At 48.6% G+C, this 72,089-nt stretch overlaps 2 protein-coding genes and 2 pseudogenes across 2 annotated transcripts; 1 reads left to right on the top strand and 3 right to left on the bottom strand.

Annotated features, from left to right (window-relative positions):
• The first annotated feature begins 8,282 nt into the window (after positions 1 to 8,282).
• Positions 8,283 to 10,032, top strand: LOC125524474 (annotated as a pseudogene).
• Positions 10,033 to 38,698: 28,666 nt separating this feature from the next.
• Positions 38,699 to 40,981, bottom strand: LOC125519308 (protein FAR1-RELATED SEQUENCE 5-like). The gene is made up of 3 exons (XM_048684158.1): positions 40,430 to 40,981; positions 40,113 to 40,336; positions 38,699 to 39,425 (listed from the first exon to the last, which is right to left on the bottom strand). Exons 1-3 carry the CDS (start codon positions 40,979 to 40,981, stop codon positions 38,699 to 38,701), a joined length of 1,503 nt encoding a protein of 500 aa, XP_048540115.1.
• A 3,131-nt stretch (positions 40,982 to 44,112) lies between these two features.
• Positions 44,113 to 45,955, bottom strand: LOC125519307 (annotated as a pseudogene).
• A 1,620-nt stretch (positions 45,956 to 47,575) lies between these two features.
• Positions 47,576 to 48,357, bottom strand: LOC125524589 (BTB/POZ and MATH domain-containing protein 1-like). Its single transcript, XM_048689625.1, has one exon. The coding sequence runs from the start codon at positions 48,124 to 48,126 to the stop codon at positions 47,746 to 47,748; it is 381 nt and encodes a 126-aa protein (XP_048545582.1). The 5' UTR covers positions 48,127 to 48,357; the 3' UTR covers positions 47,576 to 47,745.
• Between the last annotated feature and the right edge of the window lie 23,732 nt (positions 48,358 to 72,089).

Below are 72,089 nucleotides of genomic sequence, written 5' to 3'. Positions count from 1 at the left end.
CACGTGAAGGGTCGAGCCTTTCAAGAGGGAGACTTGGTTCTTCAAGTGGATCAACAGAAACCACACAAGCTCGCCCTAGCTTGGGAAGGTCCCTTCATTGTCACCAGAGTGCTCCACAATGGAGCATACCACCTTTACAATGTCGAGCATAAGAAGGACGAGCCACGGGCTTGGAATGCGGAACTGCTCTGCCCCTTTTATACTTAAGTACTCGTTTGAATAAAATGTAATAAGAAATACCTTTGTAATTTGTTTATCAAAGACAAGAGCTTTACAGTCCTCTAGAATGATTGTTGTTGCTTTTATTTGCGTCTGAAATCCCCCAGTGGGTGACTTAGCTGCGAATTCGTTTCGCCTAAGTTCAAGAGAAAATCCTACCAAGTGGTGAGCAAGCCTCTCACTCGGGGGCTTAGCTGCGAATCCGTTTCGCCTAAGTTCAAAAAAATCCTACCGAGTGGTGAGCAAGCCTCTCACTCGGGGGCTTAGCTGCAGTCCAGTACTCGCCTAAGTTTGTAAAATCCTACGGAGTGGGGAGCAAGCCTCTCACTCGGGGGCTTAGCTGCAGTCCAGTACTCGCCTAAGTTTGTAAAATCCTACCGAGTGGTGAGCAAGCCTCTCACTCAGAGGCTTAGCTGCAGTCCAGTACTCGCCTAAGTTTGTAAAATCCTACCGAGTGGTGAGCAAGCCTCTCACTCTGGGGCTTAGCTGCAGTCCAGTACTCGCCTAAGTTTGTAAAATCCTACCGAGTGGCGAGCAAGCCTCTCACTCGGAGGCTTAGCTGCAGTCCAGTACTCGCCTAAGTTTGTAAAATCCTACCGAGTGGTGAGCAAGCCTCTCACTCGGGGGCTTAGCTGTAGTCCAGTACTCGCCTAAGTTTGTAAAATCCTACCGAGTGGTGAGAAAGCCTCTCACTCGGGGGCTTAGCTACGAATCTGTTTCGCCTAAGGTTAAAAAATCCTACCGAGTGGTGAGCAACCCTCCCACTCGGGGGCTTAGCTGCAGTCAAGTACTCGCCTAAGTTTAAAAAATCCTACCGAGTGGTGAGCAACCCTCCCACTCGGGGGCTTAGCTATAGTCCAGTACTCGCCTAAGGTTAAAAAGTCCTACCGAGTGGTGAGCAACCCTCCCACTCGGGGGCTTAGCTGCAGTCTAGTACTCGCCTAAGTTTAAAAAATCCTACCGAGTGGTGAGCAACCCTCCCACTCGGGGGCTTGCTTAACTGCGAATCCTTTTCGTCTAAGGTTAAAAATCCTACCGAGTGGTGAGCAACCCTCCCACTCGGGGGCTTAGCTACAGTCCAGTACTCGCCTAAGTTTAAAAAATCCTACCGAGTGGTGAGCAACCCTCCCACTCGGGGGCTTAGCTGCAGTCCAGTACTCGATCGCCTAAGGTTAAAAAATCCTATCGAGTGGTGAGCAACCCTCCCACTTGGGGGCTTAGCTGCAGTCTAGTACTCGCCTAAGTTTAAAAAATCCTACCGAGTGGTGAGCAACCCTCCCACTCGGGGCTTAGCTACAGTCCAGTACTTGCCTAAGTTTAAAAAATCCTACCGAGTGGTGAGCAACCCTCCCACTCGGGGGCGTAGCTGCAATCCAGTACTCGCCTAAGTTTAAAAAATCCTACCGAGTGGTGAGCAACCCTCCCACTCGGAGGCTTAGGTGCAGTCTAGTACTCGCCTAAGTTTAAAAAATCCTACCGAGTGGTGATCAACCCTCCCACTCGGAGGCTTAGACGCAGTCCAGTATTCGCCTAAGGTTTAAAATTTGTCCCTATCTGCAAGGACGACGAGGTACAGGTCGACTGCGGCATTCTACTCCGAGCTACGCCAGAAGTACAACATACGCTCCATCCCCATCCGCAAGGACGACGAGGTGCAGGTCGACCGTGGCCTTCTACTCCGAGCTACGCCACAAGTACAACGTACGCTCCATCCCCATCCGCAAGGACGACGAGGTGCAGGTTGACCGCGGCCTTCTTCTCCGAGCTACGCTACAAATACAACGTGCGCCCCATCCCTACCCGCAGGGACGACAAGGCACAGGTCGACTGAACTCTCCACTTCAGGGCTACATCCCAAAGAGCAAATTCCATGCGAAGGCAAATACAAACATATTCAAAAATAAACCAAGTTCAGATAGATCCTAAAAATTCCAGGCGACAAGTATTCGAGCATCAAGCCCGAAGGAGTTTAATGGTTACAGCAACCACTCGGCATCCCGAGGCAAATTTAAGGCAAGTTTAAATCTCAAAGTTTGTTCATTCGGCAGGAGGAGGTCTGGCAGGTTCAACGAATTCGTCCAAGTTGATTCCATCTGCAATCCGAGTGGCGGCAGCTATGAAAGTCTCCATAAAGGACTGGAAATCGTGCCTTTTGGTGTTGGCGACCTTGATCGCCGCCAGCTTGTCTTCGCGAGCTTCCTTGCAGTGGACTCTTACCTAGGACAACGCCACGTCAGCACCACACTGGGCAGAGGACTTCTTCCACTCTTGCACTCGACCAGGAACCTCGTTGAGCCGAGTCATCAGAGATTCGAGGTCATTTTGAAGCGTCGCCCTTGGCCAGAGTGATGAGTCGATCCGTGAAACTGCCACCTTCAGACGAGCGAGGTAACTTGTGACACTGGCGACACGGGATTCCAGTCGAAGCACATTCATGGCAGCCTTGTCGCCGACTGGAGAAACGATAGGGTCTAAACCCGTCTCGATCCGTCCAGTTTCCTCGTCAAAGTTTTGGCAGAATTCTGCAGTCAAAGAGTTAGTGAGTCGACTGGACAGGATTAACTCGCAAGCAGTAAAGCAGTTGGATTAAAAGGAGTAGCTTCCAGCATAAGATAGAGCTTCTTGGCAAGAGTTCTCAGATAGGCTTCCACGTCATTTCTCTTACGAGCCGCAGACTCCAGCTTCTCATTCAGAGCCATCTTATCCTTCTTCAGACGAGTTACCTCTCGGTTGGATTCAGTGAGAGAGGACTTCAGCTTGCTTACTTCTCCTTCCAGCGCTCCGACCGAAGCCAGCTTCTGGTCTGCAAGGACAGTCTTATCTTGAGCTTCCTTCTGCGCAGCTACAAGGTCCAAGTCCTTCTTTTCCAGATCCAACCTCATTTTCTCTGCAAAATAAGCAATCGGATCAAACAAGAGATCGATGAAATATTTTAAAGGACAATCGACGTGAACAGTCGACACGCAGTTACCTTCCATACCAGCAGCTTCATCTTGATCTTTCTTCAACTTTTGTTGGGCCAGCTCCAAGTCGAGGTTGAGTTGCCTCTGCTTCTCCTCAAATTCGGCGAACTTAGAAATGAGAGTACAAGATTTCTGCAGAAGGTAAAAGACATGTCAATCGACAAGATCAAAGATTATTTACTTCCGAGTGAATAAAACTTAAAAGCTTACTCAGACCCCAGTCGACTGCCCGCAGTCGACCGCGGTCTCGGGGACTACACCCAGCGGGTGCACTTGGCGTGCCCCCACTGATCCAGACCCCACTCGACCGGTCCGCCCGGGTCAAGTAAAAAAAAGAGAAGAAAGAGAGAAGAACTATTCAGACCCCGACCGACTACCAGCAGTCGACCGCGGTCTCGGGGACTACACCCAGCGGGTGCACTTGGCGTGCCCCCACTGATTCAGACCCCACTCGACTACCAGCAGTCGATCGTGGTCTCGGGGACTACACCCAGCGGGTACTCAGACCCCAGTCGACTGCCCGCAGTCGACTGCGGTCTCGGGGACTACACCCAGTGGGTGCACTTAGCGTGCCCCCGTCGGTTCAGATCCCACTCGCCCAGGCCGAGTGGAAGAGCGCAAATACTAAAGACAACAAAACACCCAGTGGGTGTACAAATTCGACGCAAACAATACGAGATTGTATGAAAGAAAATATTTCAGGTAGCATATCCTAATAGAACAAGGTCAGTCGAAAGCCAACTTACCTGGACATTGGCCCGAAGAGCCGTGCTGGCATCGTAAGCAGCCTGGCTGTTCTCATGCACCGTCTTCATCCTCTCCATCATCACGTTAGCCTGAGGGATAGCCTCCGTAGCGGCGTCTGACTGGATTTCTGGAACATGATAGTTGGTGAAGAAGGGGGCAGACGGCCCAGATGCGGCGGCTTGGAGCTCCGAGGCATGGGGTTGGGCGGCTGAAGGAAACACTGGTACAATCGACAGTGTAGGGCGCTGACTCGACAATGGGACAACAAAAGTTACAGAGGCCCCACATGCATCTTCTGGTTGTTGGACAGTTGGTTCCGTCGTCAGTCCCAGCTGAGATGTCTTGCCAGCGCTACTTTTTTGTTCTTTCTGGGCCTCGGAGCCACATCTTCATCATCATCTGGAAGCTCGATAACGTTGGGTGGGGCTGCAAATAAATCAGTCGACCCCAAGTGAATCACCAGAATTTGGTCGACCAAATAATCAAGAACAAGATCACGAGAATTTTACCTGGGTTGGAGGTAACCGCGTCTTCCATTTCCTCGTCTTGGTATTGGCGGGAAGAAGTTCCAGAGGTAGCAGCATTGCAAATGTCAACTTTCAGTCGGTTATGTTCTGTTGCTCAAGTCGACCAAAAGATCGGGTCATATGATTACCCGGAGATGGTGGGAATGGTCACTTTGATTCTGGGCAAAGCCTTCGGCGGGTTGGAGGGTGTGGCCTTCAATGGTTTCGACGCAGGAGGCGGTGCAGTCTTGAGCTGTTTCAGTCCCTTCTCAGTCGGCACCGGAGAAGACGTCCGAGGGCGCTTTGAAGACTGCCCAGTCGGTGCGGCCACCAGGTCAGGGGTGTTTTCCGGGCCGTGAGCGTGCTTGGACCTCCTTTCTCTGCGAGGAGGCGAGTCGACCTCTTCTTCGTCACTCGGGTCGTCGCTCTCCTCGTCCTCCTCTGCATCCGAGTGCCACTCGCCACTCTCGCCCCAGCTCGCGTCTTCCTCGACATTTTGCTCCTGCACTCCATTGGGCATCGAGTACATATCAATAAGAGCCTGAAAAGACAATGAACAAAAGAAAGACAGTCGACCGTCAACAAGATGTGACATAGTAAATCAAGAAGACACTCGACAATGTAGAATCGTACCTGTTCCGGCTGGCGCAAATGGTCGAATGGAACCACCCTCCTGGACCCCCGGGGATTATCCTTGTTGCCGGTAATACCTCTCAGCCACTTCTCCACTGTGTCCTCACTAACATCCTCTGGGTGGATCCGAGTGGAATCCTCGAGTCCCGAGTACATCCACATCGGATGGTCACAAGCTTGAAGTGGTTGGATGCGTCGACTGAGGAAGACCTCCAGCAGGTCCATACCAGTCACTCCGTCGCGGACAAGTTGGATGACCCGCTCGACCAGCACCTTCACCTGCGCCTTCTCTTTCGGGATCACTCTCAAGGAGGAGGGCTTGTCCACTCGAACCATGGAAAAGGGGGGAAGTCCAGTCGGCTGACCCGAGGTCGGCTGGTCCTTGCAGTAAAACCAGGTCGACTGCCAGCCCCGGACCGAGTCGAGAAGGATCATAGCTGGGAAGGTGCTCTTGTTCCTCATTTGGATTCCAAAGACCCCCACACATCTGTATCACGTGCGTCCTCTCATCACTCGGGTTGGCCTTCTTGACCGTCTGGGAGCGACATGTGAATATGTGCTTGAAGAGACCCTAGTGTGGTCGGCAACCCAAGAAATTCTTGCACATAGACATGAAAGCAGCGAGGTACACGATGGTGTTTGGAGAAAAGTGGTGGAGTTGAGCCCCGAAGAAGTTCAAGAAACCGCGAAAGAAAGGGTGGGGAGGTAAAGAAAACCCGCGGTCGACATGAGTGGCGAGGAGGACGCACTCACCCTCCTGCGGCTGCGGCTCGGTCTCGTTCCCCGGGAGCCGCGCCGATTGGTGAGGGATCAGTCCCCCCTCAACCAGGTCGTCGATGTCATCTTAACTGATTGTCGAGCGGATCCAGTCGCCCTGGATCCAGCCAGGCGGCAGGCCGGACCTCAACGAAGATCCGCCCCGGCTGGTCTTCTTCCCTTTCGCCTTCGCCGTTGCCTTCTTCGCACGCTCCAACGCCATCGTCTTCTCCTTCCCCATGGCAGCGAATCGAGTTCGAGCGGAGCGACGACGCCAAGAGCAGAAGCAGGCGCAGCAGAGGAATCTGGGGAGGAGGAAGAAGAATGGGGGCGCACTGTTCAAAGGCCCCGGTCCGGCGCCTTATATAAGGTCGCTTCCGAGTGACTGACTTGTAGGCCCAGATGATCTTATCAAATCCCGCAACAGTCGCGCGCGCGATACGTGGCTAAAAAGGTGGCGCAAAGATCGAGGCGGCCTGCCTAATCCGTCCCGATTACTGCGGCCTCCCCCGCCCGGTGCGCTTCCCAAAATTTGAATCCCGCGAAATCTGCAAGCGGCAGAACAACCCTTTAGACGGAAGATTTTTTCCATATCAACACTCGAAACTTAACAACGAAAGTTCACTCGACAAAACCAAGAATGGATCAAGGCGACTGAACAAGCAGTTGAAGCCATCATGAAGGTCCATTCGACCTCTAGGCGAGACACTCTCAAAGCACAAAAGCTGAATCGGAAGGATCATCAACTCCTTCTCTACTCGAACCCTGAACCATTCGGGGGCTAATGATGAATCTACGTACCTAGGGTAGGGTCATAGACCTGACCTAGACATCCTCCCCTAGGACAGCACCCTAAAGCCAGGATCATCCAAAGGGTACCATCATCCACTCGACCAGAGACATTCCACTCGGAAGAATCAATGTCAATGGACCGTCACAGAAGTCACTCGACGGACAGAAGAGCCAAAGCCACTCCGCATGAGCAATGGTCGAGCATTTACTTATAGGCTTAATTATCATTTATAGCACTTTAGTGCGGGCGTTACCAGTAATGTTCTCTCTTCAATGTACCTTAAACCCTCTGTGACGTGGGCTGGCTGGGGTCCTGGCGCACTCTATATAAGCCACCCCCTCCACAGGCACAAGGGTTCGCACCCCCTGTAACTCACACGCATATAATCCAGTCGACCGCCTTCGGGCTCCAAGACGTAGGGTTGTTACTTCCTCCGAGAAGGGTCTGAACTCGTAAAACTCGCATGTGCAACTCCTCCATAGCTAGGATCTTGCCTCTACATTCTACCCCCCTATTCTACTGTCAGACTTAGAACCATGACCCCCCCCCTATTACTGTCACTTCACCCGTAAACATGGGCGTTATCTGTCTCTGTGAGGCCCAATCATCATCTACCATCTGTGAAGCCAACTTTGAGGGCACATATCCAACCTTAGAATTTGATTTCAGATCAACGAGCTCTGCATGAAAGGTAGTCTGTTTGCTTGCCCAGCCGTCTTGCCGATCGATTTCATCAACCATCTCTTCACTATTCTCAATTCTCACATACTCACCCTTCCAATTATCAAACCGTAGCAATGCTACCTCCTGCTTTGGACCCCAAAAATGCTCTCCCCAATTTTCTCCACGACATTTCTCACGGCCCTCTCTTCCATGCTCTGTATTTCCTGAGGATCAATCTCCGCACATTCAACCTCCCATTTCACAATTGTATCTCTCTCTATGCCTCGCACACTACCATCACCTAGCTTCGCCTTAGAAGGAAAGAAATCGACAGTGAATTCGAATGTCCTACCCCTGTTGGTCAATAGCGGGCAGTGTGAGCTAGCGGAAGCAGACGACACACAAAGGGCTCCATCGCATAGGTTGGAAAGGATGCACATACCTAGTCGACGTTGTTGTCTCTGGCGGCTCCATCGCAGTCAGCCCCCCTCCCCCGCATCCAAATCTGGATCAAATCGACCAAAAACAAAGGAAACAGAGGCGATGCGGTGAGATCTAACTCGACAAGGAGGGGAACAGGACAAGGGTTCAGGATTTACTCACCACAGCCGCCGCCGTCGCCGAGAACAACAGCTCGCCGCTGCTGTCACCAAGAAAAAAAGCTCCGGCGCCGTCGCCGGCTCACCGTCGAGAACGAAGAGGAGGGAGCAACGGGTCACTGCTCAACTGATTCAGATAGGCACGGAGCCACATCTCACCTGATGCACTGCCAAGTGGGGCCGTAACTAGATGCTCTGTCAAGTGGGTCCCACATGTCTTAAACATAATCTCACTCCCGTTGACGGCCATTTTAATCGCCCGAATGGGCCTTGGCTATTTGGGCTTCTGAAGCGTTGCACTACAGCTATTTTCATCAACCACGTCGCACTCCTTCCAATTCACGTGAAATGTGTTGCACAGGATCTATTGGCCCATTTTCTTTGTTGTTGATGAACTTCTCTTTCCAACGGGGCCCACTACCTAAGTCATTCTTCCACTCGAGTCACCCGCGTCAACGCCAGTCGCCGCCGCAGCCAAGTGTTCATCTTGCCGGACGGCGGGTGAGCACGCTTCTCCCTCCCCTCACTCGTACCTCCCTCGCCACCACCACCTTTCCCTCTCCTACGGCGCCGGCCTCGACCTCCGCCTCCGTACGCCCCCCACCGGAACCACCCCGCGGCCGCACTCCTTGCGGCGGCGTCGTCATCCCCGGACCCCCACCACCGTCGCCGCTCTCCGCTAGACACGGCGGGCTCGGCTCGTTGGGACCCAAATCCTGCCGCCGCAGCACCGATCTGCCTGGATCCGCTTGCCGGACGCTGCCTCCTCCGCCGGCGGTAGGTACTCGCAAGACAGGCCGCGCCCAGAAAGCAGGGCCTTTCTTCTCCGGTAGCACGGTGAGCCCCGCTTTGCATCCTTGCTCGCTCTCAGCCGCGCTCTGAATCTTCTAACCCTGCCTGTCTCACCTGCACTAATCTGTAACCGTTCCCACGCAGAAACGTTAGATCCCAAGCAAAGCAAAGAGGAAACATTCCCCTGTGTTCCCCATCCAATCTTTACCATGGAAACCGCCAGCAAAAACGTCACCAATGTGGTGCGCTCCATGAAGCTGCTCAAGGTGGACGGCTACTGTGCCACCAAGACCATGGGCAACGACGACTGCATCAAATCCACTCACAACATTGGCGGGTATGAGTGGGAGATCTGCATCTACCCCGCCATGATGCCGCGCGCACGCGACGGCACCCCGTGGGTGGCGGTGAAGCTCGTGTTCCTCAGCGAGACCTGCCCGTCCATCGTGAGGGCGAACCTGAGCTGTCGTCTGGTTGATCCGAGAAGCGTGCTTCGACCGTCTGAAGAAATGAAGAAAAGAGTGTGTCATGTATATTCAACCGTTCATGGGTATCACGTTGTCTGCAGATGTGCTTGCCTTTCGTCGGTGAAGATTGTTCGCTTCCAGTTCGTCTCATGTCGACGGGCACCCTGGCATCATCCGGTTATCTCAGGAATGATTCTTTTACCGTGCTATGCGTCGTCACCGTGCTGAAGGAGGATTTGCCAGCACGAGCAGCAACAGTGCCAGGTAAAGAAGTGCCTGGATCATCACCTAGTCTGCAGAAGCACCTTGCTGAGCTCCTGCACAGTGGGTTGGAAGCAGATGTCACATTTCTCGTGTCCGGCAAGTCCTTCGCTGCACACAAGGTCATCCTGGCTGCAAGGTCCCCTGTACTGATGGCCGAGTTCTTTGGCCACATGAAGGAGACGAGCTCTCAGTGCATCGAGATCAAGGACATTGATGCGGTGGTATTCAAGCCGTTACTTTACTTCATCTACACCGACTCTGTACTGGAATTCGATGTTCAGCATGAGGCGGTCACGATGTTGGCTCAGCATTTACTTGCAGCTGCTGACAAGTATGGACTGGACAGGCTCAAGGAGATCTGTGAAGGTAAGCTCTCTGATGGCATCAGTATCGACACGGCAGCGACAACTCTGGCTTTAGCTGAGCAGCATAACTGCCCCAAACTCAAGGTGAAGTGCGTTGAATTCATAGTTAGTACTCCTGAGATTCTTGATGCTGTGTTGGCGAGGGATGGATATAAGCATCTGGAGGCAAGCTGTCCTATGGTGTTGCCTGAGCTTCTTAAGTCTGCGCGGGGCAGAAAGAGTTGAAGGGTAACCATAATACTGCTAATGATGCAAGATTTTATCATGCCTGTAGTCTCTGTTTATGGTTGCCATGCATGTGTGGTCTAGTAAGAACCCTGTGTCTGTATCTATGTTTTTAAAGCGTCCCTAAGGCGACGCCTAGGCGTCGAAGCGCTCCCCCTCCGCTTTGGAAAATCGACGGCTTTGGGCGCCTAGGCGTCCAAAGCGCCCGCCTAGGCGCCAAAGCGCCCCCCCTCCCTAAGGCGGTAAGGCGTCGCCTTAAAAACATAGGTCTGTATTCACCTCAAATTGAAAAACTTATGCTCATCTACTTATGTTATGACCAACTTATTGCTTGCATTTCCTCTCCAATTCGATCTAATTTAATGCTAAATGGTCCAGAATTTAGTATCTCTCTTCTTCTGTGCTTGTCAATATTTGCACAAGCTGATACATATGTGTGCCCAGCTTGGTAAAAATATGCTATTTCAGTGTTGTTAAGGGTAGGATGATTCAGACTTTCAGAGTGTGTAGACATGATTTGCTCAGTTGCAGCCTGCAGCCAAACAATCATTGTGTTTGTTTTACCATGTAGTATCTTTTGAACACATTGTCACATCAACTTTCGGAACAGCTTCAGGAAACTAGGTACCATCTCATTGTCGTAGTTACAACGTGAGGGGCTTTCTGTGTTGGAGGCGAAGAGCCAACACCTTCCTGTTGCTGTCTTGGCGACAAGCTGTCCTTCAATGCTGGGTGACCTTCTCAAGTCTGTGTGTGGGAGAAAGAATTGATGCATCTCTAGGTGCTACCCAGGGTCCAAAATATGATCTTGCATAGTCTCTGTTTATGTTTGTCATGTTTGCATGTCTAGTTAACTTGCGTTTTTGTATCCTGTCTTTCCAATCAACTAAAGCTCAGCTAGGTTCCTCTCTGTTTCTGCTTACTATGCATCCATCTACAGTAATAACGTGTGTTTACTTCACCTATGTTATGTGCAATTTTACTGCCCTTGGTGCCCAAACAGTGTGATGTGGTTTAGTGCTAAATGGTTCAAGATTTTGTCTATTCATGTATGCTTGTCAGTGCCACAAGGTGATACATGACCAGGGGGTGCAGGGCAGGGCTTGGCAAGAACTAACACCTGAACGGTACTGGGGTCTGCATATCTTGCATTGTATGTTTTGTGCAGCATCCTGATTCATGGACTGGATATAGAAATTTGTAACAGAGTTAAATATTGCTTCATGTGGAGATTGAAGGGACCTAGCAATAATTGATGGTGTTCTCTTCTACTTCTGAGCATGCAAGCTTGGTGTGTTGTTTCGATGCTTTCTGCGGGTTTGATCTCTTTGTGATCAGATGCAGGGTTGGTCTCTTCGTGATCAGATGCAGGGTTGATCTCTTCGTGATCAGTAGCAACGAGATGCTACAACTACTCGCAAATGCTACATTCGATGGCGGGGGATGCTATAACCGGCAAATGTTTTTGCTGGAACCAACCATCGGAGTTTTTACTGATTTTTTTATTTGCTGGAAGCGACATTTTTATTTGTTGGAACCGGCTAATTGTTTTGTTCAATAGACAATTGAGCTTTCGTTTGCTGAGATTTTTCGCTGCAACCGGCATTAATTTTTGCTATTACCGGTGAGGGATTTTGATACATCCAGTATGGCGGGGCTACGACCCCGACGGCGGCGACTCTTTTTTTTTTTGCTGCAACTGTCATTGTTTTTAGCTACTATGGGCGATGTTTTTATTGCCACATTCATTCAATGTCGTTTACTGGTGGCTGTCGTACACGCAATCCTGTGCAACGAGTGTCCATGGCTAGTGGAGATGGCGCATCGGGGTGCTGCAACCATGGAGCGTCGACGGCGAGAGTTGCAACCGGCCCAGGTGGAGCTGCAACTGAAATGGACTAGCGGGGAAGGTTTCTCCGGCGAGCAGCGGACGGGCTGCGAGGTGCTGGGGTGCGAGCGCCCGGCGGCCGACGGTCGTTGCCCTCGCGGAGCTGCACACGGTGGCGGAGTTGGGTGGGGCAGCAGAGGGGGGATTTCTTTTTTGAGATGTGCTAGGAGGAAGAAGACGAGTCAAGGTGGAGGCCAGATCGGGATGACTGATTTTGAATGGTTGTGGTGTGCCAGATAGAACGGCTGCGCGTTGACCGACCCAAATTGGGCTGGTCGACCAGCGCCCAGTACTGGCCAATCAAAAACGGAAATGTTAACGCCCACACGTGTGGGCGTTCATCATTCCGACCACACGCAAGCATCTCCGTTGGCAATTGTTTGCACGAATCTTGAAACAAACCGGCCGGTTTTCTGCGCCACGTAGGACGAGGCGCGTGTGCGGTGTGCGAGACAGTTCGCCCGCACGTTGGTTGCCATCCTGCGGTCAGCGGTTGCCACTCGGAGGCGTGCGGTGGAACTGCAATGCGCCCGCACGCCACACTCCGATCGCGGTTGACGTCAAACACGTCACACACCTCTGCCCCCTCTCCGTCATGGTTCCATTTACTCACCCACACCGCAGTTACTGGCACAACCCACTCGCATTTCAAACCATTGGAGGAGAAGGCGACGGCGGAGGCGGAAGAATCGACGGTGTTCGCGGCCGTCGGTGGGGCTCGCCGGAACGGAGCGGCTTCGCCGGAGCGCCTGCGGGTTGAAGGTAATGCTCGATACAACTCTCGCAATCCCTTCCTGCATTTTCCCCCTTCCCTCCCTGTTCGATTCCTCGATCGAGATTCGTAGAGATTCAGGCGATTCGGCGATGCGTCGACGTTCCCGCCGGCGCCGAAGTCGTCTGCTAGCCGTTTTTGGTGGCACTGGGCAGTTTCGTCGCGGCGGCGGCCGCGGCATCGTCGGTGTGGTTATGCTTGTTCGGAGGCACGCAATAGTATTGCCTATGGATTGGGCAGGTGTCTCCTAGTTTGTTTGATGCGCATTTGGTCCAAATTTATGTTTGCAGTCAGTTCATGGGAGAATTTTGAGGGTGAATTTGAAGTCGCGGTAGTTGCCATTGAACCTTAGATTTAGTTAGTTGGGTTTTGAAACTGTAGTATGAGGCGAACTTGATAGTTTCATTAACTATCATGATTGTGTGGCAACTAACTCCCTGAACAAATGTTATAGTTCCCACAAATGTTATAGTTGCCACAAATGTGTTTCCCCTTTGTGGCAACAAATTACTGAAATGATTGTGCTAGTTGCCACATATAAGCTTTCGCATGGGGCAACTATTTTTATTGAATGGCTGGGATAGTTGCCACACACACGCTCTTCCATGTGGCAACTAAAATTTGCTGAATTACTGTGATAGTAGCCACAAACATGCTTTTTATTTGTGGCATCTAATTTTTCTGAATGATTTGTGATAGTTATCACACTGTGATAGTTGCCAAAATCGGTAGTCAATGTAGTTTCAGGAGCCAACTGCACTGGACGGCAACTAATGTGCACATCAAGTGTGCCTGTTGCCACTTGGATAGTATATTCATGTGGCGAATAGAATGTGAACACACTGTCTATTGCCATTCTGCAGATAAGACAGTGTGGCAGATTGGCTGCATAATGTGGCAACCAAATTTGCATATCAATTCTGCAAGATGCTATACATATGCTTTGCATGTGGCAAGTTTTTCGCTGACCACCATGACAATTTGGTCTGTTCCTATCTCAGCAGAATGGCTCGTGGCGATCATCAAAACGATGATGATGCTTTCATGGATCCACCACAGCGTAATCGGGCAGCTGGACGGAGAAAAGAGGGTGATGAGGTAAATGTTCGCACATCCCCCCTTCCTCCTGATTTGTGTTACTGGTTGACACCTCGAGCTTGCAGTCGTCTCATATGAACTAAAATTTCATGACATTGCAAAACATGGCAACAACTGATCACTGTTTGCAAAAACATGGCAACAACTGATCATTTTTTGTCTGTTTTTTGCAGAAGAAGAAACATATTCGCAACAGAGCCTCCCAAGAACGACTGACTGCGTTGACTGACAAATTCACCGACGATCAGAAGGGGGCTGCTGCTGAGATGGGTATGCAGTCTATGATGGATGTCCGGTGCACGAACTTTGCCAACCCTGTATGCGACTGGCTTGGTGAGATCTACGACCCTGCCTCCAGGGAATTCGTGATTCCGGGATGCGGAAGACTACCGTTGAACGAGGAATCCGTGTTCTGCACTTTGGGTGTGCCTCGTGGACATATGAAAGTCCCTTACGAGGTCAACAATGAGATCGAGGAAGCGCTGTTCCCCCGTTTGTTTCCTGGGTCTGAATCCATGCCGAACACGTCCGCAATGGCAGATTCGCTGCAGGCCATGACGACGCACGAAGATGTTTTCAAGATGAAGCTACTCATGTACCTCATCTCAGTTGTTTTTGCGTCGACCACCTCTCTTCGCCCAAGCAACAAATGCTTCCCCATCCTGGTGAATGATCCATCTTTACTACTTTATTTTCCGTTGATCTTTTTGGCTCCGATGTCATGTGTAAAGCTAGTGACTGCCAGCGTTTTCCGATGTTTTTTTCCATTTGATTTCTGATGCGGCAACCCTTTTTTGTCCTGAAATTTTGTGTGGTGCAGGCGGATCTGGGAAATGTGAAGAACATGAATTGGTGTAAGTTTATTGCCGACTTCCTGCACGATGCATTCTCAAGCAAGATGTACCAAAAGGGTTGTCGACTGCATTTAATGGTATTTTTTTACCAGTTCTTTCTGTGAACATGTTTTTAACACACTTTTATTCATGCATGGCAACCTGATCATAACAAGATGGCAACCTGATCATATCAAGATGATAGCTGCCATAATGACAATATGGCAACTGGCATAATGACAATATGGCAACTCCCATCATATTAGTATGGCAACTGTCATCATACTATGATGTCAACTGCCATCATAACAACATGGCAACTGCTATCACACTATGATGGCAATTAGCACATGGAGATGGCATCTTCTTCTTTTTCTTCTTTTTTCATGAACCTCAACTTGATTATCATCGGAACATATTTTATCCTGTTTTCCTCCACACAGTACCCATGATGGCAACTGATATTTATTTCTTTTTAAAATTGTTTTGCATCAGCTCATGTACGTCGACTGTCTTGACCTGTCCACCGTGGACTTCACTGGGACAGGAGGCCCGCCGCCTGCGCACAAGTTTGATGTTTCTGCATGGACTATCAACGCTGTCAAGGCTGTGCTTGCCGCAGACAAGGCTACTGACACCACATATGGAAAACTGCAGGTTAGTTCTGGTTTCTTTGCCCACACGACATGCCTACAAATTGGCATGAGGCAACTGTCTGTGGGTCATAAGAGATGACTACCTTTGTTATCCATGGCTGTCTGAGTACTGTATCCATGTCTCATTCCACATGGCAACCCTTTTCATTCGTGCTTAAACTTACATTCTCTCTCTTATGTCCTAGTTTTTTTCTTTCTTTGTTCTTTCCAGCTGATGGCCAAGCATGCTATAGACTACAGCGTGTTTGGGGGGCCTCAAAACTTTGGAAAGTGGATGGACGTGTACTCAGCTCCGTCTTGCCCTGCCGAGGTAATCAAAAGATCTACATCTATGGTTTGCCGTGGAGTATTTTTTGATGTCGTGCAAGTGATTGCAATACGGTGGTCATTGATGCTTCTTTGTTTTGTGCACAGGCGAGGGCACCTGTTGAGCATCTAATAGGTCAGTTTGCATCTGGAATGACCGGCTTGCTCGGGAAGTTGGTTGAGGGGTGGACGTCCCTCAGTGGCTCTGACAGCGACGCGGTTGCGAGGCAGTTCACTTCGTTTGTCCCAGAACGTACACACCGGCCAACCGGTTGCCGTGGCCGGTATGACTACAACAGTTCCCAAGAGCCTGCTGACACACAAGATGAACTAGGTGGAGATGCTGGTCTTAGCAAGGATGACGACGATGTCATGGAGAATGTGCAAGAGGACACCGATGATGATGACCATGCTGAAGTTTACGCAGGTGGTAACAAGGGTAAGGATGCAACAGATGTCCCCCAACCGGAGAAAGTGAAACAACACACGGCTGCGAGAGGCGAGGGGGTTTTGCCATCAAAGAGGGGGAGGGCTCCAGAGGGTGTTGGGCAGGGTTCTGCTGGCAAGAGGTCTAGGACCGACCCCGTAGCTGCCAGGAAGAGGTTCGACTTTTATTTTAGTTTTTTGCTTTGTCTACTTTCTTCGAACAGACTCATCCTTTTTTGCACTTGTTTTTGTCAAGCGCGGCAACGAGTTTGCTGTCTGACAATTGCCACCTTTGTTTTCCTCCATCTCATACGTGCAGCGAGCCGACAGCTGGTGGACGAGCAGTTGCGAAGAAACAGGCGCCAACGCCAACCCGTGTTTCTGCTCGGTTGAACAAAGGCGCCCCCATTGCCGGTGACACCCCTTCCACCAGGTCATCTCCTCGCACGACGACGACCAACACCGGGGATCCTGTCGTGTTGCCAAACATGAGGAAGGCAGTCAGGAAGTAGGTTTTTTCATCCGCTTTCATTGACATAGTGCTATACTTTCTTGATTTTCCAATGCATCCGTTTAGCTTGTCACATTGTCTTCTGTCATCGCCCCCCCCCCCACGTGGCAACTGCTGTTCTCCAAATGATTTTTTCCTTTCCATTTTAAGTGTATGGCAACTCCTATTGTTTTTACATGGCAACTGGAATCTAGGCCAAATGGTAACTTTATGTACCTAATGGCAACTACCATCTTTACCGTTGGCTTGTGAGCTCATCCCACACCTAGGTTTGAAATTGCATTCATGGAAGATCAAACATTTTTTTCATTCTTCAATTTTGGCTAACATGGCAACTGCTGCTGCATGGCAACTGCTAATTATGACACATGGCAACTCACGTTCCCCTTACATGGCAACTACCAGCTTTTCCACTTGTTTCTCATTTTTTTAAGATTTCTACCAAGGCAAACATATTTTTTGTTCACTTTTTAATACCTTTTTCGTGTGCTTTTTTTTGCAGGGTGAAGAATACTACTACGCGCGGGGCCAAGCATATCAGTAAGGACCCGCTCGAACGCCTGCATTCAAAGTTGTCAACAGGGGGCAACTCAGATGTACATGAGGCACCAGGCGACAATACTGCTGCTGCACCGTTGACCGCTCCCACCAACTCTGATGCAAGTGGCAACCCATCTCCGCTGGCTGCAGATGTGCAGGCTACGACAACAGGCATCCGTACATCAGGGAGTGACGAGTCGGTATCTGCCAGGACAGCTGAAATATTGCCAACTCTTCTGGCAATGAAGGATGCTGCTGTGAGCCATGCCACCCCATCAGCAAGTGTTGAAGTGGACGCTCCCGAGACGAACCTAAGCAAGGAAGATTCCCGCTCATCTGACACTGATTCCAAGCGCGTGCGTGGTTGCACTCCTGTGTCCACGACAGAAGCGGCCGAGGCGGCAGTTCACAAGGATATGCCATCTACAGGTGAGAGTCCTAGCACAACAGCTCCAGCTCCTGTCGGTGCAGATACTGCTAAGGCGACTGTTTCGCGTGGTGGTCTTCCACCTAGGCGTCGTAGCCCCCGCAAGAAACCAACAGACATACCCAACGCACCGGCTGTAGCTAGGAGTAGGAGAGACGAGTCTGGTTATGTTGCTGCGTCCACACTGTTCCCGCCACCTGCCAAAAGCAATGTGATGGAGAAACCGGAAGGCCGGAGCACAACTGATGCAGGTGTCAAGCCGGGCACGAGTGACGCTGGTGAAAAACCGGATCAGACTGCGCCTTTACCCGCAGTGGAAATCCCCAGCATAAATCTGCGCACTTCCAGGCTCCCAGTCAATGTTGGTGTCCCCTACAGCCCAAACAAGAAGATTGTCATGAAAGCTGCGGCTGATACCGCCGACAACACGCCCCGCCCTGCAAATAAGGCCGATCATTCTGTAGCGGCCGATTCAGATATGTTTGTCGATCTTTCACCCTTGGATTCTGCCCCGCAAGTCGTTCGTGGTCCGGCCAGTAGGAATGAGAGGCACCCAATGGCCTTTACCCCACTGAGCTTCAGCCTTGGAATCAGTCAAGATCAACCGGTGGTGCAAGATCCTATGCCAGTTGCCGTTGCTTTCCCAGGAGGCATACCCGCAATGATGGCGCAGCCAATGGTCGAGGGCAGGAAGGCTATCAAGTTCGCAGAGCCGATTGTACAAGGTACACTTGTCATGTCCTTATGATTTTTCTTGTATACATCTTTGTAGTTTGACTTTTGTCCCAATCATATTTTTTGGGGGTTCTCACTTGTGATGGCAACTGACATGTGATGACATGGCAACTGGATTTGATGTACCATGTCACCTACATTTCTTTTGCTGCCATGCTGCATTTTGACATTTGGGCAACCATGTGGCAACTGAAGTTGATTCAACATGGCAACTGTAGTTGCTGTCACATGGCAAATACAGTGCATTACACATGGCAACTGGATTTGCCACGCCATGTCACCTGCATTTTTTGTTTCCATGCTGCATTTTTCCATACGGCAACCACATGGCAAATGGAGTTGACACAACATGGCAAATGTAGTTGCTGTGACATGGCAACTACAGTCCAACTAGATGGCAACTACAGTGCAACTACATGGCAATTGTAGTTGCTACGACATGGCCACTGTAGTTGGACAACACATGGCAACTGCCCCACTTTTTCTACCTACATCTCACATCATGCACCCTATCTTCTCACAATCCATCTGTTTTTGATTTTCTAGGTATCCTAACCCACTTTTTTTATCATTGCAGCCACCCCTGAGGAGATTTCACCGTCACTTGACGAAGCTTACCGCATGATTGAGGAGGCAGCATTGCAGAGGAGGTCCTCACGAGGGCAAGGGCAATCAAGTTCCAACGTGCCTGCAGATACGATATCTAAGGATACCATTAGGAGTGCCACTCCTAGTTCTATGAGGCAGCAGAGGGTAGTTCACCCACCTCCCGCGGAAGAATACGAGCCTGAATTCAGGGCCACTAAGGAACAGACCCAGCTGTACGATATCGTCAAGCGGTTTGGAAATGCGAGGGCCAGCAGTAAGCACATGAAGGAGCTGAAAGCGTAAACGACCACACCCCATAATCTCTCATTTTGCTTTGCTCCTTTTTTACCATTCATCTTCTTCGTACTTTCATGTATTTTTTACTTAGTAGCCATGATTATTCCATGTCATATCGTTTTCATACAGCTTATGTTTGGACAGAACCGAAGTCATTCAGTGCGGAGCGACATACGTTGAGCTGCGTGATCTTGCCGAGTCCGTGAGGCCAAATGGTAAAATGTCGACGAATGTAGTTGCATGCGGGATCGACTACATCAACAATCACACCGATGTGTGTGCCGACAAGATAATCATGCATTACAGTGTGACCTGCAAAATATGGGATGGTGACTTCCACCACAAAATCCTGAGGAAGAATTTTGCTCAACACGGTGAATTCAAGCAAACACTGAAGAAATATGTGAGTACTCCTTCCCTGTCTGCAATGTTTTTTCACATGGTGTGGTTTTTTGCCACCATCTGCACTTTGTGTTTATGTGGCAGATGTTTTCATGTGGCTGTTGGAAATATGCCCTAGAGGCAATAATAAAAGCATTATTATTATATTTCCTTATTCATGATAATTGTCTTTATTCATGCTATAATTGTGTTATCCGGAAATCGTAATACATGTGTGAATAATAGACACCAACATGTCCCTAGTAAGCCTCTAGTTGACTAGCTCGTTGATCAACAGATAGTCATGGTTTCCTGACTATGGACATTGGATGTCATTGATAACGAGATCACATCATTAGGAGAATGATGTGATGGACAAGACCCAATCCTAAACATAGCATAAGATCATATAGTTCGTTTGCTAAAGTTTTTCCAATGTCAAGTATCCTTTCCTTAGACCATGAGATCGTGTAACTCCCGGATACCATAGGAGTGCTTTGGGTGTACCAAACATCACAACGTAACTGGGTATCTCCGAAAGTGTCTGTTGGGTTGACATGGATCAAGACTGGGATTTGTCACTCCGTATGATGGAGAGGTATCACTGGGCCCACTCGGTAATGCATCATCATTATGAGCTCAAAGTGACCAAGTGTCTGGTCACAGGATCATGCATTACGGTACGAGTAAAGTGACTTGCCGGTAACGAGATTGAACGAGGTATTGGGATACCGACGATCGAATCTCAGGCAAGTAACGTACCGATTGACAAAGGGAATTGTATACGGGGTTGCTTGAATCCTCGACATCGTGGTTCATCCGATGAGATCATCGAGGAGCATGTGGGAGCCAACATGGGTATCCATATCCCGCTGTTGGTTATTGACCAGAGAGCAATCTCGGTCATGTCTACATGTCTCCCGAACCCGTAGGGTCTACACACTTAAGGTTCGATGACGCTAGGGTTGTAGAGATATGAGTATGCAGTAATCCGAAAGTTGTTCGGAGTCCCGGATGAGATCCCGGACGTCACGAGGAGTTCCGGAATGGTCCGGAGGTAAAGAATTATATATCGGAAGTGAAGTTTTGGCCATCGGGAGAGTTTCGGGGGTCACCGGTATTGTACCGGGACCACCGGATGGGTCCCGGGGGTCCACCGGGTGGGGCCACCCATCCTGGAGGGCCCCATGGGCTGAAGTGGGGAGGGGAACCAGCCCATAGTGGGCTGGTGCGCCCCCCAAGGCCCACCCCTTGCGCCTAGGGTTAAAACCCTAGGGTGGGGGGCTCCCCACTTGCCTTTGGGGGCACTCCACCCCCCTTGGCCGCTGCCCCCCCTAGGAGATTGGATCTCCTAGGGCTGGCGCACCCCCCCTAGGCCCCCTATATATAGTGGGGGGGAGGGAGGGCTTCTCACCCATGCCTTTGGTGCCTCCCTCTCCCTCTCCAACACCCCCTCCTCCTCCATAGAGCTTGGCGAAGCCCTGCTGCGGTAACTACTGCATTCACCACCACGCCGTCGTGCTGCTGGATCTTCATCAACCTCTCCTTCCCCCTTGCTGGATCAAGAAGGAGGAGACGTCACGCTGACCGTACGTGTGTTGAACGCGGAGGTGTCGTCCGTTCGGCGCTAGGATCTCCGGTGATTTGGATCACGTCGAGTACCACTCCCTCATCCCCGTTCTTTGAATGCTTCCGCTCGCGATCTACAAAGGTATGTAGATGCATCTGATCACTTGTTGCTAGATGAACTCATAGATGGATCTTGGTGAAACCATAGGAAAATTTTTGTTTTCTGCAACGTTCCCCAACAGTAGCATCATGAGCCAGGTTTATGCGTAGTTCTCTTTGCACGAGTAGAACACAATTTGTTGTGAGCGTAGATGTTGTCAACTTTCTTGCCGCTACTAGTCTTATCTTTCTTCAGCGGTATTGTGGGATGAAGCGGCCCGGACCAACCTTACACGTACGCTTACGTGAGACCAGTTCCACCGACTAACATGCACTAGTTGCATAAGGTGGCTGGCGGGTGTCTGTCTCTCCCACTTTAATTGGAGCGGATTCAATGAAAAGGGTCCTTATGAAGGGTAAATAGAAGTTGACAAATCACGTTGTGGCTTTCACGTAGGTAAGAAAACGTTCTTGCTAGAACCCTATTGCAGCCACGTAAAACTTGCAACAACAATTAGAGGACGTCTCACTTGTTTTTGCAGCAAGTGTTCTGTGATGTGATATGGCCAAAGTTGTGATGAATGATGAATGATATATATATGTGATGTATGAGATCATGTTCTTGTAATAGGAATCACGACTTTCATGTCGATGAGTATGACAACCGGCAGGAGCCATAGGAGTTGTCTTTATTTTTTATATGACCTGCGTGTCATTGAGAAACGCCATGTAAATTACATTATTTTATTGCTAAACGTGTTAGCCATAGTAGTAGAAGTAATAGTTGGCAAGCAACTTCATGGAGACACGATGATGGAGATCATGATGATGGAGATCATGGTGTCATGCCGGTGACAGGATGATCATGGAGCCCCAAGATGGAGATCAAAGGAGCTATGTGATATTGGCCATATCATGTCACTATTATTATTTGATTGCATGTGATGTTTATCATGTTTTGTACATCTTGTTTACTTAGAACGACGGTAGTAAATAAGATGATCCCTCATAATAATTTCAAGAAAGTGTTCCCCCTAACTGTGCACCGTTGCGACAGTTCATTGTTTCGAAGCACCACGTGATGATCGGGTGTGATAGATTCCAACGTTCACATGCAACGGGTGTAAGACAGATTTACACATGCAAACACTTAGGTTGACTTGACGAGCCTAGCATGTACAGACATGGCCTCGGAACACAAAAGACCGAAAGGTCGAGCATGAGTCGTATAGAAGATACGATCAACATGAAGATGTTCACCGATGTTGACTAGTTCGTCTCACGTGATGATCGGACACGACCTAGTTAACTCGGATCATGTTATACTTAGATGACTGGAGGGATGTCTATCTGAGTGGGAGTTCATTGAATAATTTGATTAGATGAACTTAATTATCATGAACTTAGTCTAAAATCTTTACAATATGTCTTGTAGATCAAATGGCCAACGTTGTCCTCAACTTCAACGCGTTCCTAGAGAAAACCAAGATGAAAGACGATGGCAACAACTATACGGACTAGGTCCGGAACCTGAGGATCATCCTCATAGCTGCCAAGAAAGATTATGTCCTACAAGCACCGCTAGGTGACGCACCCGTCCCACAGAACCAAGACGTTATGAACGCTTGGCAGACACGTGCTGATGATTACTCCCTCGTTCAGTGCGGCATGCTTTACAGCTTAGAACCGGGGCTCCAAAAACGTTTTGAGAGACACGGAGCATATGAGATGTTCGAAGAGCTGAAAATGGTTTTCCAAGCTCATGCCCAGGTCGAGAGATATGAAGTCTCCGACAAGTTTTTCAGCTGTAAGATGGAGGAAAATAGTTCTGTCAGTGAGCACATACTCACAATGTCTGGGTTACATAACCGCTTGACTCAGCTGGGAGTTAATCTCCCGGATGACGCAGTCATTGACAGAATCCTTCAGTCGCTTCCACCAAGCTACAAGAGCTTTGTGATGAACTTCAATATGCAGGGGATGGAAAAGACCATTCCTGAATTATTTGCAATGCTGAAATCAGCAGAGGTAGAAGTCAAAAAGGAACATCAAGTGTTGATGGTGAATAAAACCACTAAGTTCAAGAAAGGCAAGGGTAAGAAGAACTTCAAGAAGGACGGCAAGGGAGTTTCCGCGCCCGGTAAGCAAGCTACCGGGAAGAAGCCAAAGAATGGACCCAAGCCCGAGACTGAGTGCTTTTATTGCAAGGGAAGTGGCCACTGGAAGCGGAACTGCCCCAAATACTTAGCGGACAAGAAGGCCGGCAAAACAAAAGGTATATGTGATATACATGTAATTGATGTGTACCTTACCAGTACTCGTAGTAGCTACTGGGTATTTGATACCGGTGCAGTTGCTCACATTTGTAACTCAAAGCAGGAGCTGCGGAATAAGCGGAGACTGGCGAAGGACGAGGTGACGATGCGCGTCGGGAATGGTTCCAGGGTCGATGTGATCGCCGTCGGCACGCTACCTCTGCATTTACCTACGGGATTAGTTTTAAACCTCAATAATTGTTATTTAGTGCCAGCTTTGAGCATGAACATTGTATCAGGATCTCGTTTAATTCGAGATGGCTACTCATTTAAATTCGAGAATAATGGTTGTTCTATTTATATGAGAGATATGTTTTATGGTCATGCTCCGATGGTGAATGGTTTATTCTTAATGAATCTCGAGCGTAATGCTACACATGTTCATAGTGTGAATACCAAAATATGTAAGGTTGATAATGATAGTCCCACATACTTGTGGCACTGCCGCCTTGGTCACATAGGTGTCAAACGCATGAAGAAGCTCCATGCAGATGGACTTTTAGAGTCTCTTGATTATGAATCATTTGACACGTGCGAACCATGCCTCATGGGTAAAATGACCAAGACTCCGTTCTCAGGAACAATGGAGCGAGCAACCAACTTATTGGAAATCATACATACTGATGTGTGCGGTCCAATGAGCGTTGAGGCTCGCGGTGGCTATCGTTATGTTCTCACCCTCACTGATGACTTGAGTAGATATGGGTATGTCTACTTAATGAAACACAAGTCTGAAACCTTTGAGAAGTTCAAGGAATTTCAGAGTGAGGTTGAGAATCAACGTGACAGAAAAATCAAGTTCCTACGATCAGATCGTGGAGGAGAATACTTGAGTCACGAATTTGGCACACACTTAAGAAAATGTGGAATAGTTTCGCAACTCATGCCGCCTGGAACACCTCAGCGTAATGGTGTGTCCGAACGTCGTAATTGCACTCTATTAGATATGGTGCGATCTATGATGTCTCTTACCGATTTACCGCTATCTTTTTGGGGCTATGCTTTAGAGACTGCCGCATTCACTTTAAATAGGGCTCCGTCGAAATCCGTTGAGACGACACCGTATGAATTATGGTTTGGGAAGAAACCTAAGCTGTCGTTTCTAAAAGTTTGGGGATGCGATGCTTATGTCAAGAAACTTCAACCTGAAAAGCTCGAACCCAAGTCGGAAAAATGCGCCTTCATAGGATACCCTAAAGAAAATATTGGGTATACCTTCTACCTCAGATCCGAAGGCAAGATCTTTGTTGCCAAGAATGGATCCTTTCTAGAGAAAGAGTTTCTCTCCAAAGAAGTAAGTGGGAGGAAAGTAGAACTTGATGAAGTATTACCTCTTGAACCGGAAAATGGCGCAACTCAAAGAAATGTTCCTGAGGTGCCTGCACCGACTAGAGAGGAAGTTAATGATGATGATCATGAAACTTCAGATCAAGTTGCTACTGAACTTCGTAGGTCCACAAGGACACGTTCCACACCAGAGTGGTACGGCAACCCTGTCTTGGAAATCATGTTGTTAGACAATGGTGAACCTTCGAACTATGAAGAAGCGATGGCGGGCCCGGATTCCGACAAATGGCTAGAAGCCATGAAATCCGAGATAGGATCCATGTATGAAAACGAAGTATGGACTTTGACTGACTTGCCTGTTGAACGGCGAGCCATAGAAAATAAATGGATCTTTAAGAAGAAGACAGACGCGGATGGTAATGTGACCATCTATAAAGCTCGGCTTGTCGCTAAGGGTTATCGACAAGTTCAAGGGGTTGACTACGATGAGACTTTCTCACCGGTAGCGAAGCTAAAGTCCGTCGGAATCATGTTAGCAATTGCCGCATTCTATGCTTATGAGATATGGCAAATGGACGTCAAAACGGCATTCCTTAATGGTTTCCTTAAGGAAGAATTGTATATGATGCAGCCGGAAGGTTTTGTCGATCCTAAGAATGCTGACAAGGTGTGCAAGCTCCAACGCTCGATTTATGGGCTGGTGCAAGCATCTCGGAGTTGGAACATTCGCTTTGATGAGATGATCAAAGCTTTTGGGTTTACGCAGACTTATGGAGAAGCCTGCGTTTACAAGAAAGTGAGTGGGAGCTCTGTAGCATTTCTCATATTATATGTAGATGACATACTTTTGATGGGAAATGATATAGAACTTTTGGACAGCATTAAGGCCTACTTGAATAAGAGTTTTTCAATGAAGGACCTTGGAGAAGCTGCTTATATATTAGGCATCAAGATCTATAGGGATAGATCAAAACGCCTCATAGGTCTTTCACAAAGCACATACCTTGATAAGATATTGAAGAAGTTCAATATGGATCAGTCTAAGAAGGGGTTCTTGCCTGTGTTGCAAGGTATGAAATTGAGCTCAGCTCAATGTCCGACCACGGCAGAAGATATAGAAGAGATGAGTGTCATCCCCTATGCCTCAGCCATAGGGTCTATTATGTATGCCATGCTGTGTACCAGACCTGATGTAAACCTTGCCATAAGTTTGGTAGGAAGGTACCAAAGTAATCCCGGCAAGGAACACTGGACAGCGGTCAAGAATATCCTGAAGTACCTGAAAAGGACTAAGGACATGTTTCTCGTTTATGGAGGTGACGAAGAGCTCGTCGTAAAGGGTTACGTCGACGCTAGCTTCGACACAGATCAGGATGACTCTAAGTCACAAACCGGATACGTGTATATGTTGAATGGTGGGGCAGTAGCTGGTGCAGTTGCAAGCAGAGCGTCGTGGCGGGATCTACATGTGAAGCGGAGTACATGGCAGCCTCGGAGGCAGCGCATGAAGCAATTTGGGTGAAGGAGTTCATCACCGACCTAGGAGTCATACCCAATGCGTCGGGGCCAATCAAACTCTTCTGTGACAACACTGGAGCTATTGCACTTGCCAAGGAGCCCAGGTTTCACAAGAAGACCAGGAACATCAAGCGTCGCTTCAACTCCATTCGTGAAAATGTTCAAGATGGAGACATAGATATTTGTAAAGTACATACGGACCTGAATGTAGCAGATCCGTTGACTAAACCTCTCCCTAGAGCAAACATGATCAACACCAGAATTCCATGGGTGTTCGATTCATCACAATGTAACTAGATTATTGACTCTAGTGCAAGTGGGAGACTGTTGGAAATATGCCCTAGAGGCAATAATAAAAGCATTATTATTATATTTCCTTATTCATGATAATTGTCTTTATTCATGCTATAATTGTGTTATCCGGAAATCGTAATACATGTGTGAATAATAGACACCAACATGTCCCTAGTAAGCCTCTAGTTGACTAGCTCGTTGATCAACAGATAGTCATGGTTTCCTAACTATGGACATTGGATGTCATTGATAACGAGATCACATCATTAGGAGAATGATGTGATGGACAAGACCCAATCCTAAACATAGCATAAGATCGTATAGTTCGTTTACTAGAGTTTTTCCAATGTCAAGTATCCTTTCCTTAGACCATGAGATCGTGTAACTCCCGGATACCGTAGGAGTGCTTTGGGTGTACCAAACGTCACAACGTAACTGGGTGACAATAAAGGTATACTACGGGTATCTCCGAAAGTGTCTGTTGGGTTGACACGGATCAAGACTGGGATTTGTCACTCCGTATGACGGAGAGGTACCACTGGGCCCACTCGGTAATGCATCATCATTATGAGCTCAAAGTGATCAAGTGTCTGGTCACGGGATCATGCATTACGGTACGAGTAAAGTGACTTGCCGTTAACGAGATTGAACGAGGTATTGGGATACCGACGATCGAATCTCGGGCAAGTAACGTACCGATTGACAAAGGGAATTGTATACGGGGTTGCTTGAATCCTCGACATCATGGTTCATCCGATGAGATCATCGAGGAGCATGTGGGAGCCAACATGGGTATCCAGATCCCGCTGTTGGTTATTGACCGGAGAGCAATCTCGGTCATGTCTACATGTCTCCCGAACCCGTAGGGTCTACACACTTAAGGTTTGGTGACGCTAGGGTTGTAGAGATATGAGTATGCAGTAATCTGAAAGTTGTTCGGAGTCCCGGATGAGATCCCGTACGTCACGAGGAGTTCCGGAATGGTCCGGAGGTAAAGAATTATCTATAGGAAGTGAAGTTTTGGCCATCGGGAGAGTTTCGGGGGTCACCGGTATTGTACCGGGACCATCGGATGGGTCCCGGGGGTCCACCGGGTGGGGCCACCCATCCCGGAGGGCCCCATGGGCTGAAGTGGGGAGGAGAACCAGCCCATAGTGGGCTGGTGCGCCCCCCAAGGCCCACCCCTTGCGCCTAGGGTTAAAACCCTAGGGTGGGGGGCTCCCCACTTGCCTTGGGGGGCACTCCACCCCCCTTGGCCGCTGCCCCCCCTAGGCCCCCTATATATAGTGGGGGGGAGGGAGGGCTTCTCACCCATGCCTTTTGTGCCTCCCTCTCCCTCTCCAACACCCCCTCCTCCTCCATAGAGCTTGGCGAAGCCCTGCTACGGTAACTATTGCATTCACCACCACACCGTCGTGCTGATGGATCTTCATCAACCTCTCCTTCCCCCTTGCTGGATCAAGAAGGAGGAGACGTCACGCTGACCGTACGTGTGTTGAACGCGGAGGTGTCGTCCGTTCGGCGCTAGGATCTCCGGTGATTTGGATCACGTCGAGTACCACTCCCTCATCCCCGTTCTTTGAACGCTTCCGCTCGCGATCTACAAAGGTATGTAGATGCATCCGATCACTCATTGCTAGATGAACTCATAGATGGATCTTGGTGAAACCGTAGGAAATTTTTTGTTTTCTGCAACGTTCCCCAACAGTGGCAACAGCTGCCGTGCACACTAACTTCTTGTTTTTTGCATCCCGTGCAAACTATGTGGCAACTTGATAGTAAAATACACGGCACATTTTGTTCATACATGGACGGCAACTTTCTTTCAACTACCCCCACCCATAACCAAACATTCTACGTGATTCTAATTTTTTTGTCCCTCTGCTGTTCTTTACATGAACTCTGCTTCTCATTTGTTCACTTTTAAATGCAGGTCATGTTCCCCATGTTCCAGGAGCTTGCACCACATGACCCACGCGACAAGTGTGGTCACCACTATGCGATCTGCCTTGACCTGAAGAACCAACGTTTCGAGGTGCTTGATTCAATCCGTTCGGAAGCTGATGCAGACCTTACTACGCATGCCGAATTCTTCATTAACAACCTCAAAGAGACATGGAATCGTCACTACGAACATTCAAAGGTCCAGATCAGGCATTTCCTGACTGAGTATGTGGCGACTGCGAAGCAAGGGAACACGTAATTGTTGGGGAACGTAGCAGAAATTCAAAATTTTCTTACGTGTCACCAAGATCTATCTATGGAGAAACCAGCAATGAGGGGAAGGAGAGTGCATCTACATACCCTTGTAGATCGCTAAGCGGAAGCGTTCAAGAGAACGGGGTTGAAGGAGTCGTACTCATCGTGATCCAAATCACCAGAGATCCTAGTGCCGAACGGACAGCACCTCCGCGTTCAACACACGTACAGCCCGATGACGTCTCCCATGCCTTGATCCAGCAAGGAGAGAGGGAGAGGTTGAGGAAGACTCCATCCAGCAGCAGCACAACGGTGTGGTGGTGCTGGAGGAGCGTGGTGATCCAGCAGGGCTTCGCCAAGCACTGCAAGATATGAGGAGAAAGAGAGGGATAGGGCTGCACCAAGAAAGAGAGATCAAATCGCGTGTATTGGGCAGCCCCTAGGCCAAGTATATATAGGGGAAGGGGAGGGGGCTGCGCCCCCTCTAGGGTTCCCACCCCTAGGGGGGCGGCAGCCCTAGATGGCTTTGGGGTGGCGGCCAAGAGGGGCAGGAGAGGGAGGCGCAGGGAGCATGGGCCTTAGGGCCCATCTTCCCTTAGGGTTTGCCCCCTCTCCCCTCTAGGCGCATGGGCCATGGTGGGAGGCACCCTAGCCCACCTAGGGGCTGGTGCCTTCTCACACTTGGCCCATGTATGCCTTTGTGGCCCATGCCCCCCCGGTGGACCCCCGGACCCCTCAGGTGGTCCCGGTACATTACCGATAAACCCCAAAACTTTTCCGGTGACCAAAACAGGACTTCCCATATATAAATCTTTACCTCCGGACCATTCCGGAACTCCTCGTGATGTCCGGGATCTCATCAGGGACTCCGAACAACATTCGGTAACCACGTATATCTTCCTTTATAACCCTAGCGTCATCGAACCTTAAGTGTGTAGACCCTACGGGTTCGGGAACCATGCGGACATGACCGAGATTGCTCTCCGGTCAATAACCAACAGCGGGATCTGGATACCCATATTGGCTCCCACATGTTCCACGATGATCTCATCGGATGAACCACGATGTCAAGGACTTAATCAATCCCGTATACAATTCCCTTTGTCTATCGGTACGATACTTGCCCGAGATTCGATCGTCGGTATCCCGATACCTTGTTCAATCTCGTTACCGGCAAGTCTCTTTACTCGTTCCGTAACACATCATCCCGTGATCAACTCCTTGATCACATTGTGCACATTATGATGATGTCCTACCGAGTGGGCCCAGAGATACCTCTCCGATTACACGGAGTGACAAATCCCAGTCTCGATTCGTGCCAACCCAACAGACACTTTCGGAGATACCTGTAGTGTACCTTTATAGCCACCCAGTTACGTTGTGACGTTTGGTACACCCAAATTATTCCTAGGTATCCGGGAGTTGCACAATCTCATGGTCTAAGGAAATGATACTTGACATTAGAAAAGCTTTAGCATACGAACTACATGATCTTTGTGCTAGGCTTAGGATTGGGTCTTGTCCATCACATCATTCTCCTAATGATGTGATCCCGTTATCAACGACATCCAATGTCCATGGTCAGGAAACCGTAACCATCTATTATTCAACAAGCTAGTCAACTAGAGGCTTACTAGGGACATGGTGTTGTCTATGTATCCACACATGTATCTGAGTTTCCTATCAATACAATTCTAGCATGGATAATAAACGATTATCATGAATAAGGAAATATAATAATAACTAATTTATTATTGCCTCTAGGGCATATTTCCAACAGTCTCCCACTTGCACTAGAGTCAATAATCCAGTTCACATCGATATGTGATTGACACTCAAGGTCACATCCCCATGTGACTAACACTCAAAGAGTTCTGGGTTTGATCATGTTATGCTTGTGAGAGGGGTTATAGTCAACGGGTCTGAATCTTTCAGATCCGTGTGTGCTTTACAAATCTCTATGTCATCTCCTAGATGCAGCTACCACGTTTTATTTGGAGTTATTCCAAATAACTGTTCTACTATACGAATCCAGTTTACTACTCAGAATAATCTGGATTAGTGTCAAAGTTTGCATCGGCGTAACCCTTTACGACGAACTCTTTTACCACCTCCATAATCGAGAAAATTCCTTAGTCCACTAGTTACTAAGGATAACTTTGACCGCTGTCCTGTGATCCATTCTTGGATCACTCTTGTACCCCTTGACTGACTCATGGCAAGGCACATTTCAGGTGCGGTACACAGCATAGCATACTGTAGAGCCTATGTCTTAAGCATAGGGGATGACCTTCGTCCTTTCTCTCTATTCTGTCGTGGTCGAGCTTTAAGTCTTAACTTCATACCTTAAAACTCACGCAAGAACTCCTTCTTTGACTGATCCATCTTGAACACCGTCAAGATCATGTCAATGTATGTGCTCATTTGAAAGTACCATTAGGCGTTTTGATCTATCCTTATAGATCTTGATGCTCAATGTTCAAGTAGCTTAATCCAGGCTTTCCATTGAAAAACACTTTCCAAATAACCCTATATGCTTTCCAGAAATTCTACGTCATTTTTGATCAACAACATATACTCATCAGAAATTCTATAGTGCTCCCACTCACTTCTTTGGAAATACAAGTTTCTCATAAACTTTGTATACACCCAAAATCTTTGATCATCAAAGCATACATTCCAACTCCGAGATGCTTACTCCAGTCCCTAGAAGGATTGCTGGAGCTTTGCATACTTATTAGCATCTTTCAGGATTGACAAAACCTTCCGGTTGTATCACATACAACCTTTCCTCAAGGAAATCGTCGAGGAAACAATGTTTTGACATCCTATCTGCAAGATTTCATAAATAAAGCAGTAATCGCTAATATAATTCCAACAGACTCTTAGCATCGCTACGAGTGAGAAAGTCTCATCATAGTCAACTCCTTGAACTTGTCGGAAAACATCTTAACGACAAGTCGAGCTTTCTTAATGGTGATACTTACCATCATTGTCCGTCTTCCTTTTAAAATCCATCTGTACTCAACAGCCTCACGACCATCGAGCTGTTCTGTCAAAGTCTACACTTTGTTTCCATACATGGATCCTCTCTCGGATTTTATGGCTTCCAGCCATTTATCGGAATCTAGGCCCACCATCGCTCCTCCATAGCTTGTAGGTTCATTGTTGTCTAACAACATGACTTCCAAGACAGGATTACGTACCACTCTGAAGTAGTACGGACCCTTGTCATCCCACGAGGTTTGGGAGTGACTTGATCCGAAGTCTCATGATCAATATCATAAGCTTCCACTTTAATTGGTGTAGGTGCCACAGAAACAACTCTTTGTGCCCTGCTATACACCAGTTGAAGTGACGGTTCAATAACCTCATCAAGTCTCCACCATCCTCCCACTCAATTCTTTCGAGAGAAACTTTTCCTCGAGAAAGGACCCGATTCTAGAAACAATCCCTTATTGCTTTCGGATCTGAGACAGGAGGTATACCCAACTGTTTTGGGTGTCCTATGAAGATGCATTTATCCGCTTAGGGTTCGAGCTTATCATCCTGAAACTTTTCCACATAAGCGTCGCAGCCCCAAATTTTTTTAAGAAATGATAGCTTAGGTTTCTCTAAACCATAGTTCATACGGTGTCATCTCATCGGAATTACGTGGTGCCCTATTTAAAGTGAATGTGGTTGTCTCTAATGCCTAACCCATAAATTATCGTGGTAATTCGATAAGAGACATCATGGTATGCATCATATCCAATAGGGTGCAGTTATGATGTTCGGACACACCATCACCCTATGGTGTTCCAGGCTGTATCGGTTGTGAAACAATTTCCACAATGTCTTAATTCTGTGCCAAACTCGTAATTCAGATATTCATCTCTATGATCATATCATAGATCTTTTATCCTCTTGTCACGACGATCTTTCAACTTCACACTGAAATTACTTGAACCTTTCAATAATTCAGACTCGTGATTCATCAAGTAAATATACTCAACATCTACTCAAATCATCTGTGAAGTAAGAACATAACGATATCCACTACATGCCTCAGCACTCATTGGACTGCACACATCAAAATGTAGTACTTCCAACAAATTGCTTTCTAGTTCCATTTTACTGAAACCGAGGCTTTCAGTCATCTTGACCATGTGGTATGATTTGCATGTCTCAAGTGATTCAAAATCAAGTCAGTCCAAACGATCCATCTGTATAGAGTTTCTTCATGCATATCTACCAACAAACATGGTTCGCATGTCTCAATCCTTTCAAAAATGAGTGAGTCCAAAGATCCATCAACATGGAGCTTCTTCATGTGTTTTATACCGATATGACTTAAGTGGCAGTGCCACAAGTAGGTGGTACTATCATTACCATCCTATATCTTTTGGCATGAACATGTGTATCACTAAGATCGAGATTCAATAAACCATTCATTTTAGGCGTAAGACCATTGAAGGTATTATTCAAATAAACAGAGTAACCATTATTCTCCTTAAATGAATAACCGTATTGCGATAGACATAATCCAATCATGTCTATGCTCAACGCAAACACCAATCTCGATGGTAGAGGGAGCGTGCGATGCTTGATGACATCAAGCTTGGAAAAACTTCCAACACATATCGCCAGCTCACCTTTAGCTAGTCTCCATTTACTCCGTAGCTTTTATTTCGAGTTACTAACACTTAGCAACCGAACCGGTATCTAATACCCTGGTGCTACTAAGAGTACTAGTAAAGTACACATCAACACAATGTATATCCAATATACTTCTATCGACCTTGCCAGCCTTCTAATCTACCAAGTATCTAGGGTAATTCTGCTCCAGTGGCTGTTCCCCTTATTACAGAAGCACTTAGTCTTCGGTTTGGGTTCAACCTTGGGTTTCTTCACTAGAGCAGCAGCTGAATTGCCGTTTCATGAAGTATCCCTTCGTGCCCTTGCCCTTCTTGAAACTAGTGGTTTCACCAACCATCAAATATTGATGCTCCTTCTTGATTTCTACTTTCGCGGTGTCAAACATCGCGAATACCTCAAAGATCATCATATATGTCCTCGATATGTTATAGTTCATCACGAAGCTCTAGCAGCTTGGTGGTAATGACTTCGGAAAAACATCATTATCTCATCTGGAAGATCAACTCCCACTCGATTCAAATGATTGTTGTACTCAGAAAATCTGAGCACAAGCTCAACAATTGAGCTTTTCTCCTTAGTTTGTAGGCTAAGAAAATCGTCGGAGGTCTTTATACCTCTTGACGTGGGCACGAGCCTGAAATCCCAATTTTAGCCCTCGAAACAACTCATATGTTCCGCGACGTTTCAAAAACGTCCCCGGTGCCTCAACTCTAAACCGTTTAACTGAACTATCACGTAGTTATCAAAATGTGTATGTCAGATGTTCGCAACATCCACAGATAACGTTCGAGGTTCAGCACACTGAGCGGTGCATTAAGGACACAAGCCGTCTATGAAGCAATGAGGACAATCCTCGGTTTACGGACCTAGTCCGCATAATTGCTACTATCAACTTTCAACTAATTTTTCTCTAGGAACATATCTAAACAGTAGAACTAAAGCGCGAGCTACGACATAATTTGCAAAATCCTTTTTGACTATGTTCAGGATAAACAAGTTCATCTTATGAACTCCCACTCAGATAGACATCCCTCTAGTCATCTAAGTGATTACATGATCCGAGTCAACTAGGCCGTGTCCGATCATCACGTGAGACGGACTAGTCAACATTGGTGAACATCTTCATGTTGATCGTATCTTCTATACGACTCATGCTCGACCTTTCGGTCTCTTGTGTTCCGAGGCCATGTCTGTACATGCTAGGCTCGTCAAGTTAACCTAAGTGTTTCGCATGTGTTTCCGAGGCCATGTCTATACATGCTAGGCTCGTCAACACCCGTTGTATTCGAACGTAAGAATCTAACACCCGATCATCACGTGGTGCTTCGAAACAACGAACTATCACAACGGTGCATAGTTAGGGGGAACACTTTCTTGAAATTTTAATGAGGGATCATCTTATTTACTACCGTCGTTCTAAGCAAATAAGATGTATAAACATGATAAACATCACATGCAATCAAATAGTGACATGATATGGCCAATATCATATTGCTCCTTTTGATCTTCATCTTCAGGGCTCCATGATCATCATCGTCACCGGCATGACACCATGATCTCCATCATCATGATCTCCATCATCGTGTCTCCATGAAGTTGCCTCGCCAACTATTACTTCTACTACTACAGCTAACGATTAGCAATAAAGTAAAGTAATTACATGACGTTTATGTTGACACGCAGGTCATAAATAAATTAAGACAACTCCTATGGCTCCTGCCGGTTGTCATACTCATCGACATGCAAGCCGTGATTCCTATTACAAGAACATGATCAATCTCATACATCACATATATCATTCATCACATCCTTTGGCCATATCACATCACATAGCATACCCTGCAAAAACAAGTTAGACGTCCTCTAATTGTTGTTTGCATGTTTTACGTGGCTGCTATGGGTTTCTAGCAAGAACGTTTCTTACCTATGCAAAACCACAACGTGATAAGCCAATTGCTATTTACCCTTCATAAGGACCCTTTTCATCGAATCCGATCCGACTAAAGTGGGAGAGACAGACACCCGCCAGCCACCTTATGCAACTAGTGCATGTCAGTCGGTGGAACCGGTCTCACGTAAGCGTACGTGTAAGGTTGGTCCGGGCCGCTTCATCCCACAATGCCGCTGAATCAAGATTGGACTAGTAACGGTAAGCATATTGAACAAAATCAACGTCCGCAACTACTTTGTGTTCTACTCGTGTAAAGAATCTACGCAATAGACCTAGCTCATGATGGCACTGTTGGGGAACGTAGCAGAAATTCAAAATTTTCTTACGTGTCACCAAGATCTATCTATGGAGAAACCAGCAACGAGGGGAAGGAGAGTGCATCTACATACCCTTGTAGATCGCTAAGCGGAAGCGTTCAAGAGAACGGGGTTGAAGGAGTCGTACTCATCGTGATCCAAATCACCAGAGATCCTAGTGCCGAACGGACGGCACCTCCGCGTTCAACACACGTACAGCCCGACGACGTCTCCCATGCCTTGATCCAGCAAGGAGAGAGGGAGAGGTTGAGGAAGACTCCATCCAGCAGCAGCACAACGGCGTGGTGGTGGTGGAGGAGCGTAGTGATCCAGTAGGGCTTCGCCAAGCACTGCAAGATATGAGGAGAAAGAGAGGGATAGGGCTGCACCAAGAAAGAGAGATCAAATCGCGTGTATTGGGCAGCCCCTAGGCCAAGTATATATAGGGGAAGGGGAGGGGGCTGCGCCCCCTCTAGGGTTCCCACCCCTAGGGGGGCGGCAGCCCTAGATGGCTTTGGGGTGGCGGCCAAGAGGGGCAGGAGAGGGAGGCGCAGGGAGCATGGGCCTTAGGGCCCATCTTCCCTTAGGGTTTGCCCCCTCTCCCCTCTAGGCGCATGGGCCATGGTGGGAGGCACCCTAGCCCACCTAGGGGCTGGTGCCTTCTCACACTTGGCCCATGTATGCCTTTGTGGCCCATGCCCCCCCGGTGGACCCCCGGACCCCTCAGGTGGTCCCGGTACATTACCGATAAACCCCAAAACTTTTCCGGTGACCAAAACAGGACTTCCCATATATAAATCTTTACCTCCGGACCATTCCGGAACTCCTCGTGACGTCCGGGATCTCATCCGGGACTCCGAACAACATTCGGTAACCACATACAAACTTCCTTTATAACCCTAGCGTCATCGAACCTTAAGTGTGTAGACCCTACGGGTTCGGGAACCATGCAGACATGACCGAGACGTTCTCCGGTCAATAACCAACAGCGGGATCTGGATACCCATATTGGCTCCCACATGTTCCACGATGATCTCATCGAATGAACCACGATGTCAAGGACTTAATCAATCCCGTATACAATTCCCTTTGTCTATCGGTACGATACTTGCCCGAGATTCGATCGTCGGTATCCCGATACCTTGTTCAATCTCGTTACCGGCAAGTCTCTTTACTCATTCCGTAACACATCATCCCGTGATCAACTCCTTGATCACATTGTGCACATTATGATGATGTCCTACCGAGTGGGCCCAGAGATACCTCTCCGATTACACGGAGTGACAAATCCCAGTCTCGATTCATGCCAACCCAACAGACACTTTCGGAGATACCTGTAGTGTACCTTTATAGCCACCCAGTTACGTTGTGACGTTTGGTACACCCAAAGTATTCCTATGGTATCCGGGAGTTGCACAATCTCATGGTCTAAGGAAATGATACTTGACATTAGAAAAGCTTTAGCATATGAACTACATGATCTTTGTGCTAGGCTTAGGATTGGGTCTTGTCCATCACATCATTCTCCTAATGATGTGATCCCGTTATCAACGACATCCAATGTCCATGGTCAGGAAACGGTAACCATCTATTGATGAACGAGCTAGTCAACTAGAGGCTTACTAGGGACATGGTGTTGTCTCTGTATCCACACATGTATCTGAGTTTCTTATCAATACAATTCTAGCATGGATAATAAACGATTATCATGAACAAGGAAATATAATAATAACTAATTTATTATTGCCTCTAGGGCATATTTCCAACAGTAATTTCTTCCTTCCTTCATGTGCCATTTACATCAATCCAACCCCTCTTTTGTTGTCACATCTGAACTGAAGTCTATCTTTGTTACGACTGTCCTTTTTGCGTGTTCACCTGACTCTTTTCCTCGTGCAGGTCGGACTGTGGCTTTCACGTGCTGGAATACTTTGCAAAGTGGGAAGGCAGAATTGTCCCCCCTATCACAGCTGCAACGGTCGTTGAGCTCCGGAAAATCTACACATGGAACTGGTTGACGAATGAAGATTTCAACAAGCGGTCCGGAGCACGCGAGTTCGTGGAGGAAGCTGTCAAGAAAGACATCAAGAAGTACAAGTGATCACGTGGTGTTACACACCGGACGCATACCTTACATTCTGTTGCCGAGGAATGTAAGGTACTATCTATTTGTTTCTCGTTGAAAACTATGTTTATGTGCTATGTTATGACTGCAACCCCGCATAGCCTAACTATGTAGTGGTGGTGTGTGAGCGACCTTTGAATAGTTTCTATAATATATGTGTGGACATGAACCTATTTTAGGCGTTACAGCAGATATGTTTTTATGTTTGTCATTATTACAATGGTTTCATCGTTTCTAGCACCGGTTTGCTATTTCGAATGCGTCTACGATGTTTTAAAAAAGATGGCAAATGTAGTTCATCAGACATGGGTAGTGAAAGTCATCGTCGTTTTTCATTTTGGCTGTTTTGCTTCTTCTTTTTCATCGCTAACTGCACCGGCTAGCATGGGTAGGTTGATCATGTAGCCACAACCTTTGCTGCGGTTTATGCACGTTACGATTTTTCCAACTTGTTTCCCATACATTTGCACACAACACACTATGTGTCTCTAAACCGCGTCGTATTGTCATGGAAATATATGTCATGCAGAGTAATTACAAATACCATGGTATATTTTCAGTATAGCTAACATGGTAGATACAGTACAACCAACATGGCAGATCCAGCATACTTAACATGGCAGATACAGTACAACTAACATGGCAGATCCAGTACAACTAAAATGGCAGATCCAGTACAACTAGCATGGCATATTTACTATAAAATAGCATGTCATATTTAGTATAAAATAGCATGGCAGACCAACTACACATAACATGGCAGATTAACTACACATAACATGGCAGATTAAGTACCCATAACATGGCAACTGCATTTATCCATTCAATGAATTTTCCTTGCACTTCTGATGCCCCTCAAGAGTCATTCTCCCATTTTTTTTTAAAAAAAAATTCTCATCATATAGGGTACAAAACAAACTGTCCACAAGGACCATGTCACATCGCCCCAATTTTTGCTCATGGATTGCCCGCCCCTTTCTTCGTTTTCTTGTGTTTTGCTTGGATCTCCAATCCCGACTTGTACCTTATCTCTCTCGGACGACCCTTTGTGATAGAACGGGGTGGGTTCCTGACCTGGGTCTGTGTGCTTGCTGTTCCAGATCCTATCTCCGAGTTTTCAGATGATGGCCCCGTGGATGAAGGCACACTTGATGTGCGGGGGAACCGGTGTAAGGCTTCCTCAGCTTTCCTCTTCTTGATCTCATCAAGCTCTCTTTTCAGTGCCTTCCTGTGTTTTTCTGCTACTCTCGCTGTCTCATCACTCTTGCACACTTCATCAATTAGCTCAGCATAGTTCTTTGTCAGCACAACGTGCCTCACAACTTCCATGGTTGACTCAGGTCTCTCGTCATGCACAGCCAGAACTGCCTGTGTTGTCTGCGGCGCCAACGCGTCGTCAGCGTCCCAAGTCCATCGCCGCCTTATGAAATGACGGGGCATCCGTGTCACAGCGTTCATGTCCATTACTTTTAGTATGTGACAGCACACAATGCCGTCCCGTTCGAACTTGCAGCATTGGCAGTAGTACTCGCCTTCACCTATCGAGGCTTTGACGAGGTAGTTCCTTCCTTCCGGGTCTTCAGGTTCTGAATCTGACATGCCCAAAATAGAACACACCTTGAACGTATGTTCGTCCACTTGGAAAGCCGTGAACATGCTGGCACGCTTTATTTCTTCCTGGAATCTGCAAGTTTTGTGTGTTTTCTGTTAAACCATCGTGCGCTCTTTTCTTGTACCACCTTATGTTGTCATGGGAATAGAAATACATTTTGTTTGAAGATGGCAAACATAGTTCATTGAACATGGCAAATATAGTACGTTGAACATGGCAAATGCAGTACACTAGACATGGCAAATGCAGTACACTAGACATGGCAACTGTAGTACATTTTCAACTGGACATCGTCATTTTTCCACACCAACATTCCCCAATGGATGCACATTGCATAAAACATGGCAACTGCCCTTTTATTTTAAACATGGCATCTACAGTTGAGTAAACATGTCAATTGCATTTCAACAAACATGGCAGATGCATTTTATTAAACATGGCAACTGCATTTCGGCATATGTGTCGCCAATATAACATTTTTTCCAGTTGACATTGGCATTTGCATGCCAACATGGCCCAATGGAAGCACAGTGCATTAAATATGGCAACTGAACTTCATTCAACAAGGAAAATGCACCCGAGAAAGCATGGCAAAACATAATTTTCATTGAACATGGCATCATGCAGCTGAGTAAGCATGGAAAACAGTATTTCATTAAACATGGCAACTGCACATCATGGCAACTGCATTGCACTCTATAAGGCACCTACTGACTTGGTGCTTTTTCTACAAATAAGACTGTAACGCAACTGACTTACTTGTTAAAGATCTTGTTGGTGTATATCTTGCTCATTTGCCTCTCTATCAGTAAATACGTTAGCAATTTTGGCTGCTTTAGTGCTGTGGTCGCTTCTTGCTGTAGCTCAGATCCCAGAATTTTTTGTTGCAAAGCTGTGTACTGCTTGGCAAACTGTAGCAATGAGTTGCCAGGGCTGACGTACCGCTTCAAAACAGCATTGAACCCCTCGCTGCGCTGCGTAGTCTGCAGAAAGGGGAAGAAGCACTGCATGAAGTAGGCTGGCACCCAGTACATTCGCTTCTCCCACAGGCTAACAAGAGTCTCGTTGTCTTGGACTTGATGTGTTTCAGTCATGGCCATCCATCTCCTTTCAAACTCCTCCACCGTCAAGCTGTGGTCCACGCACAGCTCGAATGCCTTGTGCAGCTCTGGACGGTCAACAAAGAACGGTCCTAGTGTCTCCTCAGCCTTCTTTATAATGTGCCACCTGCAGTGCCTGTGCACTGTCAACGGAAAGACCTCCTCTATGCCTGCACGCATGCTGAAATCTTGGTCTGTTATTATGTTCATCGGAGCAAGTCCATCCATGCACTCCAAGAAGGTCTTGAACAGCCAAACGTACCCATCCGTGTCTTTGTTCCGGACAAGCCCGCAGCCGAACTGCAACGACTGATTGTGGTTATTTATTCCTATGAACGGAGCGCATGGCATCTTGTACATATTGGTGAGGTACGTCACGTTGAATGAAATGCAATCTCGGAAATGTTTGTAGGCTCTCCTTGCAGCACCATCCACCCAATACATGTTCCTGACACGGTCCTCATCGTCCAACCTTATCCTGTAGAAGAAATCTGGATCTTCCTTCGTTTTTTCGTCGAAGTAGGCCATTGTGGCCTCTATGTCTGCCAACTTGCTCTCTCTACGGTACTTGGCCTGTAGGTTTGTGACGTCAGCTGATATGTACGGCATGCTACTCAGAGTCCCCTTTTTGCTGTGGATGAGAGATAGTATCTATACCATTCTTGATGAACCGACGTTACAATCATGTAGCAGCTTTACGAATTGCCTTTCGACGGGGGTGAACCCTTTGTGGGCGGTCAAAAATTTTACCAGGTCGAACTTCCTTATGAGTTGGTGGTTGTGCTCGTCAAAATTTTCATTGACCACCCACTATGCTTCATCTACGTTTAGCTTACACCGGACAGGGCACTCAGTCTTGAGAATGATACCTCTCTTTCGTTCCGAAATGACAGGCGCAACACCTTTCCCCTTCTTGTTCCTCCGTGCCTTGTGGCACCTCATCTCACCTCTGCTGTACTCGTTAGTTTTCTTAATTTTCCTATGGTACTCGGTGTTGACCGAAAATCCATGGAACTTTGCATATGTCTGGTAGTATTCCTTTGCTTGTTCGAACGATTCAAATCTCTGCCCAATGTACGGTGGCTGAGGTACCACGATCTCTGATTGCCCACCATCTTCATCCCCTTGTGCGTCGTTGTCAGTTTCATCATTCACTTCGGTATCGGCGGCAGTTCCATCTAATTGAGTGTTGCCAGTGCTTGTGTTCAAAGGGGTGCTTGTCGGCATTGCTGGAATGATTGCCATTCCTGACTCTGACTCGAAATTGTTTGCGGCATGATTGTCTGCTGGCTGGTGGAACGCGTCTTCCGTGCGCTCAGAGCTCCCCGCCGTAGATGTCCCTGCGCCGCTGTTCAGTGTAGTTGTAGGCCCTGTAATAGAAAAAAACAGGTACGAGAGTAAGATTTTTGTTTGGATAACATGTGTATCGCAACGGATCACACCATCTTCGAGCGATTTGGCATGACATCATTTCAAACAGCAAGCCGTGAGTCTGCGCGTGGACATGTATGGCAGCTGTAGCTGTCCAGTCATGGCAGCTACTGTTCAACAAACATGGCAACTAATTGTTTTGTTTACAAATAACTACAAATAACAAATGTAGCGCTGTTTTTTGTGGTTCAGATTTTTTCCTTAACTTGTTGTGCTGCATTTGACCATCTTGTGTGGTCTGTGACACCATAATGACGTGCTCCACCTGCAATTTGTGAAGCTTACCATGAGACGTTTGCCGGGTTATCACCAGCGTAATAACCTGTAAGCATAGTATTGGTTGGTCAATTCATGGCAAATGCAGTTTTGTGCTAGCACGGCAACTGTAGTTGCCCCTGATGTGGTAACTGCAGTTTTACTGGCATGGCAACTGTAGTTGCATCGGTATGGAAACCGCAGTTGTTCCTGTATGGCAACTGCAGTTGCCATGGCATGGCAAATGTAGTTGCAGTGGCATGGCAACTGCAGTTGTTCCTCCATGGCAACTACAGGTGTCCAGGGATGGCAACAACAGTTGTCCAGGGATGAGAAGTGTAGTTTTCAATTCATGGCAACTATAGATGTCCAGTCATGGCAATTGTAGTTGTCAACTATGCTCCTTCTGCTAATTGAGCATCCGCAACTTCACCTTTTTATGGACTCACCTGTGTATGACGTCGATGGCAGGTACATGGGTGCTGCTTGATGCCACGTGCTGCATGAAGGCTCTGCATTTTCACCCGTGATAACTCGTGAGTCCTTTTGCCAGTTTTTTTGCATGTTCATTTTTCATGTCCACGGCAGTATGTGCTCTTTTTTCGTTTTGCATTACCTTGATTAGACATACTAGCTAGTTGAAGTTGGCTGCCCGTACATTTGTCAGTGTTAGCGCCTTGTGACTGAACTTGCCACGGGGGCCCCCTATGAGTGTTTTGGTCATAAGAACCTGCGAAAAAATGACAGTGTATGACATAAGTAGAATGTCATCTTCATCGTTGTGAAGATGGCAACTGTTCTCTTCTTTTGTTATCACGCATCATACCTACGCCTGCATACTGTTCTAGTAGTGGCAGCAACGGCCCTGCAGAGATGAGTTGACTGTACTCTGATGCATCCCAAGGGGGCGTTTCTGGCCTTTGAGAACCCCAAGCATCAGCGCCATCTTCGTGATTCATTCTTTCCGTGTCTCGCTTCTTTCCGATGTGTTCTCAATCACTGGACGAACAAGAAGGCATCAACAATCCACAAGAATTGCATTCTTCTGCTGCTTGCACATAGAAGATAGGGATGGCAAGCAACAGGTCAAAATAGGTGGCAGCTACTGACAACGAAAGGTGGCAACTGTCGTTATACACAAGTGGCAATTAATTTTTCCCACCCCCTTCATTCCAAAAATTGTCCTTCCCGCCCTTTTTTAGGGATTCCTACTCATCCATTTCATACCCAACTACTTGCGTCAATTAAACTATGAACTTAAGTTAATGTCAAACGTAGTACATGACAGATCTGGTGTACTCTGCCTGGCAATTGCGAATATACACTAAACCATGCAGTGTTCTACCCCTATAGCATGGACCCAGTACAAGATCGGGAGATTTTCAGCCTTAAGGATGAGAAGGATGAGATCGGGAGATTTCACCTGGTTTCAGATGATCGTCTCTGGAGGGCTGGGTTGGAGTGGGGTGCTGGGGGTGGGGAGGGTTGGGGTGTGGTTTGCGGTGGGAGCGCCCTACGGATCTGCCCTGGTTGCCATGGCAACCAGAGATGGCCGGCGACGGAGGTCGGGGTTCGAGAGGTGGGGGACGATGGCGGCAGACGAGAGAGGGGATGGATCGGAGGCCGGGAACGGCTGGGTCGTGCGGGCAGCGGGTCGTCTGGCCCGGACGGGGCAGTGCGGGCCGGGTTGCCACACACCGGACGTGCGGGCCGTGCTTTTGTGCGCGCGTACGTGGTCGTGCGGGCCGGTTCCCGTCCATGCCACACGAGGCGTGCGGGCGGGTTCCTGTCCATGCCACACGTGTGGCAGTTATTCGGACCCATCAAAAAAATGTCAAAATACTTAGAAAAATTACTAAATATTTTCTCCATTAGACAACACTTCACATAGCTTCAATTTAAGGGAAAGTAAGAGTACTACTGAATTATACGTAGTTCAGAGGATTTGTAGGTAGTACATCTCTTTTTGCCAATTACGTCCAGAAGCGAACCATAGCAAGCAAAGACATCCTCAATTCTTCAGTGATATGTGTGCGTTCATCAGCATTCCGTGGATACCTCGATGGGTACTTCATCTCGGGATCCAAGACACCACAGCGCAGACATACCTTCGTCTTGTCATGCAGAGATATCTCTGCCATATTAACCGCATGTTCCATGACAGACCAGATGAATCGCACAAAGATGTCGTCAGGTTGGAAGCCATAGATGGTGAGCTTAACTAGATTCTTGTGCTTGAAGTCAGGGAGGGATGCCTTCCACTCCACGTCTTCCTTTTCACAAAAACCATTGTTCTTCCGGAACTCTTTGTCTCTCGTCACCATATTGCACCAATGATCCAAGACTGTGATACAGAGCTCTTTTAGGGACGGTGCAGCTTCAAGAATAAACATTGTCCAAGCTAAATCACATCCTTCAGAAAGATTGTCCAGATTCACCTGCTGTAGTTAGCTGAGAACAGGTCTGAGAAGCTTCGGGCTTTCTGGCAGAACCCAAATCTTAGAAAGAAAAAACAATTTAAAAACTGAGTGCAAGTTTCATATAAATCACATTCTCAACTGGCGGAGAAGACCAACTTAAGCTACTATTGTTACTCCCTCCGTTCCATATTGAGTGTCGGAGTATTACATATAACCATCCATATGGTTATATATATATATATATATATATATATATATATAGAGAGAGAGAGAGAGAGAGAGAGAGAGAGAGAGAGAGAATGGACAGGTATCATTCCAATGACTAATAATTAGTACCTTTTCACTTTGAAAATCCAGATGTAGGTTGTCTATGTAAGGAACATTAGCAAGGAGCTGACTTAACTCAAGAGTCCTAGTTGGTCGGGTGCCAATTTTAGTTAGCCTCAGCTTTGAAAGTTGTGGTACAAAACCAAAATAGAGGGGACCTTTATGAGAGTTGAACCAGCCCTTATAGCTCACCCGTTGGAGTTTTGGTAGGCATGTCAGCTCAACTATCTCAAATTTCCCAAAGTCGACCTCGAGCTCAGTAAGTTTAGCATGTTCTAGTTGCAGCACAGAATTCATCCCCGAGTCGCAATTGGTTAAATGCAAAGACTCCAAGAGCTTGCAGGTGCTGAGGATGTTGGGTATGTCCGACTCACCAAACCTCATATTGCACAGCCACAGGCGCTTGAGGCCATCAAATGCATCCGGACAAGCACTAAAAAAATCATTGAACTGCTTCGCATGGTCGAGGAGCTCGGCAGGAGAACACTTGTGAATTTTCTCTGTTATGATCTCAAACTCAGCTGCGCCAACCTTGTGTGTTGTCATGGCGCGGGCGCCGGATTTGCCAATTGTGTAACAATCAGGTTCCGTCAAGATGAATCTGATTTTGAGTTTGCTAATGGTGATCTCCAGGCTCCTTGTGCTCAAGATGTTATCCGTTACATGAGCTACAGCACTGTTGGCTCTGAAAAATTCACTGGGGTCGAAAACATGAGCTCTAACATGGTGACCTGGAATGGAACTACAGCTTAGGAAGAAGCGTGAGAGCTTGGTACAAAGGTGCATCATTCGTTTCGAGAGGAGGCAGGCCCTTATTGCATCAAGCGTGTCGACCCTCTCCAGAATGTTGAGCAGAAGGTCATTAGGCAGCTTGTTGAGCCTGTCTCTGACTCCTTCGCTGCCGGCAGTTTGTTTGCTGAGAATTGTTTTTTGTGTTGCATTTACCTGGAACAACAAATAATCAACTGTTGTTTAGGAAGAACCTTTCATTAGTAGTACAAAATATCAATCAGGCACAAGAAAAAATAACACTTACATTGTATCTGCGGTGACGTCTTTTCTTGGTCATGGCTGGTTAGATCAACAGCTTGATGCATGCACTATTTGGATCGACCTTATTTGAACTGCGACAAGCAGCAGATGCCTGATCTGCCCATACTCGAATCCCCCCTGCTCCTCTGTTTATTTAGGCCAGCGCAAGAAATCAGACTAATCGCCGGCGAAAATAAAATTTCCTACTACTCCAACTCCTATATTTAACAATTTTGCTAAAGCACACCTAGATGTGTTATAAGTATTTGCATATTTGAGTCCTATGTCATTGATCTTATGTTCTTTATTTAATGAGGCCGGCTGTCGTCCAGAAGGGAGGAGATATTAGAGGAGAGGGGGGAGGATCCTGATTACAACTTCTCAATAGCAAGGTTTTTGAGTCGCCTAGCCAAGTCGAGTCGCCATGCCTCCGACTAGTGGCTCGCTGCGATTAGTCTGCGACTCGTTGTGATTAATCGCCCCAAGTCACCCCAGGTGTTAAGAGGAGGAGAAGGAGGGGGAAGAGGAGGAGGAGGAGGAGGAGGAGGGGGAAGAGGTGCTGTTGCAGGCGGAGGAGAGGGAAGGCAGCTGCTTGGAGGATACTTCAGCTCGGAGAAGGCAGCAGCAGCTCGTAGGAGCAATGGAGGCGGCGATTCTGATGTGGGATGGGAGCATGCGTGTTGCTCCTCCTCTGTTTCGTGCTAGAGAGCTGGCCCAATAGGCTCATTATGCAACCCTAGCTTCCAAATAAAATCCCAACCGTCCATATGCTCTAATCTGGACCGTGCATCTGCTCTCCCATGTGCCTTTCTCCTTCGTCTCTTCCGTGCTTCTCCTCGTACAGGCGGCGCACTCTCCAGCTTCGTCTCCTCCTCCCCTCCCTCGAACTCTGGCCTGCTCACCTCCCCAGTCTTCCCTCCCTTGGCCTTGCTGAAGCAAGCCGCCCTGCTCTGAGGTCCTAGTCGCCCGACTAGTCGTCGACTAATCGTCGACTAGCCTACCAGCCGCGCGACTCGCTCCTCAAGCCAAGTCGCCTACGCAAACCAACCTCGCTCCAACGACTTGGCGATTAGTCGGCGACTCAAAAACCTTGCTCAGTAGATAGACTCTTCCGGGCAAAAATTACTCCTTTTGGACCGCCCTTGCTGCACAAACAGAAATTTATCTCTTCTCTTCCCCAATTGCATAGTTCCTATAAAAGGAAGGAGATTATTAGAGGAGAGGAAGCGGATCGTGATTACAACTTCTCTTTTTTTAATTTTTTTGTGTGTGGTGTGATTACAACTTTTCAACGGACAGACTCCTCCGGGAAGGGGGGGGGGGGGGGGTGGTGGTGGCAGGCGGGTGCGGAGCAGGGAAGGGGGCCTAGAATATTGTAGGAATTATAAAGCATAGAAACTTTTTGTAGGAAAAATTCCTTTGAAGTTTTTTTGGTTTATAGGAATGGATTCCTATTTCTAATTGTACTAGTATTGTCACTAATTTCCTTGTGAGAAGGTCTTCAAAAGACGTCCCAACACCAGGATGGGTGTGGCTGCAGCTGAGCAAATCATGTATCTGTATGCACAGTTGCACACTCGGTTCAAAAGACTACGAGCATATACACGACACCTGGACTGTGTAAAACCTTGTGTCAACATTGGCAGTCACTAAATTACAACTACTGTAGGCGGATGAAAGCATTACGTTGCTCATAACAGGGCATAAGTTTTCCATTTTAGGTAAATACAGTCACAAGTTCCTAGTATGCATTAATCATTTCTCACAAGCACAAACAGAGACTGCACGCATTGTCAGATCTTGGAAGTCTAGCAATATGGCAACACTTCAACACTTCCTCCCATGGACAGACTTGAGAAGCTCAGTCAAGACCGAACGGCAGCTTGCCTCCAGGTGCCTATACCCCTCCATCGCCAACACGTCATCAAGAACTGCAGGAGTGCTGACGATGAACTCGACACATTTGGCCTTGAGCTTCGAGCAATTGTGCTGCTCCGCCAAAGCAAGAGTTGTCGCTGCGGTGTCGACAGTGATGCCACCAGAGAGCTTTACTTCACAAATCAGCTTGAGCCTATCGAGAACGTACCGGTCAGGAGCCGCAAGCAGATGCTGAGCGAGCGTCGCCACCACCTCGAGCGGTTGATCAAGCTCGGGCACCGTGTCGGTGTAGATGAAGTGCAGCATGGCCCTGAATGCTGCCACCTCCATGTCCTTCACCTCCACGCTAGTCTGACGGAAGCGATGGACTAGGCCGCCCAATGGAGGGGGCACCTGACGACTCAGACAGTCAGATTCACCGTGCCAGTGAACAGTGGTGCCTGATCTGCTTGCGAGTTTCGCCGGCACAGGAGACGACGAGGGCCGCGGCTAGGCTGAGGTCGATTGGTTGGTCTCTCGGCGTCAGCTAAAAGGATCAATCTGGACAGATCCGTTGAAGACTGAAGTTTCTGCGCGTGGACGATCTTGAATTAGTACAGCTGAATAATTACAGGGTTAGCCTGACATCGGCGCGGACAAGGCCGGGTAATCGAGGAGGGACGACTCACCGGAACACTGCGAGTCGTGCCGGCGGACGAGACCACGAGGACAGCGGCTGATCTCCCGGCGTCCGTCCGCTTAAGAGGATCAGGTTGGAGGTTGCGGCCGGGTTTGGGGGCCAGGCAAGCCGCACCTGCCTGGGAGAATCCCGGGGGAGCGGCGGCGGGGAGAGGGGATCGGCGGGGAGGAGAGGGAGCGAGGGTGAATCCCAGGGGGCGACAAGGAAAAAGAAGACTGCCGGCGGCGACTAAGTCGACGGGAAGGAGACCGTGCCGGTGGGGTATAATTAGGTGAGACTGAGAGCATCTTCAGTCGCGCCCCCCGGGCGATATTTCGGCCATCGACACCGAAAATTCGGTCCAGTCGTGTCTTCAAAGAGTCTTTTTCGCCAGTTCGGGACGAAATTGGTGCCGGCGGATACAGGCCGAATCGTTTTTGGCGCGAAAGTCGGCGGGCCCTTCTTGACAGCGACTCGGCTCTTCTCGACGCTTCGTCGTCCTCATCGCATCGGTTCTCGCGACGAATCATTGCCATTGATGCCTCACAGGGTGGCGCAGTGAAAACCGGACGCCGCGCGTCCCTCGCCCGCCACGCGTAACACGGCGGCCACGCGTACGCGTGGAGCCTCCGCCTATATAAGCCGAGCTTCGTCCTGGTGGAGGTGGCGGCGGCGAACGGCTTCGGCCGCCGCCACCTCCACAAGGACAAAACTCGGCTCCTCTATGAAGTCGGGTACCCGGTTCCGCCGGACATGCGGGTGCTCGCGGCGTGGAGGATCAGCGCCGGCGGGTCCCGGAGCCACCGCCGACCACCGGAGCGGCGCGGCATGCGGAGATCGCGCGTATCCGCGCCTCTCTGCCGCAGGCGGTGAGGGAAGGCCCACGGTACGTCCCCGATAGCCCGCTGTGGGAGTCCTACTTCCGCCGCCGCCACGCCGAGCAGCTCGAGGCCACCAACGGCGTCGTGCCCTCCGAGAGGCTCAACTCCAAAGGCCGCCGCCAATGGTGGGGCGTGTACGGCCGCACGCTGGAGGCCGTCTTTGAGTACATCGAGGGCGGCAACACGCCCAGGCTGGAGTATCCCGCTCCCCCGGCCTTCTCCCGTCTACGTGGGAGCTCGTGGACGCCAAGGCGGATGGACCCGGGGCGTCCTCCTCCTCGTCCGGCCGCTCGACCGGCTCTCCCAGCCTCCGCCCCGTTAAGCCGGAGCCCCAGGACGCGCCGGTCAGCCACCACACCCACAGCTCCGGCGTCCGCATCGCCGACTCCTCCCCCACCTCTGGCCGCCTCGTCCTCGTCAGGCTGAAGGCTGGCCTCCCCGCGGAGTACGAGGCCATTGTCCGGCGCGGCTTCTCCGACGAGGAGGCCCTAAAATGGGCGTGGGACGACTACCTCCGTGACGAGATGGTCCGGCAGCGCCGAGCCCTGTAGGAGATAGCCGCCCGCAAGCGTGGGCGCGAGGACGAGCACGACATGGTGATCCTCGACAGCGACGAGGACGAGGACGCCCCCGGACCGTCCAACCCGCCGCGCCAATCTGGGGAGGGGTGCAGCAGGGACGGCGGCCGCGGAGGAGGCGACAACGACGGCGGCGACTACACGAAGTTCTACAGGCTCCTCAGCATGTAGAGCTTCAAGGGCGGCGAGCGGCGAGGAGCGGCGAGGGCGAAGGCGGGCCGCGGCGAGTAGCTTTTTTATTTTTTAAAAAAAATATTTTAAATATGTATGAACTCGCCGAAGTTTGGATGAATTTGCGCCTAGTTTGTGGTTTTCAAATAAATCATGGGCGCCGCGACTGGGGGGGGGGGCATCACGCCCCCAGCACACGGTTTTCGCCGGTGCGCCCCCAGGGGGCGATTTTTAGCGCCTCCTGGGGGGCCAACGGCCGGAGATGCTCTAAGCAAGGAGTTGAAAAGAAAAGGTTGCACTAAAGCATATTCGACTTGCCGTCGTGTCCATTGTCATTTCAACAAGACCCTTGTTGCAAAAACGGAGGTGGTTCTAGTGGCGGCAATGACACGGAATGACGGGGTCCAATGGACGGTGAAGCTCGAAGGGCTCAAGGTGTTTTTCAGGGCGGTTGTGTTGGCCAGGATAGCAAAGATCGCTAGAATCGGTTCGGACAAGCGGGATGGGGTGGCAGCGAGACGGTCTTCAGGCAGCCAGGGGTTGGCTTGGAGGTGGTTGGTCGAGCAACATCTATGGTGGCTGGCTATCGAGGTAAGGTGGGCGTGGCCACGGTCGAAGCAGGGAGAAGAGGAGGTCGGTGATGGTCCCTCGAGACAATGTATACCTCCAAAAATGACGCCTCATGGAGAGAACGACACAAGAGCACCGCGACATCCGATCGACTGATCGAAGGGTTCTCCTAAAGGTAGTCGATAGAGGTCTGGAGCTACTCCATGCCAATGCCTTCAAGAAGGGGATGACACAGAAGAACGCCGCCATCGCCGGCCTTCGCAACTAGCCAAGCGCAAGGTTTTCACTCGGATCTGCTCGATGAACCGCCATCTAGCATCGTGTGCAAAGGGCCACCACCGACCGCCAGCCTTCAAAAAGGAAGTCTAGCAAAAAACGATTCCAGTATTTTCTTTTTGCCACAAATATTTCAGCCACTAAGGGCATCTCCAACACGGACCCTTATACCGCCTGCATATGTCCGGGTCGTACAGTCTGGATATTTTATGCCATTCAATGTGGTCCTACATTGGCCCGCTTTGTTGTCCAGACGCACTTTTCCCTACAAACCGGAGACTGGGGGGGGGGGTTGCCTGAGTCCGGACAACAGTCACGTCAGACTCCAACACCAGAGGCCCATTAAATCCCCCTCTCAATCCCATTTCCTTCCACTCTGCCCCTTCTGCCCCTTGCTCTGCATCCGCACCCTCCACCTCCACCATCGCGGGTGTACCTCCAGGCCTCCACAGAGGCTTGTCGGACGTTCGCAACCAGCACCGACGCACCTGCTCGCCTTTTATGACGGCGCTGTCCACCCTGGAGTCGTTTATACCTAGGTACACTCCACCCCCCTACCGATGACCTCCATGGCGGACACCACGCTCGGCAGCTGTTCGGTCAAATGCCATTGAGCTTAATTTCGGACGCCATGTCGTTTTTCTCATAGTACGAAGGCTGGTAGGGGAGGATGAGCTGTTATGCGATGTGTGGTTAGCCGTATCCACGGATTTTGTAGGCAGGAGTAGCGAGGGGACCTTCTGGCAGCAAGTGCATGAACCGTTTCACACGCGAAAGCACATTTAACCCTACGACATGCACATCATTCAAGAACGCAATGTGAGGTCGCTATTGTGTTACTAGTACGCCATCCATACCATCATCACCAAGTTATGTCACATGGTTGGTCGCTAGAGGCAAGGTGGCCATTACATGCAGCAGAGAAGGAGATCCTAATAAGTTTTTCTTCTTCTTGCTCAACTTCTGTAAATCATTCATTCACTCAATGTTGCTCTAACACATTGTGTAGCCATGTACGCGTTGCCATTATGTGCCACGAAAAAGAGGGGCAGTCATTTACGTACACACACTGTTAGATGAACCTGAAGGGGCAGTATGTGTGCGACGGCGTGATCCGTTCACGAAAAACTTCCACCCATGCTTTCATTTGGTCCAAGAGGTAAATGTAATAGAAAAAATGGAGAAACAAATTTGAATTCTAATGTATTTATAGGAAAATGTAATAATAACTTCCATTTGGTCCAGATTATTTTCATTTGGGAATTATTTGGTCCAGCTCATTTTTTTAGGCAGTTTAGTTTTACAAAGGCAGTTTAGTTTGGTCCAGCTCATACAGCTTCGACTTTCGTCTCTGCTCAAGACGGGCCCGTACAAGCCCAGGCCCACAAACAACTCCAAAAGACTACTACAGACTACAGAGCAGGCTGAGAGAGACACACCAGCGCCGGCCTTGTTTGCTCCAAAGAAAACAAACCTGCTTTCTTGAATTCATCAGTGCGGTTCTTGTAGTTGCAGCCACCCGGCGAGAACGACGCCCGCAGCTGGCCTCCATTTGAAGAAACGCAACATGCATCTGCACCTCTACGCGGCATCCGCTCTATTCCTCTCCCACTCTCGTGTGTATGTGTCTCCAGATCCAGACCTACCAGGAGACACATCGTGCAGTGGTTCTCTTCAGAAGAACTCGGCTGGTACCTGGTATGACTAGATTCCGCTCGTTTTTGGTGTAAGATATAGATATACATACTCCAACCAAGGATTGAAAACTGTAGCTAGGGTGCAATTGATGGGTAGGAAGGGCTTTGGAGGATGTATTCTTTGAGTGGGATCTGTGAGGCGTGTGGCCGACTGGCCGTCATGGTTCCTCCCTGCTTTGTGTATTTTCTTTTGCTTCGTTGTCGTAGCTTCGTAGCTTTAACAATTCCCCTAATGAAGCCGAAAGTCCTCTTCTAATTCCGAGCTCATTTGAGCTCGGGATAACAGTCAAATTGAAAAAAAAATGCAAAAAGAATCAGAAAAACTGATTTTTTTTTTACTAACTTTGACAAATGTTTTCATCGGAAAGCATTTGAGCTCGGGTCCAGATACTCCACTTCCGAATGGAAGTCCATATTTGCACATGTGTATATGTGGTTCTCTATGCATGGCTATTGATTAGATATAAACAACAATGTATGCTTATTTGTAGTTCTAGCAAACTATATATATATATATATATATATATATATATATATATATATATATATATGCCTCCTTTTTGCATTTCTTGGCCGGCTCATCTTTCTAATCTTTCCTCCTTTATATTTCTTATTATATTTTGCAGAGAGTTTGTCATCATGAACATCCCCGACAAACTGCTTGTCACCTCTGTCTCCAAACACCTTGACGTGGCTACCCTTCAAGGCTGGGCATACCTCCCAGATTGCCTGCTGCACTCAATTGTTGCTATGTTGTACTCCTCCCTTGACCTTGTCGCCTTTGCTGCCACCTGCCGCTCTTGGCGTGTTGCCTTCTTCGCATACCCGTCCAAATCTGCATTCCGCACCTTATGCCCCCCTCTCCTCGTCTGACAAAATCTCGGCATCCAAACTCCTATCAGTGGTCCTCACAATCGACATACATTAAAATTCATTGATCCATCCAACCCAAAGATCAACCGTCATTGCCGGATTCGGGAAGAAATTTTGCTAGAGTTCCGGTATGCTGGTTCTACCTATGGTCACCTCATCTTCTTCCACAACAAAGATTGTCTTGTTGTTGATGCGTTTAGTGGTGCGGAAGTTTCACCTCCACGTCTCCCTAGTGTGACTGAGTTGTACTATTGTAGCACTCTGACTGGTCCACTTGCATCACCCAATTCACACCTCCTTGTTAGTACTGAATCCTCTCTATTTGATTGGCTAGTTGGAAGTGACTCTTGGTCTGAACTCAAATTTTCCAATGTACCAATAAAGCAGATCGTGGAATTGGATGGTCAATTTATCGCCATGGATGATCATATAAAGATCTACATTTTGCAGTTGGCACCAAAGCTTGTCCTGCAGGAGCTACCGGCCGAGTGGTGCCACGGCAAGACCCCACGCCAGTGTTTAAAACCATGGCTAGTGGTTTGCCATGATATGCTTCTGATGGGTTGTTATGATCTCAGGTTTCCATTCCAGAGATCAGCCTTCTGTACACTCCACCTCCTGGACATGTCAATCAATCCCGCAAAATGGATGGAGATGAAGAAGTTGAACAATTGGGCACTCTTCGTTGCTGCTGACACAAGAGATCCACCTTTTTCTTGCATTAACCCAGAACGATGGGGAGGGAGAAGCAATTGCCTGTATTACACTCAAGGCTCTCAGCCTTGGGGTGTACGCTGGTTGTGTAATGAGCCTGATCTTGCGAAGGATCCATCTACCGGTCGTGACCTTATGTTCACAAGAAATATGTTGCGGCAACTGCAGAGCCTCTGGGTCTACCCCAGCATGTTCTATTCTAATGGCCAGTGATCATTGACGCAACAACTACAACCTACTGCTCTTCGAGCTTCTTTTCAACCCCCCCCCCCCCCCCCCCCCCCCCCCCCCAATTTCAATATAGAGGCGAGAAATTTGCACCGCTGTTGAACAACATGAGTAACTTTCTGCAGTAATTCTCTTCTTCGGTTTTAATAAATCTGCTAACAAATATTTGGCGGTATGAGTGGTTCAAACTAATTAGAAGTACCCAAGCTTCTGAAATTAGTTTATCAATCAAGCTGGTTCTATAGGCTGGAAGCTTACGACTGACAAGGTTTGAGTGTTTTACTACTTTCTAACGATGTGAAGAGATTGTCTCTCCATTTGAAAGCAAGTTGGCAACAGAACCAACATTGGACCATCAGGCACCATCTTTGATTATAAATCAATTTGCTCAGGTTTAGAGAACTGAATCCCCGAAGGTATCAACTTTACTTGGATGCAATGTTTTGTACTCCCTCCATCCCATGATATAAGAGCGTTTTTGACACTTTATGGGACGGAGGGAGTAATTAGAAATATTCCAAACTTTAATGTTTGGCTCAACTTCTCTAAAGGTTCCTAAAAAAGAGAGAAGTTAAGTCAGTAACATGACCATTCTAAATGTTCAGACATCAAAGAATGGATATAAGACATAGACAAACATAACGAGCTTTCTGTATATAAAATATACTACAAACTGCTGCTAAGGGTAACAAAGAGAAGGCATTTGCTGAAATTGGTTATCTACATGAACAGGAAAATCACCAATTTAAGTGATGCGCTTTACAAAGATCAAAATAGATGAAGAAGATAAACAATGTTTAATTAAATATTTCCATGGAGAAATAAGCCAAGTATACATAAGCTAAGCATACTTATATAATGATATATGAGATAAAACGAAACTATTGTTCCTAGAATAGAGTTTAGGAGATGATCGGCATTGGCAAAAGCTCAATTTATGCATTGGCCCAATGCACACAAATAGTCAAAAACTCTTCAGCAACACTAGCGTCATTCCCCTCAATGACTTCTTCACCCACCAGTTGATCTTCGAGCAGCACCTGAAGCAGCATAGCACAAAGCTAGAGTAACACTCCCCCGCCAGCAACGTTGCCCGCCATAATCCCCCCTGGACACCAAGATGGTGAAGGTGGCGGCAATAGATGCGCCCGCAACAATCGCTGAAACTTGCAACCACATGACAAGAATATCCTTTGCAAGGTGTGTAAGGGCATCTTCAGCCGCACCCCCAACAGGGCCTCCCCAGGCGATTTTGCCGCGCCGGCGCCAAAAAAAGGCCCCAGTCGCGTCCCCGGAAGGCCCTTTTTCGCCGGCTCGGGTCAAAACTGGTGCCGGCGGACCCAGGCCGAACCCGGCGCCCTGGGGGCGCTTGGAGAGCCGGCGCAAGCAAAAAAGGCGCGTGGGCCCGCCCTGGAGGCGACCCGAGGGCCTTTTCCCGCCGTTTGTTGACGCTTTTTCCTCGCATCTTTCCCGCTCGCTCGCCTTCCTCCCGTCATTCTCCCCCTTTCTCCCGCCAAACCCCCTCCCGCTCGCCTTTCAGTCGCCGCCATGCCGCCGAAGAAGTACGCCATGCCGCGCGCGGCGGCAAACGCGACTGGCACCGTGGTCCAGCCGAAGCAGAGGAAGCCGAGGGCGCCGCCATCGAAGCCGCCGGGCCTGTCGAACGCCGAGTGGAGGGTGGAAGTTCAGCGGCGCGAAGCAGTCATCGCCGACAGGCGGAACAGGGCCATCGCCAAGAAGGCCCGCGACAACGCGGCGCGCTTGGCGGCGTCTTCCTCATCGGTCGACTAGGCGGGGATGAATCCACCCGTCGTCAGCCACGCCCAATACGCGCCCTGGGGACAGCAAGGCGCCGGATCTCCATGGGGTTCATCGTCGCCCGGCTACGCCGACGGCGACGTGCACGGTGGGTTCAACCCAAACGTGACCTTCCCTCATGGTCACCCCGCTACGCGCACGCCCTCGCCCGCCTTCGTCGGCGTGCAGTACCCTCCATACAACTACTCGCCGCCCGCCTCCTACGCGTCCACACCGACGCCCCATCTCTACCGTGGACCTCTGCCCTTCTCGCACCTCGGCGACGCCGACGACACGGGAGCCGACATGGACGACATCATCGCGACAGGATCGACCGCGGCCGCCGCCTCTCCCGGGTTCGCCACCCAGGACAATGTAGTGGATCTCAGCGGCGACATGGAGGCCGAGCTCGGCTACATCTACGGCGAGGACGCGTAGGAACCCAAGGAGGAGGAGGAGGAGGAGGAGGAGGATGAGCCGGCTCCTGTTCCGACGAAGGGGCGCCAGAAAAAGAAGAAGCGGGCGGCCAGGTCAGGCGAACCGCGCATCAAGTGGACGTCCAAGGAGGAGGAATGCCTCGCCGAAGCATGCCGACTCCGCCAACGCCTAGAGCCGACCCCGCCGAGTGAATCATTGCGCACGCGAACTCTGTTTTTTGTAACGTCAGACTACGACCGATCGCCGGATTTGCGGCGTCTTTTGTGAACGGGAACGACAAATTTAAATTTCCTGCATCCTGGGGCCGGCACGTGGGGGCGTGACTGGGCGCTAGGTCGCCCCCAGGGGCCAAACTAGCGCCGGCACGCCCCAGGCCGCTCTATTTAGGCGTTCTGGGGGGGCGAACGGCTGGAGATGCCCTAAGGGGTCTGGTTAGCTTTTTTAGGCAAAGGGGTCTGGTTAGGTGAACGGAGCACACTTGGGATTTTTCCTAGTGGGCTTGCAGTTCTTCTGCCATCGCACTTGCGTCAGTGGCGTTTTGAACTTCTTTCCGCGTTGATGATGACATGTGTAGGTCTTTCTGAGTCAATGACTTATGCATCAACGGAGTGTCAGGTGTCGTGTGAGTCTGAGCATGAGCTGAACACCATGTCGCGCCCTTGTAGGTGATGTGAGCTTGGTTGTCGCCTTCCTCTTGATGACCTTCTGCTTCTTTGGCGCCATCTCCTTGTTTTCCCGTGTAGTCCTCCAAGAGAGTGCATGAGATGGGTGTAAATTTTCCTTCCTATCCTTCAGCATACGCGCCATGTCCGTCAGTGATAGCCAGTTCTCTAGTCACACACGTGTTCTCTAGATTCCCACAGACGGCACGAACTATCGTAACATCAAACCTATAGACAAGAAACTTGTGGCAGCCCCACCCGGATATGAAGATAGTCGCATGATGCCGCGAGAATCGCATGATGCCGCGAGAAACTTGAGACAGAGAAGCGCACATGCACGCACCGATGACCCGACATTACTAGGAAAAGACCTGCTAGTGGCGCACCCGAGCACGCTTAACTTCACAGTTCTATTCAATCCCAGCACCAGCTCACTTCACAGGCATTTATTGATATATCTATCATATCAATTTTATTAAACCTTGTTGATGTCTAGGACTTTGTTCATGTTCATGAGTACGATGAAATTTTTAAAAAATATTTCAAACTTCCCGCTCATATTATGTATCATATTTTGAAAAAAAATTCCAATTTATTTTTTGAAACCAAATTTTTTTCTGTTACTAGTGGCGCACCTAGCAAATGATGCACCACTAGTAAGTTTGAATTTTCTTTTCATTTTCCCCCCTCTAGATCTTAAAAGCCCCGTATCTTTCGTTCTGTTAGGTTTTTGGGATTTTGAAGATGTTGAACGGGGTTCCTATTTTTTTCAATTCCCCCCTCTAGATCTTAAAAGCCCCGGTCAATTCGGATGTAACTTTTCAAGTAGATGATTTTTCATATAAATTTTTTTTAATCCGAATTCGTATACAAAAGTTATACCCATTTTACTAAATTCCAGAGAGATTTTGCAAATAAAGTCAAAATTCATATTTGTAAATTTTCCCAACAACTAGACCACATATCACATGGGAAACTTATTTTTTTATTTTTTGACATTTCCATCATTTTCTTTTATTTTATTTTTAAAATGAAAAGACGGTCCAGGGGGTGCATTTAGCACCAGGATTACTAATGGCGCACCACACATCAGGTGCGTCATTAGTAACCCTGGTGCTAAATATATTACTAATGGCGTATCTGGTGTGTGGTGCGCACTAGTAATGGCGCACTGTCCACTAGTGCGCCATTACTAACAATTTTTTTTATTTTTTTTCAAAACTACTAATTGCGCACGGTGGTTGTGGTGCGCCATTACTATGTCAACTAGTAATGATGCACTATCCCATGGTGCGCCATTACTAACAATTTTTTTTTATTTTTTTAAAAAACTACTAATAATGCACCACACACCAGGTGCGCCATTAGTAATATATTACTAATGGCGCACCTATACCTGGTGCACCACTGTCAGTGGCGTACCACATACACGGTGTGTCATTAATGTCCATATCATCTATAGCTCTTTTTCTAGTAGTGCAACATGAGGAGACCTTGCACGCAACAGAGAGGCAATAGATGTTGCAAAGAAGAAAACGAGCTATCTCTTTATTCGGACTTTGGCCCCACCCTTAGATGCACTAAGACCTTCGAGGGCAACTCGATCATCTCACAGAGGCATATTCTGGGAATATGCCACGGTCCTGATTGTCGTTATGTAGGAGTATTAGGTTTAGAGTTTGGACAATCATGTTATCTTATTTAATCCCCTATATGATTTTTCGACTTCTTTTGATATGGATTGTTTTTGGAACAAGACTGAGATTATGGCCTTTGATAAAGCCTAAATACTTAAACACGTAGCTGCGCTATTTGGACACAGCGAGCGCACACGCTAGACGACAAAAAAGTAGGTCGCTGTTCGGAACAAACGCGTTATCCAATGGGTAGTGTAAAGAATACCTATGCGCATGCATGTGCCGATGTCATCTATTTATTCTGTTTCAATTTTTCAAAAAGCTACAACTTTTGAACCAAGTGTCAGACCGCAAAACCGTTTTCACCGTTGGGTTTCTCGTGACGAGCTTTTCAAAACTAGATCTTATATGAATATGTTTTGATGATTTTTTTTCAAAAGCAACTTTGATGCTAGATGAAGCAATTTTAGTGCTAAACATGAGCAATTGTGATGCTAGATGAATTGCACCGTGTGTATAACTAATTTCGCCTAGTAGCCACCTAGTTAGTTGTGTGCAACCATGTAATATATGGTCACCATGATTTCTAAGTTGCATACATTGGAAAATAAGTTGTGGATTATTTAGTTGCCTATCATACTATGAAAGTTTCTTATCGTAGAGTAGAAACTTGTCTAGCATGGCTTCTAAGTTGTCTACCTCAGGAACTAGGTTGTCCTTTCACTACGAAGTTGTCTACGAGTGATCCTCAATTTCTTAAAATACTATGAATGTTGTCCATCAAGGGACCTAAGTTGCCTACAATATCAAAAAGTTTTTGTGGGATCTAAGTCATCTATCATGATTTCAAATTTTGAACTATGTGGGTGTAACGCCCTCGATGCGGCTATATCTCCCACGTGTCGAAGCACGACTTAGAGGCATAACCGCATTGAAAGCAATGTCGCAAGTGAGGTAACATTCACACAACCCATGTAATACATAAGGGAAAGAGATACATAGTTGGCTTACAATCGCCACTTCACGCAATTACATGAATAAAGCATTACATCATCCAGATACAATCAAGGTCTGACTACGAAACCAAAATAAAAGAAGACTACCCCAAATGCTAAACAGATCCCCGATCGACCCCAGCTGGGCTCCACTACTGATCAACTAGAACGAAACAACACAAATGACAAGATCTTCATCGAGCTCCTCCTTGAGCTTGGCTGCGTCATCTGCACGGTTCAACGGCACCCGCAAGCTGGTTTTGGAAGTATCTGTGAGTCACGGGGACTCAGCAATCTCACACCCTCGCGATCAAGACTATTTAAGCTTATAGGTAGGGTAAAAAAGGTATGAGGTGGAGCTGCAGCAAGCGACTGGCATATTTGGTGGCTAACATACGCAAATGAGAGCGAGAAGAGAAGGAAAAGCACGGTCGATAAAACTATGATCAAGAAGTGATCCTAGAACAACCTACGTCAAGCATAACTCCAACACCGTGTTCACTTTCCGGACTCTGCCGGGAAGAGACCATCACGGCTACACACGCGGTTGATGCATTTTAATTAAGATAAGTTTCAGTTTTTCTACAACCGGACATTAACAAATTCCCATCTGCCCATAACCACGGGCACGGCTTTCGAAAGTTCAATCCCTGCAGGGGTGTCCCAACTTAGCCCATCACAAGCTCTCACGGTCAACGAAGGATATTCCTTCTAGCGGGAAGACCCGATCAGACTCGGAATCCCGGTTATAAGACATTTCGACAATGGTAAAACAAGACCAGCAAAGCCACCCAGATGTGCCGACAAATCCCAATAGGAGCTGCACATATCTCGTTCTCAGGGCACACCGGATGAGCCAGACGTCGGGTGGGCCAGCCCAGAGTTGCCCCTGGTAGCTCCGGACATCGCTCAATTTGGACCAACACTCAGAGGAGCACTGGCCCGGGGGTTTAAAATAAAGATGACCCTTCAGTCTGCAGAACCCAAGGGAAAGAAAAGGCAAGGTTGCGAATGGTTAAACCAATGTTGGGCCATGCTGGAGGAGTTTTATTCAAGGCGAACTGTCAAGGGGTTCCCATTATAACCCAACCACGTAAGGAACGCAATATCCGGGAACATAACACCGATATGACGGAAACTAGGGCGGTAAGAGTGGAACAAAACACCAGGCATAAGGCCGAGCCTTCCACCCTTTATCAAGTATATAGATGCGTTAATTAAATAAGAGATATTATGATATCCCAACAAAAATATCCATGTTCCAACAAGGAACAAACTCCAATCTTCACTTGCAACTAACAATGCTATAAGAGGGGCTGAGCAAAGCGGTAACATAGCCAAACAACGGTTTGCTAGGACAAGGTGGGTTAGAGGCTTGGCTCAACAATATGGGAGGATTGATAGCAAGTGGTAGGTATCACAGCATAGGCATAGCAAAAGAGCGAGCAACTAGCAAGCAAAGATAGAAGTGATTTCGAGGGTATGGTTATCTTGCCTGAAATCCCGCAAGGAAGAAGAACGAGTCCATGAAGAAGACAAACGGACGTAGTCGAATAGGTCCTCACAAATGCAACGTTATCAGAACCAACCCGAAGAAGCAACACCGGAAAGAAGCACACAATATAGTAAACAAACAACACATGAACATGGTATGATATGCGGGATGCGGTATGCGGTGCATATGCATGATTTGGAAAGGAATGATTGAACCTGGCCTCAACTTGGAAAACCAAGAGTGCCACTGGAAAGAGGAGATGATTTCGGTTGAAATCGATATAAAGATCACCGGAATTGGATGCACGGTTTGGAAATGGCAAGCAAAACAAATATGGCACCGGTCTGCGATAATCAGCAAGTGACCAACTAAATGCATCATGTAAAATATGCTACAGCACTCAAACATGGCAAAAAAATACATAGCAGGGATCCACTCATGAATCTTGACATAAGATGAATACTGAGCTACGGCTAATTCATCCATTAACAGGTTCAAACAAGCATGGCAAAAGTGATAACAGGTTTCAGACTTAGTGAAATTAACACAAGTCTGGAATTTATCATCAGGAAGCACCCATTAGAGCATGAAAACTACATGCCACAGGAACTAACATGGCAAACCAAGGCATGGCATGAAGCTACTCAAAGCACTTAACAAAAGTCCCTTAGTGACCTTGAGCCAAAAGGGATCAGAAAGTACAATTGCAAGCATGTGAACATAGCAAAAATATAAACAGATTCAGACTTAGTGAAAAACTGGAGCATGCAAAACAGATTAACGAGTAGTCATGTTTACGAGCTCGATGCACTCACTACAGAGCATGGAATGACAAACTAAGCATACACCCATGACGAAGACATGGCATAGAAGCTAGACATGGCAAGAACAACATCATAGCATGCACGGATCAATAGCAACAACCTCGGCAAAATCGCTAAACATGTTAACAATCTGCCAGAAGCATTTTATAGCAAAAATAGAGCTCGATAGAATCAATCTAGGGTGCTTCATAAATACAAACAAAGACATGGATGGATAGAGCACCACAATGTTAACAAAACATCCTTACTGATCATTCTCAAAAGAGGCACGGATCACTAGGAAACAACATGAACATATATCATAAAATAAATACAGGACAAGGACTTAGTGAAATTCTAAGTCCCTGAAATCAGCATCAACGAGTAAGCTACTTTGCATGCTTGTGCTAGTCACCACATAGATCACAAAAATACATGGCATACACCCCTGTAAAGATGACATGGCATATAACAAAACATATGTAGAGATCAGGATCATAGCATGCACACATTAATCATGGCAAGAATGACAAAAGACTATTTGCTGAAACAGATCTGACATATTCATCACATAGCCCTCTTCCAACAGTATTTCGAGCATCAAGATGAGCTCAAATGAAAATGATGCAATGGGATGAAATGATGTACTCGTCGAGACGAACATTTCGATATGCTACACGCACGAATCGGAGCTACGGATGCAGAGTTACGACATGATGAAGATGGCATAAAACTTAGGGTTTGGAGGGAAAAGGTCAACCTGGGTGGATCCAGATCTAGATCGGCGCGGATTACGAGGATCGACGGAGACACTGTAGCCGGCCGGATTCGTCGGGGAAGAAGAAGCAGCGGCCAGTGGGAGGATGGGGTGGCCGGGTCCGGTGTCCAGCGACCGGGTCGGGGCGCGTGCGACGACTGCGAGGCCGCCGGCGAGGAACGGAGGTAGGGCGGCGGCTTCGCATGGAGGGGACGGGCGACGCAGCGCCGGCGAGACGTGGCGGCGCCGGCGACGACTGGCGGGAGGAGCTGCAGGCTCGGGCGGCGCGGGCGCACTCAGGCGGCGGGGCAGGCGCGCGGGGCTCTCGGCCCGGTCGCGGGCCGGGAGGGCCGACCGTGGGCCGGGCGGGCCGCGGCAGGGCAGGCGCGCGGGGCTCTCGGCCCGGTCGCGGGCCGGGAGGGCCGACCGTGGGCCGGGCGGGCCGCGGCGGCGTGGTGAAGTGGGCGCGGGCGGCGGCGAATCAGTGGATGCCACTTGGCGGCGGACGGCGGAGCGGACATGTCCGTCGGCAGGATTTGTGTCCGGCGCGCGAGGAGAGGGAGGGGGCTAGGGTTAGACTGCGAAATTTGGAGAGGGGCACATATTTATAGGTAGAGGGAGCTAGAAGAGTCCAAATGAGGTGCGGTTTTCGGCCACGCGATTGTGATCGAACGACCGAGATGATGGAGGGGATTTTGGTGGGTTTTGGGCCACTTTGAAGGGGTGTTGGACTGCAACACACACGAGGCTTTTTCGGTCCCTCGGTTAACCGTTGGAGTATCAAACGAAGTCCAAATGGCACGAAACTTGACAGGCGGTCTACCGGTAGTAAAACAAGGCCGCAAGACAAGTATCGGTCAAATCCAAAAACGATTAACATCCGCACACGAAAAGAGGTAGAAAGGGACACCGGATGACATAGGAGCGCCGGATTGCAAAACGAACAACGGGAAAATGCTCGGATGCATGAGACGAACATGTACGCAAATGAAATGCGCATGATGACATGATATGCAATGCATGACACGCAAGTAATGACAAGGAAACAACAGCGAAAAACTAAAGGACACCTGGCACATCGGTCTCGGGGCATTACAGTGGGGATGGGTGGTATGTGATCTGTGTGCTTTCCTTTTCTGGGGGAGTCTGCCCGCCAACGCTACTGAGCACACGCGTGGTGTTAGCTAGCCTGGTCGTGACGAGCTCTTCAAAACTAAACCCACATGGATATGTTTTGATGATTTTTCTTTCTTTCAGAAAGAAACTTAGACGCTAGATGAGACAACATTAGTGCTAAACAGAAGCAACTCCACTCCAATTTAAAGTAACTAATTACCAACAATAAGCTAGTAATAGAGAACAACTTTGAACAAAAATAGCAATATCATATCATCTTTATAAGCAACTTTCTTTCTACGAGAGACAACTTTAGTGCTAAAAATAGGCAAGTTTACTGCACTTTCTCCTAATTAATTTTCTCTAACATTCTCTTAACTTCCTCATAGGTACTTCTAAGTTGCATATTCTCCTAACTTCCTCACCGATACTTCTAAGTTTCATATTGTTCATGCTTGTATGTTGTTGTTTCTAAACTGCCTATGATAATATGAAGTCGTCTACCATTGATACTCTTGTGTCTGCTATTGCTAACTACGATAGGCAACTTGGTGGTCAATTTTGGCAACTTTAGAGTGTTTGTAGGCAACTTAGAAAAACAATGATAAACTACTTCACAATATTGTAGGCAACTATTTTTGCAAAGTTTGGCAACTAAGCAGCAATGATAGGCAACTAATTACCAATAGTAGGCAATTAGGCATCAATGGTAGGCAATTTACAATATGTATATGCAACTGCACATCAATTGTAGGCAACTGACTATCAAACAATAGGAAAATGAGCAACCATGATAGGCAAGTTGGGATAATGTTAGTAAAATGCACAAGTACGCATAGTGTAGTGAAGTTGTTTTGTATGTAGCACTAAAGGGGCCTTATGTTTTGTGTGATTTTTCTTATTTTTTAGGCAAACAAACCTAATAGGAAGTCCTACTAGGCCAAAGAGAAGAAGTTGCTCCCCTATAGCACGATAGTGGCCTCCTTCGCACCCAAAGTTGCCTAAAAAAGTATCCAGCTGCCCACAATCAACCATAGAGTTGCCTAAAAGAAAGTATCCAGTTGCCCACTATCAACAAATAGTTTGCCTAAAACCATGTATCCAGTTGCCCAATCCTCACGAACAGAAATATTTACCAAGACCCAAAAGTTGTCTGGTGAATGCATTGGAGTTGCGTAAAAACACCCCAGAAGTTGCTGGCCTTTTTAAGTACAACTCCGGTGCATATAAGTCACATAGTTGTTTTCTTTTCTACCCCCAACGGGCGCTTCTAGGTGAAATTAGTCTTTTCTATATGTGGTTGTGTTTTTCAATACTCGAAGTTGTTGTTGCCACCTCCTTGTTACAACAGAAATGGTTGGTGCAATGGGGACGACGTCTCACGTCTCCTCCTTTATGAGGCATCTAGTTTTGGACGTCGTGTTTCTTCGGGAGCGGCGGAGAGGGCTTTGTCAGACATCGGTGGGAGGTTGGTTGTTGGGTTAGCATCACCATTTGTAGTGCGAGCTCTTTGTCCATCTCGGGGGCCTTGCTTAGGAGGTGCGGATTCTGCTCCTCTTGTCATCTAAGAAGATGGGAGCTGACTTGATGTCGGAGGGAGCAATGGAGGCCGAGGGGCCCTGAGAACGCCCCGTCATCGTTCATTTTGGAGGATTTTAGACGTACGAACTTGTTGAAACAAATTAGATGACCGTTGTTGGATGGTTAAAAGTGTCTAGAGAGGCCGATTCCGAAATTTTTTAGGGCGATTTGGTGATCCACATTGGAGTAGTCTTTATGGTAGGCGATTTAGAGGTGAAGCTAGTCAATTGGTAGTCATGATAAGCAAGTTAGAAGGTTCCTCCATTGATAGGTAGTCATACTAGGAGAAAAATGAGTTCCTTTTCTATAGCATCAAAGTTGCCTCTATAGCACACAAAGTTGCTCCAAAAAAGTTCGTTGAAACATACTCATATGAAATCTAGTTTTGAAGAACTCGTTTTGAGAAACCCAACAGTGAAAACGGATTTGAATTTTGACATTCTAATCAAAAGTTACAACTTTTTAAAGTTTTTGATCCCCTAATAAATGCAGGTGGGATAGATAATGTGAGCGTGATCGTGCACAGGTGGGTGGGTTTCCTTTTTGGGTTGTCTTGGTCACTTGCAGAGTTGCTCTTTCCTTTTCTGAAAGAGCGCTCGCTCCTGCGATTGGGCGCCCGTGCGCCAGCCAGTCACGTCCATAGAAGATGAACTTCCCTTCGAGATCGTTTTAGTGATCTACACTTGTGGACATGGTTATTGACCTGGCGTGGAGGATTGTGCATATGTTGTGTTTGACTAGTTAATACCCCGTAGTGTTAAAAAAGTCTTATATACCGAAAAAGCTTTCGCCCCGCTTTATATATAAAGCACCGATCATCAAGCATGCAGTATAAATACACGCCACCGCAACACACGCACACACCCAGAGCAGGATACATAGGCGCTGAGCACAACAACACCAACCCTAGCACTACCACGACGAGGAGATGAAGCTACATATGACGGACCATGAGCTTCAAGGCGGCGCCTTCAGGAAGGACACGACACCGGAGCGCTGCCACTGCCCGATCCGAAGATCAGAGTTTCCTCTGGAGCCGCATGCCGGGCAGTGAGAACCGCGACGACGCCTTCAAGAAGGGAACAATCTTCGTCGCCGCCGGTCCTTCCGAAGATAGAACAGGTTTTCACCTCGGCCAACACCCATCGCCACTGACCGCCACACCCCGGCCACCATGCCGCCCACACGGCCATGGTGATTGGGCAGCACCAAGGCACGGGTTCCGCCCAAGAGCACCGCGCTGCCACCACCAGGGCCGCCGCCCAGGCATCCACGACCTTGACACCACCTCACCCGAGACCCGCCGCAACCCCAGCGAAAGAGACGAGCAGAAAGGTCCCACCTTTCGCACCGCTGAGCAACCCCCAGCGTCGGGACACAATAGGCCGGCCAAAGCTGGCATCCACCAATCCGTCCTGCTGCCCCGAGCGCGAGACGAGCTCGGTCCTGTAGCACAGAGACGGGGACGAGGTCAATCCTGCTCCACCGTGCGCGAGACGAACTCGGTCCTGCTGCACCATGCGCGAGACGAGCTCGGTCCTGCAGCACAGAGAGGGGGACGAGGTCAATCCTGCTGCACCGTGCGCGAGACGAGCTCGGTCTTGCTGCACCGTGTGTGAGACGAGCTCGGTCCTGCTGCACCGTGCGCGAGACGAGCGGTGGACCACAGCTGGGAGAGGACTAGCCCTTTGATCGGAGTCGCGCTCGGGCACTGAGGAGATGGGCCGAAGGTCGAGACGGTCTAAACGCAGACGAGCCGACGCCGGAGAAACCGGCCGCTGCCGCGGGAAGAACCGTCGAGCCACTGTGAAGCTGGCACGCCACCGGGAGGACACCACCGCCGGACCTCCCCACGCCGCCGCCCACGGCCGGAGCAGCGGCCACACCCGGCCGCTGCCCTAACCGCGTCGCCCGGCGAGCTCCAAGCGCCGGAGCCACCGGGCATGCACCACCGATGCCACGAGCCGCCGGCCGACCCCCAACGCCAGATCCGGTCGGATCCAGCAAGAGACCAGCCGGCCCCACCGCCAACACCTACCAGAGCCACCTCCACCCCCTGCACCCCGTCGTCGAGTCCAATCGCCGTGCCGCGAGCACACTGACAACCAGCGCCACCACCAGAGCTACCCCCACCGCGAGGACCTGCCGGAGCACCACCAGCATAAGCCAGCCACCGCCGCCAAGGGCAGCCACGCGCCACCGAGACGCCGACGACCAGATCTGGCCGCGCCAGATCAAGGGCCAGGCACCACGGGCACGCCCGCGAGCAGCCATCCCCGTGATCCCCAGGGGCCACGGCGGCCCATGGCCGCGCACAGGAGCCCGCCGTCGCTGCCCGAGACCACGCCAACGCGCCCCGCCACCAGCGCGCCGCCACCCGCCGAGGAGACCGCCCACGACGAGCCCACCGGCAGAGGGGAGAGAGGGTCCCGCCGCCGCCGCCGCCGACCGGGCTTTGCCCGGCAGCGCGCCCCGGCGGCGGCGAGGAGGAGAGGAGGGGGAGGGGCGCGGGGCCGGCGGTGCTAGGTTTTCCCCCTCGGCCGCCGCGGGAGCGACGCGAGAGGGGCGAGCTCTTTTTGTTCTGGTTGTTCAAAGGTCTTATATTACGGGACAGAGGGAGTAATATCTTGTGTGCTCAACAAATCCATGATAAGGCAGAACTGAAGTTATATAATAACAACCGAATCTAGTGTGGCTAGAAAACAGGTGAACGATCGAAGCGAGGCCGGTTTGTTCGTGCTGACAACTGGATGAATTAGCACACCGCTGACAGTCAAATCTCATCATCTCTCTTCCTAAAAAGAAGAAAAGACAAAAAAAACAAAAAATCTCCAATCTCATGTAGATACCGGCGGCCGAGTGCCATCATCCCCAGCGCCGAGCTCTTCCTCTTCCTCCTCCTCGCCGTCCTGATCATCAGTAGGATAGGGATCATGCAGCCCGCTCCACCTCCCACCTCGACTGTTAGGACCAAACAGATCCTTCAACTGCACTGCATATCGTGCTCGGAGCTTCTCGTAGAACACAGCGAAGTCCTCCTCCTCCTCCCCGTCCAAGGGATCGTCGGCCGGCGCAGTCATGTCGGAGTCCACCTCGAGACTGGTCGGCGGCGCGTTCCTCTTCAGCGCACCCTCCTCGCCGGCGAGCTCCTCCTACGCATGCGGCCGTGACTCCCGCGAAAGCACACAATCGTGCCTCTCGCGGAAGCAAAACCGTGATTCTCTGAAAGAAAAAGAAAAACATGTTTTTTTGTGCAAATTTTTTTTTCGATTTTTTTATCGAGAAGCTAAGGAAGATCGGGGGAAAACCAAAACATCGAAAAAACCCGGAAAAAAAACCGTTTAAAAAGCCGAAAACACATGCGGAAAAAAAAAAAAAAAAAAATTCAGGGGAAGCATTCAGAGCGCGACACGTGGCGAATGGCTAAAAGCGCGCCAAATGATGTTGATCGTTCCGAGGCTCCCAAAGAAGCGCTCGTTAACTAGTTGCTCTCCCGTCTTCCTATTCCTCTCCGGAATGGATACGCATTGGGCTAGCCAGTTCCTAGTTTGTCGGGCTCAACTCCTAATAGAGAAAAGGATGTGGCAAATACATATATGTTGGGCTAAACATGACACTTAGGCCCTGTTTTGGTTCGGCTGATGATTTCTAAAAGCAGCTGTAAAAAATCTGCTGTGGAAAAACAGCTGTGGAAAATCTGATGTAAAAAAGACTCCGACGGTGCTTTATACTCTGATACAAGATGTGTGTGTGGTGGGGAGGGGGAGAAGAGTCTGGACAGTAGTCACGTAAGACTCCGACACCTGAGGCCCACTAAATCCACCCCTCCAGATCTCATTTCCTTCCACTCTGCCCCTTCTTCCCCTTACTTTGTATTCGCACCCTCCACCTTCATCACTGTCGTTGTACCTCTCCGACTGCCACAGAGGCATTACTGGACGTCCGCAACCAGTCTCGACGCGTCCGCTCGCCTTTTACGACGGCACTGTCCGCAACAGTTTGGTTGTAATTTAGTGCTTGTCAGTATTGACACACAGTGCTGGTGTTATGTATTCTGGGAGTTCTTTTGAACCCCATCTCATGTAAACTGTGCAAAACCATTAGACCTTGAAGGATATACAGAGTCATTACGGACTGATATCTTGTACTTCCTCGATTTCTTTTTACTATGCATATAAAATTTGTTTGAAGTTAAACTATACAAAGTTTGACCAAATTTATATCAAAAAACATAAAACATCTACAATACAGTATGAAAATATATATCATGATGCATCTAATAATGTTGATTTCATAGTGTGAATGTTGATTTTTTTAATATAAAATTAGTCAAACTTTACTAAGCTTTGATCAAATTTTATTCGCAGACTAAAAGGAAACAGAGAGTATCTCTCAACTAATCTCTCGTCTCCCCTGATTTTTCATGACACGTCAGCCGGTAGATATCATCCGTTAAATCCATCCATAGCTCTAGGAAAGCTCTAAATTTTGGAAACAAACAATATTAGGAAAAGGGGAGTGCCATGCAACACCCAAACCAGGAATTAACCGATTGGTGTACTGTATTGTCTTCCACGGCATCATGCAATATCCTTAAGAATATTTCTGCAGACATAATGGAGTTAAGATATTTGAATATCTGATGCCGTTTTCTGGTATATTTTTAAGGGAATCACTACACCGCAGTTGCCTGATTTTTAAATTTGAGCCAGTCGATCTTTTTGGCCGTTGGATGCAGATCAAACAGTGGTCAGCCCTTCTTCTTCCTCCAGCTTCTTCTTCCCCATTCCGCCGCACAGGCCGCCGGCCAAACCGCCTGCGACTGCCGCCCACGGCCGGCGGCACTCCCGCACAGCCTCGCCGGCCCCCTCCCCGGAGCCGCTCCCCACCGCCGATCTTGCCGTCGCCCCCCGGCCATCCCTGTAGCCGCGTTCGTGTCCGTTTTTTTTTTCTCAGGCAAGCCCTCACCACCGCCCCCACCCTAATCCTCAAGATAGATAATGGGGCAGCTCTCCGGCAAGCCCCTTTTCCTTCCTTCCATCTGACGAACTCTTAAAATCGACTGACCACAATTTGAAAATCAGTCGACTGACATTTAGCTAATATGAATTTTTAAGCATGGGAGGTTTTTTATTGCTTCTAATGCTGCCAAAAAAACTGAACGATCACACAAGAAACAGTAAAAAATCGTGATTGTGGGTAAGCCTTCCAAGTGGTGACGAAGTACAAAATTCAATCGTTGGTGGATATAATTAAGTAAATGGTAGATATATAGGAAATTATAAACATTTAGTTCAAACTTCTTGTATAATACAAATCTACTTTCATAAAAGTTCGCACACTAATATACTATAGCCTCGTTTAGCCTCCCAGATGGATAGCATTAGTCAAAATACTACTGAACATAGAACATAGCACAGTCGAATCTCCTCTCATCTCAGATAGACACCGGCGGCGGAGTCCCATCATCACCTGCACCAAGGTCTTCACCCTTCTCGCATCCTGATCATCACGGGGTTCGGGCTACTGCAGTCCCAGGGTGAAGGTGAGGAAACATGTGCTTTATGTTGAATAAACCCAAGTCTTAAAGTACTTAGGCTAGCATAGTTTGTTTTTCTTCAGTTTCGTCAGGTAGTTTCAGGTAGCAAGATTAGCTCGGTTTCTGTTGGACTTTTGAACAAGTCCTGCGCCCCTCCAGATCGCTCGTGGGATGGCACGAGCACCACGATCGGTGGTGGCGCATTGTAAGGGGCCACGACCCCGTTTCCCTTGTTGCTTTCCGAAAATAAAGAGCAAAGAAGAAGAACAGAAAAGCTGCAAGTTTTACGCAGCACAAAACCTCCCTGTTCTTCCTGTCATCAGTGTTTTCCAGGGTGAGATCGAGGTGAGGTGAGGCAGATAGGCTAGAATTTGCCGACAATTGGCATCAGAGCCGGTTCCTGATCGGGGGAATGGCGGGCCCTGACGACTCCAGCGGCAGCAAGTCGCCGGCCACTCCGCGGGTGAAGGTCTCCGACGGCAACGAGCTTGCTGTGGCCGAGAGACCCACGGCGCGGATGGCGCGCGACATCGGCGATGCGGGATGGCCGCAGTTGACCCGATCCAACTACACCGACTGGGTTGTCCTGATGCAGGTCATGATGGAGGGTCCGTACCTCTGGGACGCCGTCCAGATAGGCACCGCCGAGTGCAGCGAGGATCGTTTGGCGCTCGAGGCGATCCTGCGCGGCGTGCCGCCGGAGATGGGACCCACGCTCGCCGCCAAGGCGACGGCGAAGGAGGCGTGGGACTCTCTGAAGACGATGCGGCTCGGTGTGGCGCGGGTGCGGGAGGCCAAACTCGCGACGCTCACCAGGCAGTACGGCG

Source organism: Triticum urartu, chromosome 7 (genome assembly GCF_003073215.2).
Source record: "Triticum urartu cultivar G1812 chromosome 7, Tu2.1, whole genome shotgun sequence".
Classification (NCBI taxonomy): Eukaryota; Viridiplantae; Streptophyta; class Magnoliopsida; order Poales; family Poaceae; genus Triticum; species Triticum urartu.
The sequence above is the reverse complement of the archived record's forward strand: the minus strand, read 5'-3'. Positions and strand labels throughout refer to the sequence as shown.

What these genes read in the sequence shown, in the direction of transcription:
- LOC125519308 (XM_048684158.1), bottom strand. Translation starts at nt 40,981, where the DNA reads ATGGCCTACTTCGACGAAAAAACGAAGGAAGATCCAGATTTCTTCTAC. An exon ending in CCATGACTGAAACACATCAA is followed by an intron (nt 40,337 to 40,429) that starts GTCCAAGACAAC and finishes CCCTTTCTGCAG; the next exon opens with ACTACGCAGCGCAGCGAGGG. An exon ending in ACCAACAAGATCTTTAACAA is followed by an intron (nt 39,426 to 40,112) that starts GTAAGTCAGTTG and finishes CAAAACTTGCAG; the next exon opens with ATTCCAGGAAGAAATAAAGC.
- LOC125524589 (XM_048689625.1), bottom strand. Translation starts at nt 48,126, where the DNA reads ATGGAGGTGGCAGCATTCAGGGCCATGCTGCACTTCATCTACACCGAC.